The sequence below is a fragment of the Medicago sativa genome, chromosome 3, assembly GCF_051527215.1.
Source record: "Medicago sativa cultivar Bolivia chromosome 3, Bolivia_mono, whole genome shotgun sequence".
In the NCBI taxonomy this organism is placed as follows: Eukaryota; Viridiplantae; Streptophyta; class Magnoliopsida; order Fabales; family Fabaceae; genus Medicago; species Medicago sativa.
Window position 1 is genome coordinate 20,947,892 of NC_140751.1, and position 70,760 is coordinate 21,018,651.

Here is a 70,760-nt window from a genome sequence, read left to right on the forward strand (position 1 = left end):
GACTGGTGGACATTCAGGCTTCAACGGCAGACGGTGCACCACAATATCAGTATCCAGGCCTGGCATATCTTTGTACGACCAAGCAAATATATCAACATATTCTCTGAGAAGTTCTATCACTCGCTTCTTGACACTTGCTTCAAGTGATGCCCCAATCTTGACCTCTTTCCTGTCCTCTTCGGTACCCAAGTTGATCACCTCTATTGCTTCCCCATAAGGCTGAATGGCTTTTCTTTCTTGTTCAAGTAGCCGAGAGATTTCGTCGGGAATCTCTTCATTCTCTTCCTCTTCCGCCTCATACACAGGGGATTCAAAGTTGGGAGAGATCATGGGGGTATGTTGTTCAAAGGGTTCATTGATGTTTAATCTGCACATATGATTGATGATTTTAGAAAGTAAGTAAATGCAGATTTTTCGAAGGTGATTATATTTTTTTGGTTTTTTTTGTGTTACCATTTTTCAGAAAAAAGCACAAAAAAAAGAAAAAAATAAAACAAAAGTCGGGAACAAAACGACATTTTTATTTAATTGACAATAATTTTTTGAAGCAAATGGCCCTAGATAAATTCACTTTCGCTTGGGGCGGGGCGAAAGGATTTTTGAAAAAACATAAAACGAACAAATGCATTACTTTGACAAGTGAGCGACAAAAGGAACATCTACAGCGACCCAATTGCGGCTAGACCCTCCATGAGTCACGAAGCTTCGTGGTATCCCCCCAGGATTGTCTTCAATGATATCATTGGCTTCTGACAGGGCATTAATAAAACCCGCACTGTGGAACGTATCTCTTGCTGGCACGACGACATTCCAAGGCAAATCAGTTGACGGAGAGAAACCCAGACCTTCTCGACGCTTGTTCTCTGGCAATTCTATCAACTTCCCCCAGCTTGCAGATCCTCCAGCTTGCACTATGCTCTGAGCATCTTTTAGAGAGGAAATAGATGCTTCACTCTTCTTGGTATTCTCTTTCTCCACGGCAAGTCCCTGGAATGACGTCCCCTCAACACTGTCGGCCTTGATAAAAGAGAAAGACGACAAATGGCTTACTAACAGGGCTTCCTCCCCATTCACAGTTATCAGCTTCCCATTATGCACAAACTTCAGCTTCTGGTGCAATGTAGAGGTTACTGCCCCAGCTTTATGAATCCAAGGGCGACCTAGCAAGCAACTGTATGATGCCCGAATGTCTATCACTTGAAATGTAATCTGGAAGATCTGCGGCCCAACTGTAATAGGCAGATCCACCTCCCCATGGACATCCTTCCTCGAACCATCAAAAGCTTTTACCATTACCTCACTTCGTCTTAAAGGTGCACCCTTGTAAGAGAGCTGGTCATAAGTTGTTTTGGCCATCACATTTAGAGACGAACCGGTGTCTATCAGCACATTTGACAAAGTGTCGGTCTTACAATTCACAGATATGTGCAAAGCCAGATTATGGTTCCTTCCTTCTTTCGGAAGCTCTTCATCACTGAAACTCAGGTTGTTGCATGCAGTGATGTTCCCCACTATTCCTCCGAATTGACCAACAGTCACATCGTAGTCCACAAAAGCTTGTTCCAGGACCTTCATTAAAGCCTCCTTGTGAGCATCAGAATTCAGCAGTAGCGACATTATGGATATCTTTGATGGAGTCTGCATCAGTTGATCAACCACCTTGTACTCACTCTTCTTGATTAGCTTGAGAACCTCATCAATCTCAGAATTTGCATTGGTCCCACTAGGCTGACCGATATCTTTGACTGCACTGGGATCTTTAGCTTGGGTATCCTCGATTACCGGAGCACTAGCTTTCTTTGGGAGCACCACAGGAACAATATGCCCATTTCTTAGCACTCTACTGACTTCAGCGACATTCCCTACAGACGGCAAAGGTGGTATTGGAACTTCACGACCGTCCTCTATCATAGTGGCATTGTACTTATAAGGAATGGCTTTCTCAGAAGCATAAGGCATCGGACCAGGCAAACAGATCACTAGAGGAGCAACAACTGACTTTCGACTGTCGTAGAATATCTCCAAAGGCTCCTCTGAAGTTATAACACATACATCATCACACTTTCTTTCAACAACAAGTTCTCCTTGGTCTAAAAGTCCTTGAATATCATCTTTTACTTTCTGACAACCTTGAGGATCTAGAAGACACACTTCACAGGCGGCATGATCATGTTCAAAGAGAGACGCTTGACACATCCTGGTATGTATAGGGACCAAAGGTGTCCGGATGTGTTGGACATTCAGGATGAGATGAGTCTTCTGGCAATCTTCGATCATGTTGACAGTTGTGGTACCATGGTTTGGCAACGGATTGGTTTGAACATTCGGTGCTGAGTCTGTGAAGGTTATCTTCTTTTCATCGATTAGCTTCTGAACTGCATACTTAAAGTTATAGCAATTTTCGATATTATGACCTCGGCCTCCCTGATGAAAATCACAAGTCTGGTCAAGTCTATACCATGCTGGCAATTTTTCTGGCACTGGAGAAGGTGCTCTGGTCTGGACCAAATTCTTTTTGAGTAACCCTGGGAGTAATTCTGCATAGGTGACGGGGATCGGGTCAATTTGCATTTTTCGTGGTTGAGAATGTTGTGGTTGATAGGGTTGTTGTTGATATGGACGTTGTTGGGGATATTGTTGAGGGTATTGTTGTGGTGGATATTGTTGTGGATGATGATATTGTTGTGGAGGATATTGTTGAGGGTGATGATATTGTTGTGGAGGATATTGTTGAGGGTATTGTGATTGTTGTGGATATTGTGGGAATTGAGGTTGTTGTGGATATAGTGGGAATTGAGGTTGGCCATTTGGTGGTTGGATGGTATTGGTAGCAGGTGTGATGGCAGCAACGTGTTGATAGGCTGAGTAATTTTGTTGAGGTCTTCCATGGGTCACCATACCGACCTCTTGTTCTTTCTTTTTCGGGAGGTGATTCCCAGACTTCTTGGTTCCACTTGCAGATGTCCCTTCTTTTACTAAACGTCCTTCTCGGACTCCTTCTTCCAGCCGTACACCCGTAGCAACCATCTCAGCAAAGTCCTTGGGAGTACCTCCGACCATATTCACATAATAAAACTGATTGAGAGTTTTTAAGAAGAGCTTGGTCATCTCCTTCTCTTCTATGCGCGGGCTGACTTGGGCAGCGGCATCCCTCCACCGCTGGGCATACTCTTTGAATGTTTCTTTGTCTCCCTGAGTCATAGCTTGTAGGTCACTTCGATCTGGGGCCATATCCACATTGTAACTGTATTGCTCCACAAAAGCATCACACAGATCTTGGAAAGTTTGGATATTTGTTTTATCTAGATTCATGTACCATTTCGAGGCAGGATTAGCCAAACTTTCATGGAAGAAATAAATAAGGACTGAATCATCCTTGGAATAGGCAGACATTCTTCTCACATACATTGTTAGATGTTCTTCAGGACAGGATTTTCCCTTATACTTCTCGAAGTCTGGTACTTTGAACTTGTGGGGTATTTGAACATTTGGCACCAAACAGAGATCATAAGCAGTCTTCCCAAATACTTTCTTTTTGTGGAGGGCTTTCACATCTCGCTGAATTTCATCATATTTTTGCTGCAAGTCATTCATTCTATCATAGGCTTCCATATCCCCTGAATGGTAGATGGGCTCTTCTTCTTGTGGAATAGTATGCATCACCGGAGCCGAATAGGTCATAGCGGCTGGAGGAGCTCCCACCAGAGGTGGAGGAACATGAGTTGCATTTTGACGAGTAGGCATCGGAACTTCGGTCATGATAGGGCGGAATACTTCACTGAGGCAAACTGGCACACCCCAAGAACGACCTTCTGGCATAGAATTCGAAGCTTCACACACAATGGGACGGAGTATTTCGCCGGCAGTGAAAGGCGAGAACCGAGGCGCAGAACGTTGCGGAGCAGAGTGCATCGGAGTATCTGCACATATTGTCCATCCAGGGGTAGCAGAGGCAGCTGCAGAGGCGGAGGTTTCGGCCTGAGTTCTGACTGGAGGAGGAGGCGGTGGTGCTTGTGCCTGAGATTGTGCTTGAGCTTGTGCTTGAGCCTGAGCCAGTGCTTGAGCTTGAGCTTGTGCTTGAGCTTGTGCTTGAACGAGTGCTTGAGCTTGTGCTTCAGCTTGTGCTTGAGCTCGTGCTTGAGCTTCTGCCATTGTCTTCATCATTTCAGCCATCTCATCCATCTTAGTCTGCATGGTTGACATCTCTTCGCGGAGCACTCGATTTTCTTGTTCGAGATAATCCATCTTCTTCTTAACGTTTGCTCGAGTGTAGATAGTGCGGGTGGGCTTGTAGATGATACGTGGGGCCACCTTTTGAAACGAGCTGACCTTCTTCTGGAAAAGAAAATTTGTGTGAGACTCTGGCTTTGAAACTATGGAATGCAAAATGATGCATGATGTTATGCAAAAATAGACACATTTTTATTTACCGAAGGACTTATAAAAGCAAATTTGTAAACAAACAACCCAAACATTAATAGATAAAGTTTTTACAAGATAATTCCCTTTCTAACAACCAAGCCAAGGGATAGACTTACAAATATAAAACTTTACAAGATAATTCCCTTTCTAACAACCAAGCCAAGGGATAGACTTACAAATATAAAATATAAGACATAAGGCAGTAAACAACTCTGGAGGAAGCTTTGATCATTCTAGGGAGACGGATAAGAACATGTATTGGCAAAGAAAGCACTTCGTTTCTTCTTATGTCCCGGGATCTGGCCAATTATGGCCTCCTTCTCTTCATTCAATCTAACAATTTCCTTCTTCAACTCGCTGATATCCCAATCCTTCTGTTCCAGTAGGCCCATTACACATTCATTCTCGCGTACTACTTCTTTATACTCTTCTGTCACTCTTGCATTCTCTTCCATTAACTCAGCTATCTTTTTCTGATATTCCCTTTCAGTCTCAAGAGTCATCGGCATGGGTGGCGCTGGAGTAGTTGCGGACAAGAACCTGGTGAGCTTATAAGGCATTCCAAAGTCAGTGGATCGATCAATAACCCATTGCGTATAGTCTGCATGGACGGCCCCCGTCCGCTTTCCTAACTGGCCTCTGTCTCTCCTCCGGACGGCGTGCCAAGCTCGTGCAATTTGACGCCTCATTCCCGCAGTGTCACTCTCATTGTGGTAATATACGTTCTCCAGATGAATGCTGAGAGGCTTTCCTTCCATGGGGAGTCTAAACTGGCGTCTAGCAAGGACCGGATTATAACTGATTCCTCCATACATGCCCATGAGCGGTACATTGTTGAATAACCCGCAGCTATCAATGATGGTTCCCTTGTCGTAAGCTGGTTCATACCACATCACCTCATTTGGAGTAAGGGCCATGAGTCTCTCTGACCAACGGAGACCATCTGGGTTGGTGGTGAAACGAGGAGTTCGGGGTAAATGAGAGGTAATCCATCTATAGAGCAATGGTGCACAACACTTGATAAGTCCACGACCCGCTAGAGTACGTTCATGGATGGAGTGATAGGTATCGGCTAACAAAGTGGGAGTAGGGTTTTTTGAAAGGAATATTTGAATGGCATGGATGTCGACAAAGTTGTTAAGGTTGGGAAAGAGTACTAGGCCGTAAATGAGTAAGGCAAGGATGGCATCAAAGGCGTCAGCACTGGACATTCTGTAGAAATAGTCGGCTTTTTCGTAAAGGAACTTGGTAGGGAGACCTAAGAGTTTGCTATTAGTGGTAATATGGTCTTTCACTTCTGTAGTTGGTAAATGGAGAGCTTCGGCGATGGTTGAGAATTTGGGAGGATTTTCAAGACCACTGAAAGGTACTTGGTTGAGCACTGGTCGATCAATCCAAAAAGCATATTCTTCTAGAGTGGGAACCAATTGAAACTCTGGGAAACCAAAGCAATGATACTCTGGGTCATAGAACTGAACAAAAGTGCCAAGGAGTCCTTCGTCAACCTTCATCCTGACAATACCGAGGAGATTCCCATGGTCCTGATGGAAGCGGTCCGAGCATTTCACCTTATTCCCTAGATCCCTTAACCTTACAAGATCAAGCTTCCTGAAGCTATACTGCTTAAGTTTCCTTGTTTTAAAAGTCATATCTACAATGTTTACAATAAAACTAATATAAGTCCTTCAATATTTTGATGAATGGAAAAAGTTTTCATGAATGAATGCATGGATGTATGATTATGCAAGGAAACATGATGAGGTTCAGGATATACAAGGTTGGAGCTTAGGGATAACAATGCCATTTGGTAAGGACTAAGGTTTTGCACCTGTAATAAGGATTCTATCAAGGTTCCCAAAGTTTTCAACCACGTCCGAATATTTGTTAGGCGACGAGAGTACTCTCGTTCCAACAATATTCATCGGTTAGTCTCGTTTGGGTGTAGTATCGCGTGACGACCAATACGAGAGTACTCTCGACTAGCCACCGCACTACGTCCTAAAAGGCCAAGATGGGTTAAAGGTGACTAAAGGTTCTCAACTTCGACGGTCACTTGAAAGTAACATGTCATACGCGAGTACTCACGACAACAAAAGTATACCTCCAAGATCCCTCCGTTGAGTGGGTTATCACATGTACCAATACCGAAGAGTACTCTTGGCATGGATACTATGATTATACCCGATCCTATCTTAAGTTCCCTCAAGTCCGGGTGTAGGACTTATCTCACCACTCACGTTTAAGAAAGGAGAAAGAAGAAGGAAGAACAGACATATACACGAATTTCCATCTTTTATTATTTTTTAAGCAAGTTATAGCACAAAAAATTAAATAAGACCAAGTTAGGCTCAACCCTCTTAATATGTCCCCAGTGAAGTCGCCATTTCTGTCGCGTCATTTTTCGGAGATCAAGGCTATTTGATTAGCTTATTGACTCACTAATTATTTCACGACTTTGAAAAAAAAATTATTTAAATTGGGGGGTCCGGGGGTTAGTTACATAAAGGGAAGGTGTTAGCACCCTTTATGTCCGTAGTACTCTACGGGAACCTCTTGGTTTTTATTTAATCAGTGTGCTATAACTTGCTTATTTTTGAAGGATTTTTGAAATGATAAAAGAAAAGGAGGACCTAATTATCTACATTTTATTGATTTGGAAGAACAAAGTCCTCTGCCTACGTACCCGTGAAGGATCAAAATCACGTAGTTCGTGGTTAAAAAAACTAACGTTTGATTGGTTGTGTGTTTTTTATTGGTTAAAAAAAAAAAAAAGGTTTTAAAAATGGGAAAAGCCAAAGTGGCAAAAGAATATTTGTTTGTGTTTTTTAATATTGAAGGAAAATGACTTGAAATATGATTAAGTGGTTTGAAATTTGATTAAGAAAAGAAAATAAAAAAAGACGTCACTTGATTTAGGATCAAGGTTTATTTAAAAAATATTTTTGTTTGGGTTTTGTTGTTTTTTGAATGATAAACTAACGGAGCATAAAATATAAACACGTCGGTACCTTATAGCAGTGTTGGACCACCACAAGGACCATTAACCTAATCTAGCAAGAGATATAGAGGCATACACACACGCACGCACACATGCACCTAAACTATTACAAAAAAAACCTAGTTACATTCTACGGTCTGCGATGAAAATAAATAAATTACATTTAAACCTATTTTTACATTCTAAGTTCCATGCAAGACGAAAATAAATAATTTACATAAAGCCTATATATACATTCTAAGTCATGTACAAAAAAAGAAAATATAAATAAATTACATAAAAGCCTACTATACATTCTAATGATTTAAAAATGACTAAAATATGCAGATGCGAATTAAAATGATATAAGATGCAGAAAAATAAAATACAATTGAAATTAAAATTAAAATAAAGATGCATGATAGATAGATATGATAAAAGTAAAAAAAAATGAACGCAGGTGGGGTGCAGGAATTGGAATGGGGTGTGTGGAAATAAGACAGAAATGGAATTGGGCTTCAGACAGATGCTGGGCGCGTGGGGCCTTGAGGATATCTGTCTTGGGCTTCAGGGAGTAACGCAGGGGGCGTCTGATCATGATCAGGGAGTTGGGAAGGACGCAGGCACACCATAATGTCATGGGCGCACACACACAGGACCGGGATGAGACTATATATAGGCTATGAGAGAAATTTCTCTCATTTTTCTTGTTAGTTTCTCTCTCTTCTCTTTTCCCTACCGGCTCTCTCTTCTCCCTCTATTCCTATTCTGGGTTCGCTATGAAGATGCCGGCGGCCTTCATCTTCTCCGGCAAGAGGTAAGGTGGGTTCCGGCGGCGGTGCGGCGGCCGGTGCGGCGGCTCCACCGCGTCGGAACCCTAAACTCTTTTTTTTTTTAAAATTTTTACTCCTAATCTACACTACTCTTTCTCCTGGTTCCAATTTTAAGTCCGAAATTCTCAAAACAAATACGATTCGACCTAGATCTAAAAAGAAGGAAGAAAATTTTTTATACCTCTTTTGGTTCGGATTCCCCTTGATCAGTGTCGAATCAGTTCGTTTTGATGTGTGTTGCGGTCTCTGGTGCGTGTTCTGGCCTCTTCTCTGTCCTTGCTGTCTCGTTCCTTTTCTCCTTGCGTGTTCGCTAGTTCTCTGCCGATTCCTTCTGTTCCTCTGGCTCGAAATCTCCCCTATTCTGTGTGTGCAAGCTTCTATTTATAATACTGAGGTTGAGACTAGGGTTTGTTTGAACTCTGCAGGAAATTGGTGGCTTGATGAGGAGGATAGGTTTGTTTGTTGCTGGATTTGAACCTGGACTGGAAGTGGATTCGGATGAGATATGAACGACATGGATTAACACGCGTGACAGGCTGTGCTGGATTGGGATGAACTTGGACCATTTTTGGGACATTTTTGGACTTATCAAAAATCAAAAATATAAACAAAAAAATAATAATAAAAGGAAAAAGAAAAATTGGACTTATCTTGACGTTTAAAAATTAATACAATACAAAAGAAAAAAAAGAAGTAATAAATAATAAAAAAAAAAGAAATAGTGACGTGACCAATTAGTTAAAAAAAAAAGAATAAAAAAAAAATGAATTTAAAGTTTAATTAATTAAAAATAAAAGACGGAAATAAAGATAAACATAAATAAAAATTAAAGAGAGAAGAGGGCCCAACTCGGACAACATATGAGGTATTTTAAAATACCTCTCTGCCGAATTTTACCGAAAAGTCAAAGACTTAATCAGGGTCAAAGGGCGCGTGTCGGTGTATGAATGTACGACCCTTAGGTCAAAAATTTGGGGTATGACAATAGCCTTAGTTTTTTTTTTTTAAAAGTCATTCCCCTTTAATTTCGACCGATCAATCAAAGCTGACGTGGACATGACTATTAGGACATTAATTTCCAGCCTTGCTTATAAATAAAATTAAATAAGAACAAAAAAATAAACATACCTGGCATTTTTTTTTATTTCCATTGTTCTGCATTTTGCTTAGCTTCTTTCATTCATATGGTTCACGCAAGCTACTTTCACATTTTTTTTTATATAGGGTGTGTTTGGGAAGGCTAACAAGCTAGTTTATAATTTATGACTTATATGTTTGTAAGTTTAGAAAAGTCCTTTTAGTAAACGTCATTTTGTCAAGAGTTGATAGCGTATTTCACGAGTTTATAGCTTATTTTTTAGACGTTATTTTAAATGCTTCTATTGTATTGTAAAAAAAAAGGATACGATCTTTTACCTGTGTTCCATTGTATTGTACAAAAAAAAAATGCTTCCATCCTATGTTTTTGTTGGAACAATAGTAAAAATTAGTTAGAAAAATACTTTTTTGTCATCGAATAGATTATTAGACTGAGTCGTGGACTAGGTCGCTCTCTTTAAGACGTTTCGTGACACTGTTCAAAATTGTGCAACCAAGGTTTTACAACTCGAGAGTTTACCTCAACTCGTTTTACCCAGGTAAACTCGACTCGTACACTCGACTTGAGAACTCGTACGAGTTTACCTAAAACTAAAATTAAATAAAATTTATTATTTTCATGTCATATGTAAACTAATAGAATATTGTAAATAGTCCAATAGTACAAAATATGACTAAATTATAAAGGTTTTCAACCACCATAATAAAGCATTATGTTCAACTAAACATCAAAATACAAAATAAACTTAAAAAATCATAATTCTCTTAAGTCTTAACCATCCAAAAAGGCAAGTTTCACAAGTTCCTAAAGTTGTTAATAAAACTATTAAAATAAATTTAGACTTACATTCCGATTTTACTCGAGTTTACCCGATTTTACCCGAGTTTGACCGAGTTAACTCGAGTCAAACTCGTCAAACATTTCGATTTTACCAAAAATCGAGTTTACCTCCGAGTTGACACGATTTTCGTACCTAAAAATGTAAACTCGGTAAACTCGGCGAGTTAACACTCGATTTGTGGAACCTACTGCAAGCAGAAATACACCTTTAAATAGTCCTATTGCATCACAGCCCTATTGCACTATATGATATGTTCTAGAAATACACATTTAATTATGGTGCTAAGACCACTCCAACATGGTATTGATACCACTTTATTATGGTACTAAGACTACTCTTATATGGTACTAGGACCCCTCTAATGTGGTGTTTCCACCTGTCTAACCTCTAACTTATAAAAAGGGACTATATTCTTACAATTATTCTTATTTTCTGAAGGGACGCTTTATCTCGAAAAGGGACTATGATCTAAAGAATACTTTTATTTTTGAAGAGACGAAATTTACCGAAGGGACTATGCTCTTAAGACCAATCTTGATTCAAAAGGGAAATTATTTCTCGAATGGACTATGGTCTTAAGAACACTATTTAAATCCGACGGGACAAAGAAAAAGGGAGAAGAAAAGAATAGCTAGTCAACACAAGCTAAAGGAGAGAGAAGAGAGAAAAAATCTTTGAGAACTCAAGAGAACTTTTGATGTGAGTAGAAGTGATGAATGAGAGTTCTATTTAAAGGTGAGGAGAGTTTTAGATCCAACAGCTAAGATCAATTGACCGTTACAAAATTAATGGTTTGACCCCACCTCATAAATAAACAATAATTGAGAAAGTTAATATGATAATTTTTTGGGTAATGCTAACGGTGCCCCTGGGGCACGGGTTAAAGATATTAGAAAATGAAGTTATTACTAAAAAAGGAAACTTTTATGTCTTTTTATGGTCTGATTACACAATTTTCAATGAAATAACTACTATATAATTTCCTTTTTTAGTATCCTTATGTTTACCTTGATTTTTGTTAAACAACCGCCGATTTAAAATTAATTATTTGCAAGATCAACCAGTAATAAGTCTTTGGGACATATTGTGTTTGTTATTTTCCAGAAATTGATGAATGTTCTTGATATTGTTATGAAAACGATGATGATAACCGTTGAACTTAAACAAAGTTAAAGTTCGTTGAAGATACTTCCATTGGAAGAATGTAAAACGCTCAAAAAATACAAGTAAATTATAAAGGAATTTGAAGAAACAAACTTCAATTGCATTGATTGAATGTAAATTGGTACGTACAGATTCATACATTTTGACTTGTAACTCGTTTCTCTCTAAATGCGGATAGTTTGAGTGTAAGTTTTTTGTATGGTCGAATTGTGACCCATTTTTCCTATGAGAAACTGATATTTATACTAGAAAACTACCTACACATAGACATTTGAAACTATAACTGCTACTAACTGCTAACACTTCTTCGATTTGAAATTTAAATGGCATCCTTTGAAAACAACCGTTATTTGGCTTTATCTGAAACCAATTCTTCCTTCGACGTCTCTTTGCTTGTCGAACTCCAATCTTCAAAAAACAACAATCTTTCTGAGCTTATCTTTTTGACCGAATAATGACGTCGAACACATTAACTTTTCTTCAAAATTTAAAGTCAAACTCCATTGACTGCATTTAATATCGTATGTTGAAAATGCAAGCTAACAAATTACCCTATAAAAATGTCTTTTTCGGATGTATCTTTAGATAAAGAAAGAAAAGGACGTTTTTGAACTCTGTCGAGCACATTTCCTTTTGTCCGAAATATATGACATCATCATCATTAAAATTTGAAGGCAGTTTGAAAAAACGACTTTATGATGTCATCCAATCACACTTAGTGGGCCACGTTCTAGTCATTGGGAACTACCACTTTCTCACTATTTTAATAGCTGTCAACTTAGGATGTTGACATATGTCAATATCTAAAAGACTATAAAAAGGTCCTTACCTTTTTGTTTTTAACCTTTTCATTTTAGTCCCAACATTACACTTTCCCTTCTTCTCTTTCAACGTGAAAGCGCCATTTCTCTATCTTCAAACCTTTAAACCTCTACCTAGAAAAATCTTTTAAATCACTTATTTCAATCGCGAACAAAAGAATCAAAACTTCTTTTGAAATCATGACAAACAAAGCCAAAGATTCTTCACAATCTCAGCAAGAGAGAGCACCGGGCAATTTCTCGATACAAATCCAACCTGGAAATTGCAGATTTATTGAAAAACTAGTTTTAAAGTAAGAAAAAGCTCAAATATGGAAATCTCATGTATTAATCCCTTGCCCTATCTCACCGCGTGCATACTGTAACACCCTCCTTTTATTTAATTATTTTTATTAAGTTAGGGTTTATTTATGTGATTTATTTTAAATATGTGATGTGTTGGTATTATATTAGGTGGCTTTATTCTATTATTTATTAGAATATGAGAATTATTAGTGTAAGTAGAATTGGTGGTTATAATAGAAAGAAGAATAAGTTATTGGGCCTAAATAGATTTAGGAAGAGTATTTAGTATTATAAATAAGAAAGCTTGGGTTAGAAAGAGTTTTTACGTTAAACCGCTTTTTGGAAAAGAGGAGAACAAGAGAGAAGAGAAGAAAGAGAAGAACTCAGAGAGAGAGAACCCTAGGAACGAAGAACGCTGGTTTTGATTTTAGAAAAACAATCTGAGGTAAGGGTGAGACTATCTTTCACTAATATTAAGTCTGTAGATCATTAGATTGCATCTAACGTGTTTTAGGATGAGTTTTGTAAGATTATGAGAATTAGGGTATGAGTGAGAATTGATGATTAGGTGATGAAAAACCGTTGAATTGATGTATGGGGGGAGTCTCTATTCACCATAAGAGTTGTATGAACATATGGATAATGGAGGGTTTTTATTTTCCATTATTTTGATGATCTTTTAATGATTTCAATTAAATTCACGTTCTTTGATTGTTGTAGTTATATGTTTAACTTTCGTTTATGAATTGAAATGTGTTTCGTGTTGAATTTATTCATTCTACCTTCTGTCGTATACAAATGATTTATGATAGTGTGATTTGATTTCGTAAATTTTGTATTTAGCTTTGAATTCGATAACTGAGTCTATATCAAAAGTGGTTTGAACAAAATCCAATACCTGATATGTGACTGCCTTTTAAAAATATTTGAATCATGTTTAACCTTTAGCCTTCAACTATCCTTTCTAAGTTTGATAATAATGGGTATTTTCAATTTAGAATTCAAAAGGGAAATCATATGTGATATCTGCTATGTGTGTGTAGTGAATCAATTGACTTTATTTTTCATAATAAGAATTCTATATGTATGTGCTAAGAGTTAGCAATCTATCTATTTTGCCTCTCAATAAAAGAATAATTTAATTTGATTGCTATGTATACTACGTGAATTAGCCTAATTGATAAAAGAGTTATCTAGTAATGATGAATCATAGTTTGTTAAAAATAGGCTATTGACAATTAAAAAAATGTTTGGAATTGGTTAGTTCTGATTTATGTGTTTAATCTATTTATGTGCATACCCATTTTTGCTTTAGCCGAATTGACTATATGTCTTATTTGGATCATTAGTGTCTTTATGAATGTAACTGGAATATTAAGATATTTTACTAATTTGTTTACCATTTTATTTTGTTACTTTAAATTTATAATTGTTATTATTTGATTATTTCCATCTCTTATATGTGTGGATAATTTTACACTATATCCTGTGAATATTATTCTATTTAAGATATTGTTTTATTAATGAGTTATTTGAGGATGTGATATTTGAAGTTGTGTGATTTAAATATGTGCTATAGAAGAATTATTTATATGCTGCATATACTGCTGAGTCTTATTTAAGATGTAAGTGTCGGTCTAAGTCAAAGAGTTGTAAGATGTTCATGAAGTTTCTAAGACGTAAGATGTTGAGTCCATGCATACTCATTTAAAGATGAGGGCTCATGCCCTGGAGCTTTTGCTCAACCAGAGACGAGGGCTCATGCCCTATGAGCTTTTGCTCAATAACGACGAGGGCTTATGCCCTAGATTGGTACCACATGCATTTGCATTTTCATGATGATTCAAGATGGTTTAAGACGTTAAGAGTTGCATAGTCGAGTTTAGATGCATTGTCAAGTCAAGTTGTTAAGTTGTGATGTTTTAACGAATTACTTTGTGATGTCTTTTAGTATGATGATATGTGACGATGACTGTGACTGCTATATGATGATATTTTGCTAAGATAAATGATGATGTTTATGTATTTAATTATAGTTGTTAAATTATAAGATGTTTATGTTATTAAATGTAATTTATGATTTATGAGATTAATATTATTGTTTGAGAAATCTCACCCCTTCTGCTTGAAAATGTTGCTCTTCGTATGGGTAACTTGCAGGTAATCAAGATTAGGCGTGGTCGTGAGTGGACTCCTCACAGTGTGTCTTTAGGTGCTCTGATACGTAACGGGATGGGAGTTTTGACATTGTTTCTATTCCTTACGTATTGTTTTAAGAGATTTATAATGAAGTTGTTGGATTTGAACTAATTATTATGTTTTAGACTATTTATGAGACTTTTATGATGAGGCCTTCGTGCCGAAGACTATTTACGATGTTGAAATATTTCCGCTGCGAGATTTAAAAGATTATGTTCTTATATTTTTGAAGGATAAATTATTATTTATTTCATTTACGATTTTTAAGAAATGTGACATTCCGTTTTATGATGAAAAACTCTGATTTTATTTAAGAAATTTTTACGTTGGGAAAACGGGGTGTTACACATACCTAGGACCTCTCCCTGAAAAAGCTGATAACGACGAACTCAAGGAAATCTTTCCTTGTTATAAGAAGCGTTCGCCTCTAGTGTTTATCAAAGGTCTTTATGACCTTAGCTATGTAGACACTAGGGTTTTTAGGGCAGCTCCAAGGGTCGACAAAGTCGAAGCCTGCATCAAATGTAGAGCTGTCAAAACGGGCCGGGTCTTACGGGCAGGCCCGAAATCCCGAATTAAATGCAGGGCCTGGGCCGAAAATTTGGAGCCCGAATCGATTCAGGGCTTTTTGGCCCGGCCCGAAAAAGCCCGGATCCTGGTAGGGCTAGCCCAGTCGGGCCGCGGGCGGCCCGCAAGCCCGCCAAAAAATACAATTTTTTTCTTTTTTGTCTTTGTGTGTATATGAAATTCAGTTCTTAGTTCTCACACAGGCGCCAGACAATACCATCTTCGCAAGCTCACTCACGTCTCAGAATTATTATAAAATAATATCCAGTCAATTGAGAACCCTTTTTTTCGTATTAATGTTAGTTTTTTTTTGGTGACATTAGATGTGCAAAAGTGCAACACTTATAAACTTCAACTGTTCAACATCACACCCATGTTAATTACATCCAAGTGATTGCCTCGATATTTCATTTTCAACTTATTTTAATAAAATTATTTTTTGATTTTTGAAAGGAAAAAAAAAAGATACGGGCCAGGGCCGGCCCGTTAGCTCGGGAGCCCGTGCAGGGCCGGGCTCGGGCCCCAATTTTCCAGCCCATATTCGAACCGGGCTTTTTAGCCCGGCCCTAAAAAGCCCTTTGCCCGACCGGGCCGGGCCTAAACGGGTCGGGCCGCCCGTTTTGACAGCTCTAAATGGCTTGATAAATTTGATACAAAGAAAGGAGGTTTTAGGAAAGATCTAGGAATCTTCGACCTCATTCAGTTATCAAGACAAGGACCAAGGTGCAAAAAGCATATGTTAATGGATGCACTTCACTTTTGGAATACTTCGTGGGTAGTCTTCATTTGAAATGTGGAATGCTTACACCCATATTGCTAGATTTTGCAGCCATAACAGGTCTAAAACCTACTGCGAAACCTTCGACCCTGATAATTGAGAGTCAGACTTTAATTTCGATTTCAAAAGAGGACTTTTGGTAATTATTGAGGATCACCATATTAGTGATGACGAAGAAGTTTCAGATGAAGAACACATATCTTGTTTGACCTTTTGGCTATCTATATATGTTTTATGTACAAGATCTATTCAAGTAGCAAAACATTATAGAACTCTGGCTATTCACCTTCATGAAGGGAATCAAGTTTGTCTCAATAAACTTCTTCTAGGCTGTTTGTATGAAAGCCTCAATCAAGGAGCAACTGAAATGAGAAACCAAAAAAGTAGTATGATAATTCTTGTTCCCCTCTATTTATTTCAACTGTGGCTTCTTGCCACTTTTAGATCAAAACTTGATGTCTTTCTTCCTGAAAATTTCCAAGAAGCATACAAGGAAAGATCTACTAAAGGAGTTGGATTTGCATTGCTTCGACATCGAGAAATGAACAAAACCTGTGAAGTCCTCTTTTCAGAAGCTTTCAATGTCTTCTTACAATGTGATACTTTCACATCTTCTTTATCCCCATTTTCGACAAGAAGTTACGGACAAGAATGGTTCATTAGGGAATTCCCTGAAAGGATGTCGAACATGAAGATGAAACAACTGCTATATGGAAAGCTTATCTGACTCCTACTCTTCTCTCTAGTAGGATATTTCCCACTCGACAATTCGGTTTGGTACAAACTCGTCCTAGCCCACTTTATAAATCCAAAAAAGACTTAAAGAAACCAAATATGTGGCGATCTCTCCTTCAAAAAGTTGATGAATGTATCCCAACTCTTAAGCCGGCCTTCTTTGAACTTTCATATGAATGTACTAAAATCTTTTTTAGATGGTGGCGAGGATACTTTGTCGAGAAGAGTAAAGAAGTAAATCCAGACACTTTGCTTCCTGAACTAATTTCTGCTTTTCATTATGTGCAGAAAAAATCGAAGAAACCAAAAGGTACGCATATTCGAGAAATCCAAGCTTTTCAAAAGTACTTCGAAACTATATATGTTCCTCAGAACCTTAGTCGGACTATTTATTATGCTGCCAAAACATTAAAGGAAAAACTTTTAGAAAAAATTCCAACATTAAAATTTCCTCCTTTTGTTACCGACAAATATCTTTTTGCTTTATACTTTAAAATTAAATTTCCACCATTGCCATCTAGTGAACTAGCACTAGCACTTAGACCACCATATCCAAAATGGTTTGTGTGTGGCTCTTGGATGGCAATGAAACAAAACCTTATAAAAAAAAGCAAAGCAAATTACTCCGACTAAGCATGACATATACATGTTTAGAGGTTACTTACATTTTGGCCTACATCAAGTTCGAATCACATCTCCTATAGGAATAGGTAAGAGCTTTTCAAAAACTCTTTAGGATAACAATTATCATTTTTATTTAACACAAAAAATTACCTATTTCTTTGAATGTTTTCAGGTTTACCTTTACAATCAGGGCAGAAAGCTAACACAGGAGTAGAGGGAACGTCGAAGTCGAAGCCTAGCAATTTCTCAAAGAAAGGTAAAACATCTGAGTCAGAGAAAAAAGAAGTAATTGAATCCTTTCGAATTCCTTAAAAAAATTTCTTTCGACATATATTGCCTATTAACCGAATGGTTTCCAAACATGATCGAAAAAGAAAAGGAAGTTATGCTTCTAACCCTTCCACGAAAAAGACAAACCAAAGTGAAGAAGACGTAAGTCTTCCATATCTTTTATGTACATTGGTATTTGCTTTTCAAAATTTGCTAACACAATTTTTTTAACCTTACAGTCTGATGTTTCACCTAAAGCTGCCAATGAAAAAGCCAAGCCCTTGAGATTCAGATTGAGAAGGATAAAAAGAGAAAATATGCTGAAGAAAAATCTAGGGACACTAGTGAGCGGAATTCTATCGAAAATTCTCAAGACCACCCAAACAGTTGGTAAAAACACAACTGATGAAGGGACATCCGTGAAGGCTCCAAGGAAGAAAAGTAGAGGTCACAAGGATGGAAAACCTGCCAGTGCACACGGGAGATAACGTGTCGAAGGTATTTTTACTTGACACTAAAAATTTCCTTGTCATTTTTTCTTTTAACAACCTTTTTACTAAATTCGACCATTTCTTTCTATTTCAAAGTGTTGAGGTTACCAATGCTGAAACGGGCAAACAACGACACCTCCTTCCACTTTCAATCAATCGATTGAGCCTATTTTCGAAGACAATATAGTGGTCGAGTTTAGCCCTCCAAAAAATGATGAATATCCAGAACGAACCCTTTCTGATCATCCTCAAGATTCAAATGCCAGAAGTATTGAAGATGATCAACATCACACTGATGAGGAAGATGAACGGGGTCCATCTCCAGCCAAAAGTGGGAAAGGCAACGCCGCTCATGGGTCAAGCTTTGATGATGATGAGGAGCAAACTGACATCGATGGGGATGGTCACAAAAAAGATGTCGAAGAGTCTGAAGATGAATCTGAACAAGAATCCCCAAAAACCATGTTTTTAAAATGTTAATAGAAGTGAAAAATAAAAAGAATATTTTATTTATAATTCTGTTATATTTGGATATGTGGATCTTCTATATATTTTTTTACGAAGTTTGAATATGTGATGAAGTTGAAGAAGAAAATAATGAAAAGCAATTTGGTACCTGTGATTTTGTTGACCACCATCTTCATCCCATTTCTTTTAATTTATTACTTTTTCTGCATAAGAAAAAAAATCATTAGAAGAAGATGAGAAAGAAGATGCAAGAGTGAATGTAGGAGTTGATGAAATTTGAAATTTGAATTGTTGGACAGAATGAAGTGACAATATAAAGAAAACATGGTTGGATATAAAGTGAAAAGTTGTTGTGTTTGGTTTTGCAGAAAGTAAATACAAAGCTGTTTTTGATAATGTGAACTAATGAGTGCAAATGACCATAATATCCTTAATAGTGTTAAAAAAACAGCAGGAACAAAAAACAAAAGCTGGGTAGTTATGTAAAATTGGCACCGAATTTTTGATAAAATGACAAAGTTAACCTTCAACTGTGAAGTAAGAAATTAGGGAGAAAACTGGGGTATGAGCAGTTAAGTAATTTTAGTAGTTATCTCTTTTCATATATTGTAGTAGATAGATTGAAATGTTGGACATAATGAAGTGACAATATAAAGAAAAAATGGTTGGATATAAAGTAAAAAGTTGTTGTGTCTATTTTTGCAGAAAGTAAATACAAAGTTGTTTTTGATCATGTGAACTAATGAGTGCAAACGACCATAATATCCTTAATAGTGTTAAAAAAACAGCAGGAACAAAAAACTGAAGCTGGGTAGTTATGTAAAATTGGCACCGAAAATCTGATAAAATGACAAAGTTAACCTTCAACTATGAAGTAAAAAATTAAGGAGAAAACTGGGGTATGTGCAGTTAAGTAATTTTAGTAGTTATCTCTTTTCATATATTGTAGTAGATAGATTGAAATGTTGGACAGAATGAAGTGACAATATAAAGAACAAATGGTTGGATATAAAGTAAACAGTTGTTATGTCTATTTTTGCAGAAAGTAAATACAAAGCTGTTTTTGATCATCTGAACTAATGAGTGCAAACGACCATAATATCCTTAATAGTGTTATAAAAACAACTGGGAACAAAAACTAGAAGTTGGGTAGTTATGTAAAATTGGCACCGAAAATCTGATAAAATGTCAAAATTCACCTTCAACTGTGAATTAAAAAGTCAGGGAGAAAAATGGGGTATGGACAGTTAAGTAATTTTGGTAGTTATCTCTTTTCATATATTGTAGTAGATTGAATTGTTGAACAGAATGAGGTGACAATATATAGAAAACATAGTTGGATAAAAAGTGAAAAGCTATTGTGTTTGTTTTTGCAGAAAGTAAATACAAAGCTGTTTTTGATAATGTGAACTAATGAGTGCAAATGACCATAATATCCTTAATAGTGTTAAAAAACAGCAGGAACAAAAAACATAAGGTGGGTAGTTATGTAAAATTGGCACCGAAAATCTGATAAAATAACAAAGTTAACCTTCAATTGTGAAGTAAAAAGTCAGGGAGAAAACTGGGGTATGGGCAGTTAAGTAATTTTGGTAATTATCTCTTTTCATTTATTGTAGTAGATTGAATTGTTGGATAGAATGAAGTGACAATATAAAGAAAATGAAATGACAATATAAAGAAAAAATGGTTGGATATAAAGTGAAAAGTTGTTGTGTCTGTTTTTACAGAAAGTAAATACAAAACTCTTTTTGATCATGTGAACTAATGAGTGCAAATGACCATAATATCCTTAATAGTGTTAAAAAAACAGCAGAAACAAAAAACTGAAGCAGGGTAATTATGTAAAATTAGCACCGAAAATCTGATAAAATGACAAAGTTAACCTTCAACCGTGAAGTAAAAAGTCAGGGAGAAAAATGGGGCGGTTAAGTAATTTTGTTAGTTGTCTCTTTTCACATATTTTTTTTTTCATGGTGGCCGCGGGGTTTGAACCCTGGACCTTGCATATATTATCCATCGTCCATATCAACTGAGCAAAGCTCACGAGAACATCTTTTTTCATACATTGTAGTAGATAGAAGATTAGTTTTGCCTTTGTTGATATCAATGTCCTTGAACCCCGTGTCTTCCACCCTATTCTGAATAATCGGTATTGATGCCCCGTCAATCACCGTACCAACCAAACCTTGTGTGGCCCATTTCATATCCTCCTCACAAGACGTATACTTGCTTACAAACTTTGTTGTCGTTGTCTGATTAACCGTACTTGCTTTCCTACCCGTCTTCCCCTCAACGTTCCCCTTGTTTCCTCCATCACCCTCTCTCCCCATCTTCCCCAAACCTCCTACCTTCACCAACACCGAGCCTACCCTCACCCCTCCTTCCTCACCCTCCTTCATCCCTCCACCCTTCTTCGTCAACTCCTCACACCTACCCTTCAACCCCGCCTCACTTTTTTCTCCCTCTACCACCTTCTTCCTCCCCATCCCCTCACCACTTCCATCATCCCCGGCCACCAGCCGCTTACCACCTACTCCCTCATCCTTCCTCACCGCCCCCTTATCCCCTACGCCCTCATCCTTCCTCACCACAATGTTTCTCTTCCTATCGAATCTAGCAAGTACAGCACGCACACAATATTGTCCAAAGCAAACATTATTCAAAGCTTTAAGCAATTTATCGACATCCCTAACCTTTGCGAAACGAACAAAACCATATACTTCCCCATTCCTATTCCTAGTGTTTGCAACAAAGACATCTTCAAGGATACCACAGACCTCGAAACCCTTTCGTAAGAAAAAATTCGATGCCTGTGGGGGAAAATGAGTGATATAGAATGTTACGAACCGTTTAAGAGTAGAGTCTGATGTCTGTTTGTTGCCTTCCTGATCAACGTCATGAGAGAGATTTGGAGGAGATGCGGGGGATAACGAACAATATTCACTCCTTGTCCCGTGTCAGTACAAGCATCAGTTGGCAACAGTCTCGGACCCGTTGGTTGAAAGATGGGGATGCTAATTCTAAGTATTTTCATTCGATTCTTTCAAGCCGTCGGCGCAGAAATGCAATTGTTTCGCTGATGGTAAATGGTAACTTGGTGGAAGGCGTTCAGGACATACGGAATGCGGTTTACTCTCATTTTCAAGACCATTTTGCGGCACCATATGTGGTAAGACCGGGGGTGGAAAATTTGATGTTTAAGAACTTATCTTACGCGGACAGTATTGGTCTTATAAAAGCGTTTTCAGAAGCTGAGGTAAAAGCGGCAGTTTGGGATTGTGATAGTTTTAAAAGTCCGGGACCGGATGGTGTGAACCTTGGCTTCATCAAGGATTTTTGGGAAGTTTTAAAAGGCGACGTGATGCGATTTATGTCAAAATTTCATCGGAATGGTAAACTGACAAGAGGTATAAATTTTACTTTCATAGCTCTTATTCCTAAGGTCGACAGTCCACAACGTTTAAATGATTTCAGGCCTATTGCTTTAGTTGGTTGTCTGTATAAAATTATGTCAAAAGTGCTTGCTAATAGGTTGAGAGTGATCATTGGTCGGGTTGTATCTGAGTCACAGACAGCTTTTGTAAAAAACAGACAGATACTAGATGGCATTTTAATTGCAAATGAGGTGGTTGATGAGGCCAAAAAATCTAAGAAGGAGTTGATGCTTTTTAAAGTTGATTTTGAAAAAGCATATGATTCGTTCGATTGGGGATATCTGGATGCAGTAATGGATAAAATGTCATTTCCGGTTTTATGGAGGAAGTGGATCAAAGAGTGTGTGACTACAGCAACAGCATCAGTTTTAGTGAATGGTAGTCCGACAGATGAATTTCAGTTTTACAGGGGGCTGCGTCAAGGGGATCTTCTTTCTCCATTCCTTTTCTTGTTAGCAGCAGAGGGTTTGAATGTAATGATGAATTCAGTGGTGGAGAATAATTTGTATACGGTATATGGGGTTGGTTCAACGAACTCAGTAAGGGTGTCCCATCTTCAATTTGCGGATGATACACTGTTATTAGGTACAAAGAGTTGGGCAAATGTGCGTTCTTTAAGAGCAGTGTTAACTTTATTTGAGGATATGTCTGGCCTTAAAGTGAACTTTCACAAGAGTTTACTAGTTGGCGTTAATATTGGAGACTCTTGGTTGACTGAGGCAGCATCTTTGTTAAATTGTAAAGTGGGTAAAATTCCGTTCTTGTATCTTGGTTTGTCGATTGGAGGTGATCCACGGAGGTTGGCGTTTTGGGAACCTGTGGAGTCTAACATTAAATCTAGATTAGCGGGGTGGCAAAGTCGTTTCCTATCCTTTGGGGGCCGTTTGGTTCTACTCAAATCAGTCCTGACCTCTCTTCCTGTCTATGCTCTTTCCTTCTTCAAGGCTCCGTCAGGTATTATTTCTCTCATTGAATCTATTTTTACAAATTTTTTTGGGGAGGGAGTGAGGATAACAGGAAAATTTCCTGGATCGCTTGGAGATCTATTTGTTCTCAAAAGGAGTATGGAGGTTTAGGGGTGAGGAAGTTGAGGGAATTTAACATAGCATTGTTAGGTAAATGGTGTTGGAGGTTGTTGGTGGAGAGAGACGGTTTTTGGTGGCAAGATATGGTGAGGAGGCAGGGAGGTTGGAGGTTGGGGGCCGGAGTGTTTCATCTTGGTGGAGGGAGATAGCGAAGATTAGGGATGGTGTAGGTGAGGAGGAGGGGGGCTGGTTTGCAAAGAGGGTCTCGAGAGTGTTAGGGGATGGAATGAGCACGTTTTTCTAGTTAGATAGATGGGCTGGAGATGTGCCTTTTTGTAGGAGGTTTCCACTCTTATTTGATCTTGCATCAAATAAGCTTATTACGGTGGCGGAAATGTTCGCTTTAGGGTGGGAGCAGGGAGGTGAGGCGTGGAGTTGGAGGAGACGTCTGTGGGTGTGGGAGGAGGAGCTGTTAGAGGAGTGTAGGATTTTATTTGACACTGTTGTTGTACATGCTAATATCTCTGACAGGTGGCAGTGGGATCCGGATCCTAGTGATGGCTTTTCAGTGAAAGGCGCATACCAGATTCTGACAGCTTCGGTTCCTCCTCATGTAGATACAACAGTAGACCTTGTATGGCATAAACAGGTTCCGCTGAAAGTGTCTATCGTTGCTTGGCGTTTACTGAAGGACAGATTACCTACCAAACTTAATCTCCAAAGGCGTGGTATTCTTCAGAATGCGGATGCTATGTGTGTGTCGGGGTGCGGCACTGACGAATCGGCATCTCATTTGTTTCTTCATTGCCCGGTTTTTGGTTCTTTATGGCAGCACATTAGATCTTGGATTGGTGTAAATGGTGTAGACCCTCAACATATTACACAACATTTGCATCAATTCATTCATTATACAGGTCAATCTAAAGCTCGCAGGTCGTTCCTACAGTTAATTTGGCTCCTCTGTGTGTGGCTGATTTGGAATGAACGCAACAATAGATTGTTTAATAATATTGAGACATCAATTATACAGCTATTAGAAAAAGTTAAATATCATTCGTTGTGGTGGTTAAAAGCTAAGAATACTACTTTTGTGTATGGTACTCAGAGATGGTGGTCGGACCCTTTACTTTGTCTGGGTATCGACTGACCTTTTGATGTAATAACTTTGATTGTTTGTTTGTTGTTCGGGGTGTTTTCTTTGGTACACCTTGTACTAAAGAGTTTACACCGCCGCTGTTAATATATACCATTTTGATTTCTTCAAAAAAAAAAGTTTTGCCTTTGTTAAAAAAAAATAAAAAAAAATGTCTCTGTGAGAGTATTTCAGTTAGCAAGGACATGCATTATTATATGCAGGGTTGGGGTTCGAACCCCATACATTCCACTTATTCACCTTCAAATAGGTGAATTTTAGCAGCTAGGTTAATTGACAAAAACAATAAATAAATAAAAATAAAAAAATAGTTAGAAAAGAATATGTTCTCACGACACGTATCCGTTATCCCCACAACTGTCGTGCTATAGTAAAGAAGGGTTCATGCATTTTTCTATATTCAATCAGTAAGGTTTTCAGGTAAGAATCATTGACTGTTAAGCAAATTAAAATTGGAAAATGCTAACAAGTGTCTAAGGTCATTGTTTAAGCATCTAAAAGTATCAACTTTTGCATTGAAAATTGTACGGTTATGACTTTAACATGTGTTGGACTTGTATTTTCAAGACATAGTTTCTTTTTGTGGGTTCCTTAAACAATGCCCTTAGGGCACTTGTTAGCAAGACCCATTAAAATAATATATCTTGGCATCAAAATTTCAATGTAAATATAGTAAATGTTTGTAAGTCATAAAAAGTTAAAAATAGTAGAGATAAAAGACACCCATATACATAAGGTCAATATGTATATTGATGATTAAATGACAGAACTCATTAAAAAATCATGGCCTATTTTTTTGCATTTATATAGATGTCACTACTTCATCTTTGGACATCACAATTTGCAGCCATGAGAGCTATAGGTCCTTCCCTTCTCTATCTTTTTTCTCTAGCTACCCTTTTGGCTGTTGTCACTGGAACTGAACCACAAAAAGTGGAACCAAGTCAATATGCTTCATTCAATAGGAGCCTTTTTCCTCATGATTTTCTCTTTGGAATTGGTTCTTCTGCTTACCAGGTTCATACCACTACATAGTATATTTATTTTGTTACATGGACCACCATATAGCTAGCATTAGCAACAATATCCATTACTCAGTTCTTATTTTGTTAATACATATTCCAACATAAGGGCCAGTTTATTTGCAATGTTTGCTATTATTATTTGAACTTGTTCATGGTGATTTTCTGTTTAATTAAAAATAGATCTAACATTTTTGGAAATTTTGAAAATGACAAATTATTCTTTACTGTATGGGTATTCTATTTTCTTATTTAATAATTTAAAATGAACACAAATTTTAAAAAATAAATATTGCCCTTCTTAATGTTGTGGCTATATTCCTGTCGTAGAGACATCAAAAACCTTAATACCTTGATGTTACTGCCTATGTTGCAATCTTTAATGTATTTTTTTTTTTTTTAAGAAGCTAAAAGGAATATTTTAAAAAACGATAAGAACCATTCGCGCAAAAGGTGTGTTTCAAATGGAAGCCAACAAAACGGTTTTAAAATATTGAGTAACTCATAAGCTCTCGGATTAGACCACCAAAAATTAAAATCTAAAATAAGTTGGTTTGAGCCTTCAACCACCACGAAGAATGAAGTTTAGATCCCTGAAACAAATGATCAAGTAACAATTATTTGTATAAAAAATACTAGAGATTTGCTTCTTGCAAATGACCATGATACAAGACCTTGATTTTATGTGTATCCAGCTGGAGAAAAAGTAAGCATGAATCATTTACCATTTTTCAGGTAGAAGGAGCCTCAGATATAGATGGGAGGGGACCAAGTATATGGGACACATTCACTAAACAAAATCCAGGTTACCCTATTTATTTTTCATTGATTTGGTAAAATTTACTTATTTACTTATAAATAGTTTACCGGTGAAACTCATACACGGTAAGTGTACAGAATAACGTGAGATTAATTGCGTGTTTGAACTCGCGATCCTACATATATCAAATGTTTATGCAACTCTTTTCCTATTTGGGTTGTATTATGAGGTAATTTTTGTTGGTATAATATTTATGAGACAAATTTATCGAACTATTTTTAAAATTTTTGAGCTCATACACGACCTTAATAAAAAGAATTAAATTTCTCTCTATCTTGGTTGAGCAGATAAGATTTGGGACCATAGCAGTGGTAATGTAGGAGCTGATTTTTATCATCGATACAAGGTACACAGTTGCTGAAAAATTTAATAATTTGTCTTGTTTTTTTCGAAAAATAAATAAATAATAAATATATTGAAAGGAAGATTTAAACATAAACTTCAATTATTTTGTAGGAAGACCTCAAGGTGGTGAAAGAAATTGGTTTGGACTCATACAGATTCTCCATCTCATGGTCAAGAATATTCCCAAGTAAGATAACAAAGATATATTTTTTTTTTGAGGGGAAAGGAAGAAAACAAAGATATAATTGACAATTCATATATAATTCTAGTAAAAAAAACGAAAATTGATTATTCCTAGTATAAAAAAATGAAAAAATGAAATTGTCCTTAAATCTCTTGTCACTAAGTGACAGACAAATTTCATTATTTTTCTTATCAAAATTTCGTAGCTAGTTTAATTTTTCAAATATCTTTTATATGATTTTAAGTGTGTAATGATATCATATGCAGAGGGCAAGGGGGCAGTCAATCCCTTAGGAGTTAAATTCTATAACAATCTCATTAATGAGATCCTAGCAAATGGTAAAAATCCTATATAATTACTAATTACTTTGTCCATTTTTCAGTAATTCACTTATTAATTAATTCTTTAGTTCTCATTGAGAACTCATTTTTTGGCTTACATGGTGGCAGGCTTAGTACCCTTTGTAACTCTCTTTCATTGGGATCTCCCACAAGCTCTTGAAGATGAATATAAGGGATTTCTAAGTAAAAATATAGCGTAAGTAACACCCTATTAACTTAATTCCTTTCCAAATAAAACAATTTTTTTCTTAATGAAATAAAATGTTAGTATACAATTTTTTTTCCTTCAAGTTGTTTGATGACTAGAATTCACCTTTTAAGGTGATAAATGAGGTTTCCGATGTTCGAACCCCGACCCTGCATATTATAATGTATCGTCTTCCCTAACTGAGCTATCATCACAAGAACAAGTTAATATATAAACTTATTATTAATTTAATGGATAAAACAGGAAGGATTTTGCAGCCTATGCTGACTTTTGCTTCAAGACATTTGGAGATAGGGTTAAGCATTGGGTGACACTTAATGAACCTTATTCATACACCATCAATGGATATAATGGTGGTACTTTTGCACCTGGTAGATGTTCTAAATATGTTGCAAATTGCACTACTGGTGACTCAAGTACAGAGCCCTACATTGTTGCTCATAACTTGATACTTTCTCATGCTGCTGCAGTCAGAGTATACAAGAGAAAATATCAGGTAATTGGTTTCAAAATTATCAAAATGTGTAGCTATATATTGCAGAAACAAATAGGGTATTTTGATATTCCATCTGGTCACATTTATAAGTAATTTTTTATTTTTGAGATTTATTAAATAATTGATGTATCATGATTTATTTAATAATTCATGTATCATGATTATATTATAGTCCAGATACATAATTTATTTAATGAATCTGAAAAAATAAAAATTATTTATAAATGTGACCGAAGAAAATCTTAACATATGACAAATGTTAACTTGTGCCTTCAAGAGCACATGTTAAAGAACTTATTATAGAAATATACGTGTCAAAAGTCGTGCAATCAACTTTTTAAAAGTTAAATTATCATGGTTTCCAATCCAAAGTTGCTCATTTTAGGTTCCTTAACATGTGCCCTTAGGGTCTGTTTGGATGATCAAAGAAAGTGAAAGGAAAGAAAGAGTAAGGAAAGATTATATGAGGAAAGAAAAAGAATAGAAAGTGAGAGGATTGTTTTGGTTGTTTGGTATAAAAGAAAGTGGAATAGAAAGTGAAAGGAAAGAGTGATGTGTATATTGGTAAAAAAACAATTACATCCTTAAAAAGTTTTGGCTACATTTTAAATTAAATATTGTATCTACACATTTAAATATATTTTAATTTAGATATAACAATTCTCTAAAAAAACAATTTAAGTATTTTTTTTTAAGGTAGGAGAATAAATTTGTAGAGTATGTGTCAAAATCATAATTTTCAAGCATGTACTATGCACAACACACGTTAATGTCTAAAAAATGGCACAATGCAAATAGTAATATGTTACATCAAGGCTATTTTGGACATTTTCCCATAAAATTGGTGCATTCCACTTGTTACCGTCGTTGTGCTTGCGGAAAGTTTTTGAGTGTGGGTCCCACCTCAAAACTTTCTTTTCCTACCCTTTCTTTGTCCTGCCAAACAGTGGAAAAGTACTGTATCCATCCACTTTCTTTCCCTATCCTTTCTTTCCTTTATCTTTCCATGGATCCAAACGTACCCTTAGGGCATAAGTTAATATAACCCTTAACATGTTGATATAGACAATCAAATTAAAACATGTTCGTCAAAATTCATATGGTCAATCAAATTACATGAGCTACTCTAATTTCTTGCCTAGTTACGATGATGTTTGAAATAGTAATCTCAGCCACATTCCAATAATTAATATTGTTGACGATCAATCATTATCAATTATTTTTTGAAGGATGACCAACTAATATTATCAATTATGGTTGATGTGGTCCATGCGCAAGGATGACACACACATTAAGAGAAAAAGTTTATGTGGTCCTAATCCCACTTTGCAGTTGTGAAAATATCAAAAACCTTCATGTGACCAACTAATATTACATTTGTTAACCTTTTTGTTTTATACTATAATTGATGAAAATGAAAAAAATTAGCATATGTTTTTTGTGAATTATGCAATTGATGAAATTTTGTTTCATTTCATAGGCTCATCAAAAAGGAAAAATTGGAGTGACCTTAGTGACTCACTTCTTTGAACCATATTCCAATAGTGTTGCTGATAAAAAGGCTGCAGGTCGAGCACTTGACTTCTTTTTTGGATGGTATGTATTTTCAAATTAAGAAAGTGTAATAAACTATGAAAATTGATTTTTTTCCTGTATAAAAAATCTACTTGAGTTGGTCTGATGACGTTAGTTTGAAACCCACTTTACTCTACTTTTAAACGGGGTCCTTACAAATGGACGGTAGAATTAGATCTCTTAAATTAGTTGATCATTGGATCGATACCGAATTTTATTTTTTAAATGGCACAAATAAATAATGATCATTATACAACTATCTTTAGAGAAATTTGAATTCTGTTACAAAGTTAATTTCTTGCCATGAAACTAACTACACATGGAAAATTGAAATTGAATTTTGAGTACTTGTTTATAGGATAAATTTTATTTGTTACACAATATGATTGAACATATTAATGTTTTTTTTTTCCAGGTTTGCTCATCCCATTACATATGGTCACTATCCCCAAATTATGATATCTTTGTTGGGTAAAAGACTCCCCAAATTCACAAAACTAGAATCTGTAATTATCAAAGATTCCTATGATTTTCTTGGTGTGAATTATTACTCCACATATTATGCACAAAGCAGTGCACCAAAAAATGTCGAAATGGACTACTACTCTGATATGCAAGCAACTGTCTCTCGTAAGTATTTATGAAAAATCTAAAATATGTCACTAAAGCTTTTCTATTGCATTTTCACATTGAACTAACAACACAACCATTACATTTTTCACTTGATCACAGCATTGAAGAATGGTGTATCTATTGGTCCCTCGGTATGATTTTTTTTTTTCCTCGTGATTTCGTTGTTTGTTTTTTGTTGCTTTTCCGATTCTTCACAAATGTAGTATACACCAATTTTTTCACACCATAGATCGAAGACTTAAATTGCAGTTGCAGTTACGTCGTGATTCTCAATATCATAACAAATTGTAGACAAATGCGACCTATAAAGCCACAATAACTATATTGTAATCTCTAATTTAAAATCACTCCATAAATATAATATTTTGTATAGACATTAATAAAAGTGTAAACAATATCATACAATGTTTTGGGTTATTTCTTACCTAAGGTAATCAAGCAAAACTTTTTGGTTGTGCAGACTGATTTGACTTGGCTCTATGTCTATCCAAAGGGAATTCATGATCTTGTTACACACATAAAAAATGTATACAAGAATCCACCAGTGTACATTACTGAAAATGGTAAATATTTAGTTACATTTTAGATTTTATATATAATTTATTTAATTTTTATATTAGTCAGTAGAAGCTGGTATTGTTTTGTAAATTATATTATTAATTTGTTTTATGAATATTTTTCAGGCATTGCTACATATAGGAATGACTCAATTCCAGTCAATGTAGCTCGTAAAGATGGTATTAGGATTAAATACCATAATGACCATCTCCACTACCTCCTTGAAGGAATAAAGTATGAGTTAAACAATTTCTTTTTACTTCAACTGAATATTTAATCAAGAGTTTAATGGATATGCACTAGATTTATGCCTTTGTCTAATTATATTATACTATATTACTTTATTATATTATTTTATAAAATATCACAACAATTATTTACTTGGTTGAATTTCCTTTAAACTCGTTAATTAAACAATAAAAATAATAATTAACTCAGTTTAGATTGATTTATTTGAGCTTATCTATTGATATACGTTTCTTTAGTCTATTTGAAAGTACTGATAAAAAAGTAACTTATGAGTCTAGAAGTCCTAGCACAACTGGTAAATGCCGAAATTGCAAGGCCGGACGTCGTGACCTGAGTTCGAACCTGAGACCTCATAGTTGTGTGTGACTTTAATTTCAGTGGATTACCACTTCATCTAAGACCAAAAAAAAAAAGTAACTTATGACAATTTTCATAAGCTTGTCAACATATTTCCATATGCTCTTCAATATAGTTTACATAACCATCAACTTATAGCGTATACAAAAATAATAAATTTATTTTATCTTTGATATAAAAATAGCTTATACAAGCTTATACGTAAACACTTATCATAATAAATGTTTGTGTTATAAACTACAAATAAGTTATTTATCGAAACAGGTACACAATGAATTGATTGAACATGGTAGTTAATGTTTTGGTCCCTTTTGTTGCAGACATGGTGCAAATGTGAAGGGCTACTATGCATGGTCATTTTCCGACAGCTATGAATGGGATGCAGGGTACACAGTACGATTTGGAATAATTTATGTGGATTTCGTTAACAATTTGAAAAGATATCCCAAGTACTCTGCTTTTTGGCTGCAAAAGTTCCTTCTCAAGGGAAAACTCAAAATTTGATGCTCATTTGTCATGTCTAAGATTTTTCAAATTTCCAATGTCACCTTAGTATATTACTTGCGTTCATATGTATTGAGATAATTGGTGATACCAATTATGTAATGCTTAATGGCATGCTGAAATGAGTAAGTTAATATCGATAAATAAATTGTTGGAACAACTCTCTTTCATTCTCTAGCAACTTAAGGGGGTATGGTGGTCAAATAAGTGATATCAAGGATCTACTCCCTCCGGTCTCAAATATAAGAAACTTTTCACTTTTTAGATTCATTCAATAAATGATGTATGTGGACTATATTATAGACCACATACATCATTTATTGAATGAACTTAAAAAGTGAAAAGTTTCTTACATTTGAGACCGGAGGGAGTATTCAATATTCACAGCTTAATCATTTGGTTATATGAAGAATGCCTATATGCTCCTTTAGTTTCTGCAATAAAAAATTACGATGTTTATAATATTTTTTAAAAATTTAAGGGAATTCGGAGGTTAAGATTTAGGATTTAGTTGCTTCTTAAAAAAAAAAAGTTAGGATTCAGTGGAAGGGGTTTTGCGATTGGATTTAAGAAATGAATGTGAGGTGTACTGATCGTTAGATTAGATAAGTATACCAAATCGTTTACTAAATAATAAAGTGTAAGTAGAATATTGTATCCACGTGATTGTCGTTTCGTCCAAACAATATGCGTTACTTATTTGATTAATTATAGGCCAAACCGCAAGTGCACGGTCTATCGAAGTAGTAGTAGTAAGAGAGAGTATCGTTCCGCTAGGGAGTTGTGGATTCAATTAACTTTTAGAGAATGATTAGAAGAGAAGAAAGATTATAAAATAGGGAGTTAATTGCTGAAGGTAAATAACAATAATAATAAAAGAGCCTTGGGATCATTGGTCCATCATAACAACAAACCCTTCAATAGACAAGACTTAAACATCTAATTTCATGGTTTACACCTTAATTTCTAAAGACCGGTTTCCCTTAGCCCCTCACCTTTCCGATGAAAGTCCGGTGAGAGTTTACTTCTAGTAACCAAGCCTATTTCGCTGACTTGATAACTAGAAGATGCATATAGGATTGAAACTACATGTGTCTCAATAATTGCAAAGACTATTTCGCTGCCTTTGCAATTATTGTCTAGATTCACTTGTTCCAACATCAAAGCTCCGCTCTCGCTTTATGAATTGATGTTTGGGATGATGGATTAACGATTATCAAACCCTCCGCTTTCGCTTCCATAGTTTGATAATTGTTAATCCACGTTAAGACGGTGAATCTAAATTAGAAATTAGGGTTACATGAAATTAGGGTTTAAGCTTGGTTTGTTTAGGATTACGTCATTAGACTTATCTAACAATCCCAAGACAAAGAAGAGTCTACTCACTAACGTTCATTGTAGACATGGGGGAAGAAGAGAGAAAGCAATAAAGTAAAAGAACAATAATATAAAAGTGAACTTTTATTCCAAGAAAAAAAATGAATGATATGATGGAGTGCTACTCTATTTATTGCTTTACAATTGACTTAAAATCTAAGCAACTATAAGGGCAAAGCAGTAAAACTACAACAGAGTAACTTGGGCTTGAAGAAAAGCAGCAGAAGAGTATCCTGGAGGGTGGCACGGCCGTGCCACATGTTGGCACGGGCCGTGCCACATGTTGGCACGGGCCGTGCCAAGCTTCTGACTTGGTAGAGACATATTTTTGTCTCGTATCTTCGTATTCTTGTACAGTATTTGCTCCAGTCCTCTTTCTTTTGCTCCAAGACACCTTCCACCATATATTCGTTCCTAAAATAAAATAAAAAGCAATTTAAAGTAAAATATTCAAAAAGGAAATAAATATGCAATAAAATAAAAACAAATCTAAATAAAACTAAACTAAATAAAGCATTAAAATAGACTAATTTATGACTCATCAATTAACAAACTATAAAATAAAATAAAAAGAGTTAGGATTCTTGGAATCCCCCTATTTATTTGTTGGAATTAATTAACGTTCATGTCGCGTTTATTTTTTTTAAGTATACTATATAAGTGATGAAGTCGTTGGGACGTTCTAACCTAGTCGGTTCGTCAAGTCGCACCTGCTGATCGCACGATGATCTTTACATGCGGGGCCTTACTATCTCAGTTGATTTAGGTCTATCCCTCCAATGTTGAGTTTTACCTACTGGTCACACAATGATCCTTACGTGTGGGGTCTTACTCTCTCAATGGTAATTGAAACATAGACTTAACTTGGCATTCCTAAATTTCGAAAGGCAATGAAAGTCAGTGTTCTTAAAGGGTTTTCGCATGTATGAATCTTAGGTATATCATAACACAGTCTCCCTCACGGTAGTTCTACAAACGGGCAACCCTACCATCGTCTACCTTACCAAAGGCCCAGGAGAATGGTTCTATTAGGTTAGATTTAAATCATCTAGTATGTGTTTCCTTAATTAAGAATCAACTAGTTACATCCTTGGTTGATCAGATTTTACTCAATATTAGTAATGTCACCTCCTAAGTACATACTGCTAGGGTCTACTCGCTTTCGGTATATTTCGTCTAGTTTCTTAACTAATTACTCTCTAGATAGACATATATAAATATCAAGATATAAGCATCAATATCAAACTCTCTCACAGCCTAAGTGCCTAAACTAGGGTTGCACTACAATACAAATAAATCTAACCTAATAAAACTTAATAGCAAAAAGAAAATAAATAAATAAACGACATTAAATTAAATAATTATCCAACAAAATAAATAGAGGTTCATCTTAGAACCATAACCTAAAAAGATTTAGTTACACATGGTAACTAAAGACAAATTACTAAAAGATAAAAACATGCCCTACAAAAACAAGGAGAAGATAGAAAAACTCCTCCTAAAGCTCCTAGAATCGTCTTCCTCTTGAACTGCTACAGTTCTGAATGAGATATTATGAATGAGGAAGGGGGTATTTATTTGGAGAGTTTCCACATGGTTTTGGGCTAAACACGCGGGCTTTACCAAATAACCAGGAAAAGACGTTTTTGCCCCACACTTTTTCTGAATGAGAAATTCTGAATGAGGAAGGCTAGTAATTATAGTGAAAGTTTCTAACTGAGTTTGGGCTAAAAACGCAGGCTTTGCCCACAAAAACGTATAAAATTATGCATGCGCCCCTTACATTTTCAAATGCCCAAGGCACATGAGCAGTGCCCAAGGCACATAAGCAATTCCTAAGGCACATGCAAGATGCCCAAGGCGCATGGTTTTGCTTCACAGACCTAGTTTCTCCGATTTTCGTGTTTTTTAGGTCTTCGTCTTCAAATAACTTGCATCGGAACTTGTGAACATAATTCCTCCCTATGTTAAGTCTCCTGAAGCATCTTGAATCTTCATTCTTGGTCTTTCCAAAGTCTTGACAATTCTTCAGATGTTCTTGATTTGCCGATTTGCATGATTTTTCGTGAATTACTTCAAAAACCCCCTAAAATTGCTATGTTTTGGGAAAATTAGAATTACAGACTCAAATATAGAAAACATTACAAAAGTACCAAAATCATAGGCAATTGTTCTAATACTCCTCCTTTTTGCTGCTAAAACCTCTTGAAATTGACTGAAAAACATGCTAAGAATAACGTAAGATGACCTGTCATCACAACCCCAAACTTAAATTGTTGCTTGTCCTTAAGTAAAGAAAGAAAAACATATTTTATTCTTTGCATTTTTTTCAATAAAAACATATCTTTCCGGGAGTTATGCTTAGGACATCATTCATCGCATTTATAGCACAGCAGCAACTAACTTACCACAACAGATTCAAGTGGGTCTGGCTTGGTAAAAGTGACCTATATTCTAAGCCATACTCTTTTCCATGATACACGTCTGTATCTCCTAAAGCCAGGAGGACTGGTCACAACATTTGCCCACTCCAGTCATCACATGAATGTACCTTGTTATAAATTTGAAACAATTCTAAATTGAAAGTCAAAATTAGATTATTTACACACTTAGAGGACTTTGAAGGTTATAACTTGGCTTAGGTTAAGGATGGATATATTTGGGAATGTAGGCTAAAAAAAGTACTTGGAGTTAGTTCACTAACCTAGAGATTCCTACTAAACATTACGACATTGTCATCCTTCCTTCCTTGATTCAAACAAGATGGGTAAAATATATAGTAGAACTATTTGTCTTTTTATTTTTGATAGAAACATACTTTTTGTTTTAAGAGACCATTTTTTTGCCTCTTGATTTTTTTTCTATTTTTTATGTGTAGATCCATGGTCATCTACATTCTTTTCATTTTTTTTTTCTGACACATGTGTTCTACTGTTACCCCATCCCAAACTTAAATGTTGCTAATTCCAAAGAGTAACCTCAAACTTAGTTTCAAAGGTGCAGTCATAATAATACCAATCTAACTCCAAATGAAATCAAACAGGGTGCAATGAAGTGTAGGAGTGTGACATGATTTGACACTAATAAAGAAAGAAAATTTCGTCTGGAGGCTCAAATTGGTTTCACAAAGGATAATAAGAATATTAAAAGGGTGGCTTGAAAGGCTCAATGTACCAAAGAAAAATTGCCTCATGTGTATAATAACCTAACCGGTCGTCCGTAAAGAACAACCGCAAATTCAAGCAAAAATAACATTCATATGTGTTAGGTTTTTAGACATGTATTGGGTGCATTTTGTTAAAACATTAGTTCTAGAAAGATATCAGACACGATGTCTTGACATGTTGGTACGACATCATAGCGTTCCTTGTTCTGCTTACTTGGAGATTCATTTTAAACGTGAAGATATCTGTATATTCTCTGAAGATTTGTTTTGCGTGAATAGTTGACCAAGAAGCGTGTTTCTAGAAGTAGAGACAGGCGGCTTATGCTTAGCGTGTTTCTGAAGAATGTTGTTGCAACATTTAAGGAAACATCTGATATGCTTCAGAATACCTGTGCCAAAATCTCGTGATTCAGCTGATTTTTTAGCCTGATTTCTGCATCAAACCATTCAGCAAGCAAGCTATATAAAGGAACACAAATGACCTAATTGAGTACTCAAGCCGCAATTTACAAAAGGGACTTTTAGGGTTTTAGTCTGTCTTTCTTATTTGTGAGCTACTCTTATATCACTTTGATATTAGAGTTGGATTTTGTAATCGAGTTGTAAAACTCTGAATCTCTCTAAACTTATAAGCACGGGTTGATTCTTTGTCTAGGAGAGTGTCTCCATATTTGTTAGTATTTCAAGGACGATCACTGGGTTGTAATTAAGAGGAAATGGGAGGGGGATCTCTCATATCTAGGACTAGGAGAGTCTTAGGTAGAAATCACACGGGTAGTGATTAAGTGAGAAGTTAGTAGGATGGTGATAGCTTTTATGTATGCTTCGAATTGATACTACTATAGTGAATTTCCTTCCTGGCTTGGTGAGGTTGCACCGAACTGGGTTAACAAATTACTTGTGTCTTTTACTTTCTGTTAAAGTAGTTATTTGTTATTTCTGATGTCCTGATGTTCTGACATCTTAAGTGACATCTGACTTGTTATAACATCGTGTTCAAACATTTGTTTTAACTGCGTGCCGGAATTTCGATTGACATCAGAGCAGACACCCTATTATGTTTCTGAGTGAGATCCAGGGAAGATATTTATGATACCATTGAAAAAGAAGGTGGACAAGTCTATTGATAGCATTCCTCAAGTCTATTGATAACAAGACTTGGAAAGCTATTCTCAAGGGATGGGATCACCCTCGTGTCAAGGACAAAGATGGGAAGGACACTACTGAACTGAAACCTAAAGAAGAATGGTCAAAGGAGGAAGATGGTCTATTTTTTAATATTTTTTTTATTGATTTTGATTTGTGTGTTCCTCACAATGTTATATGGTGTCGTATTAATTGTTCAATTCTGGTTGTACAAAATTTTTGTGATAGCATTTTCTGGTTGTACAAATAACACAACTCTTCGTTATCCAAAAACTAGGCCCGAAGAAAAAAAAAAGATCATTTGACTATTAAGACAACCGATGTTGGCTCACAAGAGGGAACAAGCAAAGGATCACGAGAAGAAAAAAAAAATGTAATGTCGTTTTTCTTTTACTTCTTATATTATAGTATGAAAAATGGAATCTTATGCTGTTATGCTTTTATTGTGTTACAATTGCGAACCGCATTATGATGACATTGACATGAACTCAATGGCTGGGCCAGTTGATTTAATGTTTTTTGCTGTGATATACTATTTGGTTCTAGCTACTACGTCGTTGTTGGTACTTGGTACTGGGTACTATACAATAAGTGATGAGACAATTAAAACTTGGGTAAAATGTACATCGTGTTTGTTTCTGTTTGATTAATTATTTAAATGATTGATTATGGATTCACATAATCAATTATTTATAAATTATTCCCTTCAATTTTTTACTTATTTATGAATCATCTATTTCTAAAATAATAAAATTGAAACTCATTTGATGTTTGGTCTAGTGATTAGTTTAGGACTTGAAGTGTCTTCATCTCAAATCTCAGTTTCAATTCCCATGATAGCTATGCTCTGACCTTAAATGAGACCCTATAAATGATTTCCACCATATTTACTAATATTGCTCGGTTAATCTCTTAATCTCTTAATTTTGGATGGTTATAATGTCATTTCGCCAATAATCATCCCCATAACTCTCATAGCATAAATATAACATTTGGCTCACATTAATTTCGGGACAATTTCTTGATAAAATCTTTCTTGATATATAACATTGCTCTATAGAATATGACTCATGCATAATAAATCACTTGACATCCTTAAACTATACCGTCATTTTGTCACATGATTCACATAAGTTGTTCATCAATTTTTTTTTTTTGTAAATCAGGTATCATTTGCGCATAACTGTGGAGACTAATCCCTCGAGTATTGTGGGACCCAAATGAGTGGCAATCTCTCCGAGTTTTAACGTTGCTGCATGCCTAAGGTTGGATTCGAACCCAAAACCTTGGTTAAGCTAGAAGAGACTCGTGCCATTTTATTTTGTATAACATCTACTTGTTTCAATCGCTACTTATAAGCACGTAAAATACGCAGAGGGACACTAGTTTAAAGAATTTTTCAATATAAAAGAAACAAATTTTTTTTTTTATAGAAATACTACATGGAGTTACAATTTTTTTTATGTGTCGATATAAAAATATAAAATCCGTAAAGAACGCGGTACAAATAGTTTAACGATCTATGCATGTGTGATATTTATAACATATTTCAAATATCGTAAAGACATGTAATTATGTTCAAATGATTTATCGATATTGATCGATTGATCGATCTTCCTCAATGATATTCGATATTGGAATAGTTTGTCTTTTATTCTAGAGAGAAACTAGGGTAAAGATCCGTTGGAATATACTATAGGACTGAAGGGTTAAAACAACTAGTGTTTTAAAATCCATCAACCAAAGTCTCTTACTAAGCTACATATTACATAAAGTAGAACACTTAGCTATAAATAACTTGTCATTGAGAAATAAATCATAAAACAAAATTTAAATAGAAAAAAATTACACACAAAGAAGGTCAATGAAGTTTGGGACAAAAACTTCTACCTTTTCATTTTTGAAAATAAGTTGAAATACTTTCTCATGAAAACCATGATCAATATTTCAACCTTTAAAACTATATTTCATCCTGAGTTGAACATTTAGTTATGTTCTTAACACCTTTCGATTCCTCCTTTGAGTAATAAATTACTTAACATTTTTCATTGGAAGATGTTGCAATCAAAAACAGAAGTTATCAACTAAAAAACAAATTAAAAGGACACGACTTCAACATATATAGATCATTGAAACTGATGAGAGTTTATAGCTATATATAGAGAATCATATGTTAAGACACTTTCTTATCATACATTAGTACTATTCTAACATTCAAAACTAAATTTGAATATTTCATTGAGTTCCAAAAACAGAACATAATATTCTCTTTCATTTTCGTTCGTCTCCTAAAGTATTTCAGATGACCTAACTATCGGGGTTCTAAATAGTACATAAGATATTGATGAAAAATTTGGCAAGTGTGCCAAACCATTTTAAGTAATAATAAAGTAGTAAGTTATCGTCTCCACAATGATTGTTTTTTCAACTAAGTAATTGACTAATCATATAATTAAAAATAGTAAGATTTATACTTACAACGTCTAACAAAGTAATACCTACTCCAACTACGGTTATATGACCCTTCATGAAATATTACTCCGCTAGTGTTAGTAGGGACTTATATTCTAACGAGACTTTGAGAATGCATGTTAGACCTAATCATATACAATATGAATTTCCTATCTCTCATTGAACGACTCAAGTAAATTATATATAAATGTATGAGTACATTACTCGATTGGGTTGTATTATATTTGAGCCTTCATACTATATCTATTACTCTTTTTTTTTTTTTTTTTAATAATACTATATCTATTACTTGAATGCATATGTATGATATATATTTATATTTATGTTACATTGCGTGAACATTTGTTTCAAACTCAATTCAATTGTCGAGTTCAAGGTTTTATTTTGAAAATATTTACATATGTTTTCATTTGACAAAGGACGAGATTGAAGATTTCCACTTGCGGTATAATGTTAAAAAAATACACTTGCATAACTGGGGTGTTATTTTATTGGATAGTTTCCATCTTATTGTTTTTCAATGTGTATTTAGCTACATTGGAGATCGATGCTTCTTTGTTTGATGAGAGAATGGACTTCTTCGGCCTTAATTGACAATGCAAAGTCAAAATGGAGAATTGTAGAGTAAAGAGAGAAGGTTGAAAAGTTGAGTGTTCCTTCTACGTATGTAGTTTGTCGTTGGAATGATCTTCTACTCTTTGATGATGATGTTGATGATAAAGTGAAGTAATGTAAGACTTTCGATCAAGGGAGAATATGTTATATTAAAGTGGATATTCATCCAAAGTACCACATTGAAGAGTTATTATAAATAGGGTTAATCATGTTTCTAATCCCTATAAAATAGCGACCTTGTGAGTTTAGTCCTTACTTAATTTTAATAGCATTTTTAGTCCCTAATTTTGTTTTTCTGCACTGAGTATTAGTCCCTACTCAATTCAAATTTGTTTAATTTATGCTGAAACTCTTAAATTTTTGAACAATTTTTTGCAGACATGTTTAGAACATTACTAAAAGTTCCTCCGCAAAAAATTATCGCAAAATTTGATTTCTACATCCAGATTTTATTACTTTTTATCTTTAACTTTTGTCGTTTTAAAAAATTCATATTTAATTCATTTCATGTCAGAAAATTCTAAATTTTAGTAAACGAACCTTTCATAGTGTTCTAATCTTGTCTTAAAAAAATCGTTCAAAAATTTAAGAGTTTAATGATAATTAATCAAACTTTGTTTTAGCAGGGACTAAAATTATAAGTAAATTTTTTTTATAGGGACTAAAAATGCTATTAAAATGAAGTAAGGACTAAATTTACAAGGTCGCTATTTTATAGGGACTAGAAACATAATTAACCCTTATAAATATGAAGAGTTAATTTGAATTTTCTTCACCATGACTACTTTATCTATTGGGTGTACTAGGTGCTTGCTTTGTTGTTTGTACAAAAATTGTATAAGAGGAAATGTAATTTGATTCTTATAAAAATTGCAAATTGAGTATTAATAATTTTGTTCGAAAATTGTCGATGTATGTATGAAGTGTCAAACCAGACAACCATACAAATACAAGTGAGCGAGACGTCACATTCTTACCCAAAACTTTAAAGGTGTGTTTGGATTGAGGGTTTAGGAGGGGAAGGGAGGGGCGGGTTTACTTTTCTTTTATAAATTAAGGACTATATAACATGTTTTTTCTAAAATAAATTAAGTGTAATTGAAGTATTATATGATCGTTTATCGTGTTAATATGTTAACTTTTTAAAAAACATTTGCTAGTATAAATTAAGGACTATATAACATGTTTTTTCTAAAATAAATTAAGTGTAATTGAAGTATTATATGATCGTTTATCGTGTTAATATGTTAACTTTTTAAAAAACATTTGCTAGTATCCGTAATTTAAAAATGAAAAGTAAACCCTCCCCTCCCTTCCCCTCCTAAACCCTCCATCCAAACACACCCTAAGAGAATGAGATTATTGGTCCTCTCGCTTATAAAGTGTTCAACCTCCACTTTTCTATCCGATGTGGGACATATAACTCACACTTGCACACAACAATCTCCCCCTCAAATGTGAGTCCATCAATTCATCATGCTCTCCCCTCCTCAAGCCGAAGCTCTTTTAGAGTGTGCAATGCAAATATGCGGAAACTTAAATTATCTCTTTCTTATAGAACCTGAACGATACAATTTACCAATACAACCAACAACAACAATAAAATGAGTAAAAGTTGTAAATGAGAACACCATAATTTTTAATGTGGAAAACTCCTTTCAATGTCAAAGAATAAAATTCACGGGACCTAGTCCAGCCAAAGCATATGTATGATATATATTTATATTTCACTTACGTTGCATGAACATTTGCTCTAAACTAATTTCAATTGTCGAGTTCAAAGTTTTATTTTGAATACATATGTTTTCATTTGACAAAAGACGACATTCAATATTTCCTCTCGCGGTGTAATGTTAAAAAAAACTACAATTGCACTTTGAAAAATCGGGTTGCCATTGGCTAGTTTCCATCTTATTGTTTTTTAAATGCAAGTTTGGCTGTACTCGTGAGATTAGCTCAATTGGTTGAGACAATGCATAAAATATGCAAGGTCCGGGGTTCAAACCCCGGCCACTACCTGGAATGTAGTAAAAAAATGCAAGTTTGGCTACATTCCAGATTGATGATTGATGCTTAGCTACATTCCAGATTGATGCTCCTTTGTTTCATGGGAGAATGCACTTCTTCGGCCTTAAGACAATGCACAAATCCAAAATTTATGGAGGATTGTAGAGCCAAAGAGGGAAGGCTGAAATGAAAAGTTGAGTGCTCCTTCTACGTAGTTAGTCGTTGGAATGATCTTTTACTCTTTCTTTGATCATGATGATAAAGTAAAGTAATTAAAGTAAAGTAATGTAAGACTTTGAATTTCCCCCTGCTTTCTCTTAAGTAGAGATGATTATTGTTGGGTAGATGATTATTGTTGGGTCATGAGAGAGACGTACGCTACACTCTTACCTAAAATTTCAAGGTAAAGATTTATGGGTCCTCCCTCTCTCACTTATAAAGTGTTAAACCTCCATTTTTCTATCTGATGTGGGACATATAACTCGCACTTGCATACAACCATCTCCCCCTCAAGTGTGAGTCCATCAATTCATCATGCTCATCCCTCCTCAAGTAGAAGCTTTTTCATCCGCACACACTTGCGTGTACCACCGTTGCCGCTTGAACCCCAAAATGATTTTGGAAGCTCTATACTAGTTGTTGGGATCAGAGTGTGCAATGCGGAATATGTGGAAGCTTAAATTATCTCTTCCTTATAGAGCATGAACAATCCAATTTACCAACACAGCCAAAAACAACAAAAGGAGTAAAAATTGCATATGACAACACCAGAATTTTTAACGTGGAAAACTCCTTTCAAAATAATGGTTACATCAATGTCTTCCTAAATCATTATGAACTTACAATCATCAAATAGTCACCAAACTATGGTAATTCTAACAGCAAACCCTAATAGGTATCCCAAATAGACACAGAGAAAACAAAACTACTTAGAAAAATTATCTAAGTAACAAACTAGGTAACAAAAATAACATACATTTGCACCTTTCTATTTATTTCACGCAGCACACACTTGCTTGTACCGCTGTTGCCGTTTCCCTCACAACGGAACCAAACACCTGAACAATTTGTTAGGAGGACTTTCGACGCAAGGAGCCGGTCGAATCCTTCGTCGAACCTCGGCTCTGATACCACTAAGGGTTACGAGGGGAGCTCGGAGGACCACCCACATCCTGACAGAACAACCACATTGTTGTTTTTGGATTTCCAAACTGTTGTATTTGGATTTCCAAATTCTATTATCTACCGAAGTTGTTACTAGGTTGAGTCACGACCAGGTCGCTCTCTTTAAGACGTTTCGTGGCACTACCCAAAATTGTGCAAGGTAGACTATCAACCACGCCGCCTCCAGGATAAAACAAGCCCAGCTACAACTGTTCGATTAACTACTGCACTGTAGAAAATCGTTCGAGAATTACACCGTCAAATATGGTACTAAGACCACTCTTTAATGCTGAAACCACTTTAATATGGTATTATTACCATTCTATTATGGTGCTAAGACCACTCAAATATGGTGTTTCCACCATTCTAACCTTTAAGTTCTCCAAACTTTCAATATGGTACTACGACCACTCAAATATGGTGATACCACCATTTCTCCTCAAATAGAAAAATATTTAAATAATTTATATACTGTTAAGATCATTCATAATTCCGACGGGACATTATTATTACGAAAGGGACTATGATCTTAATAGTACTCTTTATTCCGAAGGGACATATATTATCGAAAGGGACTATGAACTTAAGACCACTCTTAATTCCGAAGGGACATTAAACCGAAAAGAGACTATGGTCTTAAGAACACTCTTAAAAATATGGTTCAATCGATTGATCGAAGCCACTCGATACGGTACGTAACCGCTCTATTTGAAACCGAAAGGGACAGAAAGGAGTAGAAGCAGAAGAAACTTGTTAACACAAGTCGGAGGGAGAAGAGAAGAAAAGAATTCCCGACAACTCAATGAAATTCTTTTCAGTGTGTGGAATGCACTATGTGAGTTCTCTATTTATAGAGAAAACTCACAACTAATAAGTGAGAAACTTTGGGAACAAGTAATATGAGAAACTTTGGGAACAAGTAACATATTACTTTGCGATTAAGTAATTCACATATTAGATCTAGTACAAAAATATCTTAATTGAGTACTAAAATATATTAAATTTAGTACAAAAATATATTATATTATGTACCAAAATATTTTAGCAAAACTTGGGGACTAAGAAAACACTTTCTAATAATGATTAAATTTATCATTTCCAAATAATAAAATATATATCAATATATATTTTTTTCTCTAGTGCTTATGTACCCCCATCAATTAGAGGTACACCCCCACTATATAAACACTACTAATGTGTGTGTTCCATCCGATGTGGGACTTCCACTTTTTTCAATTCACACAACACTAGTTCTACCCAACATAGGAATTTGTGTTTAGTCTTTTAACTCAATTTCCACACATGTTCCAACAATCCCCCACTTGAATTTAAAAAATGGTTTCAGAAGTAACGTCAAAAACGTCCCCATAAGATTTGCTAGTAAACAAAGGTGTCGCCTACAACTTGAACCTTTGCATAGCGAGTAAAATTCTGATTAACAAGAGTTGCTTACAGCATTGAACTCTATCTCAGACATAGAACCCACACACAAACCTTTTCATAAGGTGTATTCTAAAAGCCCGTGCGTTTATGGCCTTGCACGTGTATCCCGGTTTTAACGAACGCTCTAGGTATTCTGCCCCGAATCCCATAGGAACCGGCCCTTAGTTCCACATTCGTATAGGTGAGTCTATCAAGAGTACTCCTGTAGCTATGTACTCCACTCCAAATAGAGTATAAATCTCATTAAGAGTTTTTATTATCTCATCCTTCTATCGCTGCAGGAATCATGCTTTCTTACTTTTATCATAGCATGTTCTATCACGTGTGACTTGTTATTACCCATTGAACCTATTTCTTGGGATCTCCAGTCATGTAGGTCGGGTTACCATCACTTGTGATCTTTGGGCATTAGTCCCATCCTATTGGATGTGTTTAGGACTTTCTTTCTAGTAATTCCTTTCGTCAAAGGATTAACTAATTCTTTATCAGTACGTACATGATCTACTTTAACCGTTCCTTTTGAGAGTAGCTAGCTCTCTAATCCTTTATGTGTTCATGCCTTAATTATCGTCTCTAACGATTCTCAATTTTTGTAATAGCTGCAGACTATCACAATGAATTAACACTTCTGGAAACGGTTTTACCCACTAAGGGTTCTTAGCTAGCAAACATCTTATCAACTTGTTTCTTCACTAGTTTTCTCTAGTGTTCTCATCTCATATTCATTCCATAGTGGACTGAGTCAATATCATTTGTTTCAACAAATAACTCCTCTAGTGATGCTCAATATGCAAACACTAGTCGCTAAATATTCATCTGAAAGATGTTCTATTTTATATCTTGTACCATTTAAGTACAATAGGTTACTCCTCATGAAGTAATTCTAGAGTCATAGTCTTCTTAAGGCACCTCATGACTCTTTCTATAGCATGACAATGCTTCTCATCCGTCCACTAGTAAACTTGCACAAGAGGTTTACGACATCGGCAATGTCGGGTCTAATACATTCAGTGACATACCTAAGTATTGCCAATGATGCTCGCATCAGTTTTTCTAACTCCATCTCAAGTGTTCTTACACTTGATCATAATATATGATTGCAAGTTTACGGTGAAATAATAATATTTCCTTAAGAACTTCTCAACCTTGTGAGATTTATCAAAAAAGTTCTCTTTTCTGATCTAGTAATCTTGAAACCAAGAATTACTTCAACTTTGTCTAGGTCTTTCTTATCAATGTTGTTGATAAATAATGATTTCACATAATTCATAACATGAATCTTTAAATCAAATATGAGCAAGTCGTCTTCATAGAGACATATGATCGTGCAAATATTATTTGTCACTTTCATTCACTTTATACTCATTCGATAGCATTAGAATGTCAAATTTTTCATGTCATTCCTTAAGAGTTTATTTTAGACCTCACAAAGAATTATCTAACTTACAGACTTTGTTTTCTTGTCCATGAATCGCAAAACGTTTAGGTTGTTTCATATAGATTTCTTCTTCTAATTCACCATAAAAAAAGCAACTTTCACATCCATTTGGAGTACTATCGAGTTATGAACGGCGGCTAAAGGGACTAGTACTTTCATGGATAGCATTTTCGTGACTGGTGAATGAATGTCGAAGAAGTCTATATTTTTCTCTTTGTCTAAAACCTTTGACTACAAGGAGAGCCTTGTATTCATCAACCGTTCCATCAGGTTTTAGTTCCTTTTTCCAAAATCCAAATATAACCGATTGATTTTGCAACTATGAGATAAGTCAACAAAGTGTCATGTTTTGTTAGACTCTAGAAAATTCATTTCATCGTTTATTGCTTTTAGCCAAAATTCAACATCCAAATAAGGATATAGCTTCGTTTAAGGCTTAATGAATCTTCTTCTAATGTATAAACCAAGTTCATACTCTTTAGCATTTTTAGCTTTCTTACCTCCTTGAGGTTCTATAACATCTCGTATGATGTTTTCATAACTATTTCTAATTACATGAATGTGATTAGATATAGTGCCCCCACTAGTTCTTAATTTTTAGAAGGGAATTTATTTTGCCCCCACTAATGTCGTGCTCCTATTAGAGCCCCCACTAGTGCCCCCACTATTCTTTAGTTAAAGGGGTAAATATTTACATAGAATTCGACATCTTTTAAATTCTATGATCACTTTAACATTTAGGTCATAAAACCTATATGTTTCGTTATTTATCGCATACCCGATGAATACATATTCATAGGCTCTACTAGTGAGTTCAACTCTCTTGGGGTCCAGGATCTAAATATAGTCCAGACAATCCCAAGTTCAAAAATAAGACAAGTTGGATTGTCTTTCCTTCAAAAATTTCTTAATTAGAATTTTTGTTCTTAGACTTGGGTACTCTATAAATTTCAATTTTCGTTATAAAAATTGAACATTCAAGCATATCAATTTTATTTTCCAAAATTTCATAGTCATCAATAAATATGATAAAAACATCATTTTATCATTTCTAATTTATGTGTCTTCCAATTCACACATATCATAATTTATTATGTTTAGAGATTCATATTCTCTTTATTATGTTTAGAGATTCATATTCTCTAAATTCTGATTTATATGAACTTTTGGTTATATATCTTGACTGCAATAAATAAAATTGTCTAATTATAACGTTGGAATTAAGTCCAAGTTACTCGAGTTTAAAATTAAAATTTTGATATGCCGAATATTAAAATCACACAACTTATAAAATAGAAGAATTTAATTTCGAACATATCATCAAAGGTGCACTTTTTTTTTTCACAAGAGTGCATAGCACACAAGTCTCTCTTTAAGTCTGAGTCAACTCAGTCTTATTCAATAGAATTCTGAAATTCAGATTCATTCTTATACATAAATAGAATTTCACAATTCCATTTATTTTCCTCTAGAGTTTTTTTTTTTTGGCTCGTACTCAATATTCTAACAATTTTGCTGCACTTATTTTGGAGCCTTTAACTCTCAAAATCGTTAGAAGTATAATGTTCTATATACTGTTTTTTTTCATGTGAATTGGCTGCAATTTGTCCATCGGTTCAATTTACACTTCAACGGTACATACGAACCAAAATCAAACATGTATGCTTATTTAAAATAATATTTCCCAATTATCATTCCTTTATCTCAAAAACAGCAGCATCATAAAGCACTTTGGAAAATTTTGGGATTGCACCATGTCGATGTGTCTAGTTATGGCTACTTGCAATTAACTCCACACTTTACCAAAAAGAGATATGTGAGTTTCATAGTGATGTTGTTTACAACAAGCACTTTGTCGTGTTTACACTACAAGAAACATTACATTTTGCCAGGGGCAAAATCCCTGAGAAAAGGACAGAATCCCTGGCAAACTGGACGTTTGTGAGGGAATTTCCCAGGGGCATAAGCACTCGCAAAAGCACTCGTGCTAACCTTTTGCCAGGGGTTACACCCCTGGGAAAAAAATGAGGGGCTAAACCCCTGGTATATGGCCTAGCATTTTCCCTGACATTTTCCCTGGCATATTCCCTCACTTTCTTCTGCAACTTTGCAGGCTATGACTCCGACTGCGATGACTGACTGACGACTGACTGATGAAAAGTCAAGTCAGATCCCCAAAAAAACCAGGGACATGCGAGGGGTTTAACCCCTGGCAAACGTCCATATTATTTTTTTAAAAAAATGTTTTATTTATAAAAACGTATTTTTTATTAATTAATTAAATATTTTAAAAAAATTAATTAATAAAATGCATTTAAATTAATTAAAAAATCAATTTTTTATAAAAGTTGTTTTTTAAATACAATTAATTGTTTAAAAAATCATTTTTTAATAAAATATAATTTTAAAAATATTTAAAATTATATTTTAAAACACAATTAAATGCATACAAATAAAGCAACATAACACATACAATATTGTATTGTTTTATTTTATAAATTGATAAAATATAATAATAGATTTTAATTAATTAAAAAACATATTTTAACATAATTTTAATTTTAGAAATAAAACTGATTTTTAATACACTATTTTAAAAAAAAATTTCCAACAATAAACCTTTTTAGTATATTATTTTTTATGAAGTATTTTTATTTTAAAACCAGTTTTTAAAATTAGAAAAATTTAAAAAAAAAACAGATTTTTAACAAACAGGTTTTATTACACAAATTTAAATAGATTTTAAAATTTTAACAAACAGATTTCATTTGAAAAAATTTCAGATTTTTTTACTACACAAATTTTAAAACCGATTTTGGCTAATTTAAAAAAAGTTTTTAAAACCAGTTTTATTAAATTAACAATTTTCTGTAGTAATTAAAAAACATGCATTTTTTAAAAACCGATTTTGGAAAAAAAAAAAAAAAGGAAATTCCGAATTATTTATTTCTATATAACATTCTATATAGTTTTCTTTTTTTATTTAAATTCCGAATTAAAAAAAGGAAAAAAAAACGTTTATACATTTATATATTTAAATTCCGAATTAAAAAAAGGAAAAAAAACGTATTCTTTAATTGTACAATTTTAAAAGTAATTTTCTTTAATTTAAATTAAATTAACAGTATTATTGTTTTTTTCTTTAATTATACATTAACATAATTTTTAAAATTTATTTTAACAAATAAAAAACTGAATTTGGAAATCCAGAGAAGAACAAATTTACTAACTTGTTGAAGCTTGATATGAGAGAAGAACAAATCCAGAGAGCAAGCTTAGCAAGGATCCACAGGAGGAGGCAATACTTGAACACTGATGCAATAAAATAATTTATATATCAGTAAGTAGTAAAAAATAAAAACACAAATAAAATGAAAGAATAGATTTTTACCAAATTAGAAAAGTTTCTTGAAGTTGAATAAGAGTAGTGTAGAAGTGAGTAGAAGTGTATGAAGAAGATTGAGTTGTATAAATTTTTCTAAGTCTGAAACATGGGCACAAGGTTACATTGGTTTTTATAGAAGGAAATAATGCCAGGGGTATTTCCAGGGGCTGCCCCTCACAAATGGCAGTCAACTCATAGTTGTTTCTAGGTGCAGATAGGTGCAGAATGGTAGGAAAAAAAACCAGGGATTTGTGCAATATCCCAGGGGTTTAACCCCTGGCATGACAACTTTTGCAGAAGCTTTTGAGGCTCATGTCAAGTCAACTGAGAAATTGCAGAGATTCATCACCTTTTTGTCCATCCCAGGGGCTTTCCCTAACATATTCCCTCGGTTTTTGCCTGACAGCAACCTACTTTAGTCACTTCAAGCCTGCATGCAACAGATTCTTGAATTTCAATTTCCCGCCTTGCAATAAGTGAGGGGTTTTGCGAGGGCAAACCCTTGTGTTATATGCCAGGTGTTGTCCTTGGCATTTTCCCTGGCAAATTTCCCAGGGGTTCCAAACCCCTGTCAAAATCGCTGGCAAAATGTCATATTTCTTGTAGTGTTAGTTATTAGATGTATTTCTATAGCTTGCTTTGTCCTTAATATATTTAGAGACAACTTAACCTTAATAAGTAACTTCTTCGGTAGACATAGCAGATAGAAACGTCTTAAAATTGTTGTTTTTGGATTTCCAAACTGTTGTATTTGGATTTCCAAATTCTATTATCTACCGAAGTTGTTACTAGGTTGAGTCACGACCAGGTCGCTCTCTTTAAGACGTTTCGTGGCACTACCCAAAATTGTGCAAGGTAGACTATCAACCACGCCGCCTCCAGGATAAAACAAGCCCAGCTACAACTGTTCGATTAACTACTGTACTGTAGAAAATCGTTCGAGAATTACACCGTCAAATATGGTACTAAGACCACTCTTTAATACTGAAACCACTTTAATATGGTATTATTACCATTCTATTATGGTGCTAAGACCACTCAAATATGGTGTTTCCACCATTCTAACCTTTAAGTTCTCCAAACTTTCAATATGGTACTACGACCACTCAAATATGGTGATACCACCATTTCTCCTCAAATAGAAAAATATTTAAATAATTTATATACTGTTAAGATCATTCATAATTCCGACGGGACATTATTATTACGAAAGTGACTATGATCTTAATAGTACTCTTTATTCCGAAGGGACATATAGTATCGAAAGGGACTATGAACTTAAGACCACTCTTAATTCCGAAGGGACATTAAACCGAAAAGGGACTATGGTCTTAAGAACACTCTTAAAAATATGGTTCAATCGATTGATCGAAGCCACTCGATACGGTACGTAACCGCTCTATTTGAAACCGAAAGGGACAGAAAGGAGTAGAAGCAGAAGAAACTTGTTAACACAAGTCGGAGGGAGAAGAGAAGAAAAGAATTCCCGACAACTCAATGAAATTCTTTTCAGTGTGTGGAACGCACTATGTGAGTTCTCTATTTATAGGGAAAACTCACAACTAATAAGTGAGAAACTTTGGGAACAAGTAATATGAGAAACTTTGGGAACAAGTAACATATTACTTTGCGATTAAGTAATTCACATATTAGATCTAGTACAAAAATATCTTAATTGAGTACTAAAATATATTAAATTTAGTACAAAAATATATTATATTATGTACCAAAATATTTTAGCAAAACTTGGGGACTAAGAAAGCACTTTCTAATAATGATTAAATTTATCATTTCCAAATAATAAAATATATATCAATATATATTTTTTTCTCTAGTGCTTATGTACCCCCATTAATTAGAGGTACACCCCCACTATATAAAGACTACTAATGTGTGTGTTCCATCCGATGTGAGACTTCCACTTTTTTCAATTCACACAACACTAGTTCTACCCAACATAGGAATTTGTGTTTAGTCTTTTAACTCAATTTCCACACATGTTCCAACACACATAAGTGAGAGAGATGCCACACTATTATCCAAAACCTTAAGGCAATGGGAGACATATAACTCACTTGCACACAACAATTATGTGTTATGAATTTATTTGCAAATTCATTTTTTACTTTTAAAGACTTTAAATTTGTGTTGCTATCAATGTACTTTACAAATTAAATGACTATTAAAAATTTGATCTATAGTTTAGCTAATTAAAAAAATCAAGGACAACTCTTAGCATTTAAATAGATGTCACTACTACTACAACTTTGGACATAAAAATCTGCAGCCATGAAAGCTACAGGTCCTTCCCTCCTCTATCTTTTTTCTCTGGCTACACTTTTTGCTGTTGTCACCGGAACTGCATCACAACATGTGCATCCAAGTCACTATGCTGCTTCATTCAATAGGAGCCTTTTTCCTCCTGATTTTCTCTTTGGAATTGGTTCTTCTGCTTACCAGGTTCATACCACCACATTATTAGCATCAATGCATTCCATTATTGACTTCCCACTAAATTTATTTTGCTTGTTTATACATAGCTCGTCATAAAGGCCACTGTATTTCCGGTGTTTTCGATGTTCGTTTTAAATTAACTAGAATGCAAATCATATATTTTCGCCATCATTTCTTTAAAAAAGGATTAAAATAGGTTAACATATTCAGAAATTTTGAAAGTTGCAAATCATTGTTTTGAAAAGAAGTTTTTTAAACAACCTATGCTAATTTTGTAAGTATTGTTAGAATTATCCATATAATCGGGATCGATTCTTTATCTTCGTACCACTCTACTCTTTAACGTTTCACCCTAACCACAATCATGATTATATCACAGTTCTTGATATCACAGACAATGGCCATGAAATGTGGCTAATACAAACTCAATTGTGGCCATGTTGATATTGTTTAGACATCAAAACTATAATACTTTGATGTTGTTGACAGGACTGTACCTGAGATTTTGAGTGTTCTATGCAAAGAATGAATTTTTTGTAATTTTTTTTTACATACAAGTATGAATTTTACGTGATATAATCATGACTTTATGTCAAAAACTGTGATATAATTGAAGCATAAAGATATGAATTGAAGCATGTACAATGACTTGAATTTTACAAAAACTTCCCTCCGGTCCTATTTATAAGAAAAATTTGGGTCAACAAAAGTGGATGTATCTGGTCCACTTTTTTAACCAAATACATTAATTTTTGTTGACCAAAATTTCTCTTATAAATAGGACCGGAGGGAGTAATTCATGACTTTATGTCAAAAACTTAATTCATGACTTTATGTCAAAAACTCAATTCATAAATTTTGCATGCTTCAATAATGTCAAAAACTTAATTCATGACTTTATGTCAAAAACTTAATTCATGACTTTATGTCAAAAACTTTATGAAAACCGTGATACTTAATTCTTTATGCTTTAATAATGTCAAAATAATTGAAGCATGTACAATGACATTATGAAGCATAAAGTTTTTGACATTATGAACCTAATTCTACAAAATAATTGAAGCATGTACAATGACTTGAATTTTACAATGACTTTATGTCACCCTAACGTTTCACATGCATTTACATATATAAATATATTTAACTTTCAATCAATAGAGTCCAATGACTTGATGCCTCAAAAAATATGAGGCCGTGTGCGACCAAACACGGTAAACATGCTCAAGACCGTCATTGGTTGCTGCATATATTGCAATCTATCTTTTAAGATTATTGTTTGTCACTATGTGTATCGTGTTTGAGACAAGAAATTTGAATCGCTATATTTGTCACTATGTGTATCTTGGATTACGATTCTCTTAAGTAGAAAAAAAAAATGAGGAAATAATGTGTTAATCTAAACCCCTAAAATATGGAATTTGAAAAAAAATAATGGAGGATAATGTTGGTTAAGGGTTGAGATTAAAGACTTCAGAAAAAAATGATAGGAAAAAATTGAGAGCATTTTTTCTTTGTATCCTGGTGGAGATAATGTAAGCAAGAATTATTTACTATTTCCTTTTGTTTGTACAAATTTTTCAGGTAGAAGGAGCATCAAATATAGATGGGAGAGGACCAAGTATATGGGACACCTTCACTAAACAACATCCAGGTTACTCTATTTATTTTTTAATTTTTTTATTTTAATTCTTTTTGATTTATAGATAGATGAAATTATATATTTATTTATTTATCGAATATTAGAGCTCATGGACCACATTAACAAAAAATAAATTTTTCCTCTCTTTCCCTCTTGATTGAGCAGAAAAGATTGGGGACCATAGCAGTGGTAATATTGGAGCTGATTTTTATCATCGATACAAGGTAGGCTTGCTGAAAATTTTCTACAGTTTTTGTCTTAGTCTTTTGAGGAAAATAAATATAATCCATAAATATTTAATTTTCACATAAAAGAATTTATAAATATATTGAAGTACTCATGGTCATGGTCAAAAATTTATAAATTGTACATGCTTCAATTATTTTGTAGAGTGACATAAAGATTATGAAAGAAATTGGGTTGGACTCATACAGATTCTCCATCTCATGGTCAAGAATATTCCCAAGTAAGATAAGAATATTTCCAAGTAACATTTAAGTTGATTAATAAAGCCACATTCTCCTAGGAATCCGATGTTAACACAAAAAAGAAATATTCAAATATGGGTCTTGTTAACTTGTGCCTTTAGGGCACATGTTAAGCAATCTAAATTGAGCAATTTTGTATTGAAAAACGCAATATAACAACTTTTAAGAAGTTGAATGCACGCCTTTTGATATGTGTATTTCTATAATGAGTATCTTAACATGTGCCTTGAGGGCACAAGTTAACATTAGCCTTCAAATATTACATGATTTTTTGGGTGAAGATCCTCTCCATTTTAAGTTCTCTCCATTTGTTCCATTACCAAAGTTTTGGTGTATAAATGTGCAATTAATGTCTTCAATTCTTGAAATGTGTACATTTATATCATATATTTACTTCAAAACTATAGTAATTGATATTTCCATTTTATTTAGGAAATGGAGAGGATCTTCACCCGATTTTTTTACTGAAAAAATATTACAAGATTTTTACGGAAATAGATGAAAACGTCTTTAATTCTTTTACCACTATGTGATGGATTAAGAGACGGGTTTCATTTGACCTCATGAGCTTAGCTCAGTTGGTATGGACAATGCATAATAATATAAGGTCCGGGGTTCGAACTCCGACCACAAAAAAAAACAGAGACAGGTTTCATTTATTTTATTTTTTTATATAAAAAATTTCTTGTTAAATTTTGTTCGTTAGTGTAATTTTTTTCTAGAGGAATGCTAGCAACACTCTCTTTTGAACACTCTCTCTAACACTCACTCTTTTATTGGGTGAAATCAATGTATGACCCACCACTTTATGTGGGTTCCATTTCCAAAGTGTAGGTCCCACATTGATTTCCAAAGAGTGAGTGCTAGAGAGAGTGCTCAAAAGAGAATGTTGCTAGTATTTCTCTTTTTTCTAATATGTTTTAAGTGATACTGAGTTTGCAATGATATCATATACAGAGGGCAAGGGAGCAGTCAACCCTATGGGAGTTAAATTCTACAATAATGTCATTAATGAGGTCCTAGCAAATGGTAAACGCCCTCATATAATCACTATTTGAATGATCAATTTTTTAATTAGTTTATTTTATAAATATTAAAAGAAAAAAAATCTACAACTATATGCGAAGTTGTGAACTAAATTTTTTTATATATACGGTGGCAGGCTTGATACCCTTTGTAACATTGTTTCATTGGGATCTTCCACAAGCTCTTGAAGATGAATATAAGGGATTTCTAAGTCCTAAAGTAGTGTAAGCTTAAGTAACATCCTATTGCAAAAATAAAATAAATTTATCCTATTAAATTTATTATTTTCTAAAGAAAACAACAAAAAAGTTAGTAATTGTATATTAACTTATTCTTAATTTAATGAATAAAATAGGAAGGATTTTGAAGCCTATGCTGATTTTTGCTTCAAGACATTTGGAGATAGGGTTAAGCATTGGGTGACACTTAATGAGCCTGTTTCCTACACCATTAATGGATACCATGGAGGCACTTCTCCACCTGCAAGATGCTCTAAATATGTTGGAAATTGCTCTACTGGTGACTCAACTACAGAACCCTACATTGTTGCTCATCACTTTATACTTTCTCATGCTGCTGCAGCCAAATTGTATAAGGCCAAATATCAGGTAATATGATCATAATTTTATCAGTCAAAATTCATATAGTCAATCAAATGTGTGAGCTAGTCTCATTTTTTATTTAAAAATTATGCTCTTAAAAAAGAAAATCATTCTTCTCACTTATGAAATTGCTCATTCACTGCATCAGCGGCAGTTAATTGCCACTCGACATTTTTCATCGGCAGAGCAGAAGTTAACTGCCACTTACACTTTTAAAATCGATCAAACCAAATTAAAAAGTGGTTGAACCGAATTAAGATCGACAGTTACTGCCGTTGATGTAGTGAATGAGCAATTTCATAAGTGAGAAGATTAATTTTCCTTAAAAAAATGTATTTATAATGTAATTCTTTTGTTTATTATACAATTGATGAAATTTATGATTGGTACCATAGGCTCATCAAAAAGGAAAAATTGGAATTACCTTGATTACTCACTACTATGAACCATATTCCAACAGTGTTGCCGATCACAAAGCTGCAAGTAGAGCACTTGACTTTTTATTTGGATGGTATGTATAATAATCTATGGAAACTGATTTTCTTTTCATTAATTTATAAAATAAGGCATAAGAACATTATTATTAATTAAAATGATACTAATGACCATTTTATGAAAATAACCATTGATTACTTGTTTATGAAAATAAACATTAAATTTTTCAGGTTTGCTCATCCAATTACATATGGTCACTATCCCCAATCAATGATATTATCCTTGGGTAACAGACTCCCAAAATTCACAAAGGAAGAATTTAAAATTATCAAAGGTTCCTATGATTTTCTTGGTGTGAATTATTACACCACATATTATGCACAAAGCATTCCACCAACCCATATCAACATGACCTACTTCACTGATATGCAAGCAAACCTCATTCGTAAGTATTTATGGAAAAATGTCCAGTAAAATAAGCCATTGTATAATTTTTTTTTGATGTATTTAATTTTTAATATTGAACTAACAACACAAGGATCAACTTTTTCTCTTGATCACAGCAATGAAGAATGGTGTAGCTATTGGCTCCTCGGTATGATCTTTTATTTTTGTGGCAATTTCTGTATGTGTTGTTTTTCTTGGCTTCTTTGTTTTTGGTTGGTTTACATATGTACACCAAATTTTTCATGTCATATAGCAATGTTTTTCTTCCATTTGTTTCGAACAAAATCACAAATAAATGCAACCTATGAAGCTACAATAACTATATTATGTTGCGGTTGTGAACATGGTTGAAGATATCTTTTAAACCTCTATTGGTGTGTTAGCTTGCTAAAAAAGACATGACGAGAAAATTTCAGTTGTATTTATTTGATTTAAAAACTGTTTAGGATAAGATAAATTAGCACAACAAATAAGACAAAAAGTGAAATTCTTATCTATCACTAAACTACAACACAACTTTTTGTTGTAAGTATAAATTTTTTAAAATATCAAAATAACATTTTGTCCATCAAACATCGTCTAAAACAAAAAAATAGTTTATCTTGTGTTATTCTATCTTATGTTGTGTTGTTATGTCAAATACTTACCTTTTAACGTATCAACGCTCCTTGTATCATGTAAAGAGAAAAAAATACCATATAATGCTTTGGGCCTTTTGATTCTTAGTGAAGCAAAACTTTATGGTTTGTGCAGACGGATCTGAACTGGTTATACGTCTATCCGGAGGGAATTCATCATCTTGTGACACACATCAAAGATACGTACAAGAATCCACCAGTGTACATTACTGAAAATGGTAATTGTATATGTTTATATAATTTTGTTTTCATTATTTAGTATAGAGAGACCCATATTAGGAAGAAGCAATAAGTCTCCATAAGGAGGATAATTTGGTGAAGATATGTTCATATTCTTGTAGAGTTGCCCATTAGGAAGCTGAGAATATCCTATACAATCAATTGATTGAGTAAGAGATTAGTATCATCATCATCCAAATATATATATATATATGGAGATACCCTAATTGACATGCTTACACAACAACAATTCTTGAATTATATTATTTGTTGTGAATTAGGATTCAAAATCACACCAATAAATTTAGACGTGTGGAGTAAAAGAAAGTAGTAACCAATTTCAAAGTAACCTCATGCAACAACAACAATATCAAACCTAAATCTAATCTAGGAATCAAGTGTAAAACACAAAACCACAAGCAAAAGATAAATAGAGAAGATAAACAAACACAGCAAGAAATGTTTACCCAATTCGGTCTAACAATGACCTACTATGGGGGGAGAGAGATCTTTGCTTCACTATCAATGCGTTCTTTATAAAGAAATACAAAAGAGTTACAAGAAATTAGCTTCAACAAGCCCTCCAAGAACAAACTTAATTTCTACCCATTTTCCAATCTCTTCTCATGAACAATACACTCAATAATTTTCACTCATCCAAGGTGTTTCCAAGTGGTGTCCAACTCAAGAAAACCTCTCAAAAAACCCTCACCAACGACCCTCAACCCTAAAGTTACCTCCTTTGATTTTCCAAGTTTCTCTCTCTTGAAGCATGAAGCCTTAAATAATGCTCAATCGTGTCACGACAAGGCTAGTACACAATACAATACTACATCCTTATCTCAAAATTGTGCTATGATTTTTACCATCACGCCACGATTTTCTACCAATAGCTACACCTGCATTCTTCCTAAAAATCGTGCCACGATTCTCAAATCGTGTCACGACTGTCAACTTCCTAAACTTCACAAATTTTTTAGTCAAATTACAACATTATTGAACACACATTAATTAATTAACTCTTAGGGGAAAAGGTTTCATCATCCATAGTTCTAATTTCTTTTTCATTATCCATAGTTCTTAACACTAGCTAGCTAAATGTTTGGACCATAAAAATCCATCTAGCTAACTAAATATTCAATTGAATGAGTGTTTTTTTGTATTGAATGAGTGTTTTAATTAGATTATTTGTTTTGTGAATATATTTCAGGCATTGGTCAATCAAGGAATGACTCAATACCAGTCAACGTAGCCCGTAAAGATGGTATTAGGATCAGATACCATGATAGCCATCTCAAATTCCTCCTTCAAGCAATAAAGTATGAACTAATCAATTTCATTTTTCTTTCAAAGAGTAATAGATTTAAGAGTATGCCCTAGATTTACAAGTTTCCCTAATTCTATTTCACTATATTATTATTACTTTATAATGTTATCTAACAGAATTTCTCAATAATTTCCTCAAAAAAAAATCTTAATAAACACCAAAATATTATAAACTCAATTTTTTGTTGGTTAGATTAGTGTAATTAGCATGTTCGACCGAGAAGTCACTTGGTTGAGAGATTCTCTCTTCAATCTCGAGATACTTGGTTTGAGTCACGGAACCTGAGCATGTTCGACAAGATATCCTTGTAGATTAGACTCTTTGAACCTGTTAATTATGAGATCAATTCTCGAGTAGGAAGTAAAATATTAGGGTTTTTCTAATGATCATTAGACTACCTTTGAAAGGAACGACTCTAAAAATCGAACTCGCATATTTTGTTAGGGGACAGTCATGCTACCCCTTTAAACTCTTATATAAACAATAACATTTCATCAATACCTTAGAAAGAATTTATTGATTATGGTAATTTTTGTCCTTTTTGTTGCAGAGATGGTGCAAATGTGAAGGGCTACTATGCATGGTCATTTTCCGATAGCTATGAATGGGATGCAGGCTACACGATACGATTTGGAATAATTTATGTCGATTTCGTTAACAATTTGAAAAGATATCCCAAGTACTCTGCTTTTTGGCTGCAAAAGTTCCTTCTCAAGGGAAAACTCAAAATTTGATGCTCATTTGTCATGTCTAAGATTTTTCAAATTTCCAATGTCACCTTAGTATATTACTTGCGTTCATATGTATTGAGATAATTGGTGATACCAATTAAATAAAGCTTAAGGGCATGCTGAGATGAGTGAGTCAATATAAATAAAATAAATTGTTGGAACAACTCTCTTTCATTCTCTAACAACTCTCTTTTTTGGGAAGGATTGTTTTTAGTATCACAATTTTTGTGTCAAGTGCTTCACTCTTTTTTTTTTTTTGTTACATGAGTTTCCGTTGTTTATGAACTTATTATTTTAATTGCTATTCATTGAATTTTAGATCTTTCCTACTTTTATTGGTTAAATGGTCATTTTGGTTCTTTACTCTACACCTCGCTGTCATAACGTCTTTGACTCGTGATTAAATACAAAATAGTCACTAGATATGTACTTCCGTTATCAGTTTAGTCTCTGACATTTAAAACATCTGTTAATTGATGAGGTGACAAATGTTTTGGGCTGACAAGGTAAATGACGTGGCACAATGACTAAAGTGAAAGTAGAAAACCGAATTGAAGTAAAAAATATTTTTGAATCTCAACTCTCAAATCCCTAAACCCCTAAATCTCCAAATCCTTAAATCTCATCTAATTCTATATTATGTTAAGTGCTTCAAGAGACCAGTTTTCTGCTTCTTGTTAAAGTTGCAATTTATTAGGCAATAACACTGCTACTTGACAAATGGATATGAAATAGTCAAGAAGTAAACAATTTCGTGAAACATAGATGTATTCAAAATAGATAGCATAATCATGGTGATGACAGATTGACAGCTTAATGAAATAAAAATAGTCAATTAACCTGTTCATATAACAGTTCATGTGAATACAAATTATATATGCATTCATGTTTTCTGTTTATAGTCAAAATTTAAGCACATAATTCTCTACTATTTATTAGAGGAAAGAGGAGAAGAGAAACAAGAGGCATACTTAGAGAATAAAGAAGCAAAGTCAATTACTTGCGCGCCAAGTTAACTCACATGCATTTCATTTGTAATTTCATTTTACATTTCATTTGCATGTAGTTAGTTACAATCTCACAGCTTCTATAAAAGCTGCTCTTGTAACCGTTTTTCAGATCAATGAATCAATACAATTCTCTTTCACTATTTTCTTCTTTGTTGAGAGCTTCAAGCTTTTCCATGGCTGCTTCCATGGTGGTTTTCATTCTAAGATGGTATCAGAGCAAGTAAATCTTGCTCTGCTTCCGCATGATATAGATAGAAAGATTGTTCAGTTCATCTTCTCTTTTTCTTCGCATTTCATTGCATTTTGATTACTCTGTTTCTTCGAATCTTTTTGATTCTTTGTGATTCTTCGTTTGTGATTGAATCTTCGGTTCAACAATGGTGAGAAATAACAATAACAATAACAATAATCAGGATCAAGCTCTTGATCCTTACTACGTTCATCCTTCAGAAAATTCTTCAACGGTTACGGTTACGCCTCAACTAACCGGTGAAAACTATCACTCTTGGTCTATGAAGATGCGAAGAGCTCTCGCAATGAAGAACAAATTCAAATTTGTTGATGGATCCATACCAATACCTGAAGAAGATGATTTGCTATACGCAGCTTGGGAAAGGTGCAATAATCTAGTTCATACTTGGATAATCAATTCTATTTCGCCTTCAATTGCTCAAAGTGTAGTGTTTATTGAGAATGCTGTTGATATGTGGAACGATCTCAAGGATAGATTCATGAGAGGTGATAGAATTAGGGTTGCACAATTGCAAGAAGAAATTGCAAATTTGAAACAAGGAACTAAGAAAGTTACGGAGTTTTTCACTGATTTGAGAGGTTTGTGGGAAGAGTTGGATCAGTTCAGGCCTATGTCACAGTGTACCTGTCCAATTCAATGCACTTGTTTAGCTATGAGAAATAACAAAGTTTTTCGAGCAGAAGATAGAATCATCAAGTTTCTGATGGGATTGAATGATGATTATCAGAGTGTAACTACACAAGTGTTGTTAATGGATCCTTTACCTCAAATCAACAGAGTTTTCTCTATGGTGTTGCAGCAAGAAAGGAAGATGCAATACAATGTTGTTGCTACCCCTATAGATGATACAGCTTCTGGTCTTGTGAATGCTATGGATGGCCAGAAGCAATTTGGGAGAGGTAGAGGATATTCTCCTCAAGGAAGAGGAAGAGGAAATCCCAGAGTGTGCAGTTTTTGCAATAGAACTAATCACACTGTGGAAACATGTTACAAGAAGCATGGCTATCCTCCCAATTGGGGAAGAGGAGGAGGAAATAATTTTGCCAATGCTAACTTTGCTGAAGGTGAAGAAACTGAGTCTAAAGGGAATGCTTCCACTGTGAAAAATGAAGAAGGTGGAATGATGCTGACCAAAGACCAGTATCAAAGTCTAATTGCTTTGCTAGAGAGAAGCAATACTGAAGCCAAAGGCTCTGCAAATTTGATGAAGGCAAGCAGTTCAACTATGAATGCTGCAGGTAAATTTTTTACCAGTAATGCTAGTTGTAAATTTGATGACACTAGCTGGATTGTTGACACAGGGGCAACCCATCACACTTGTCATGATTGGAACTGGTTTATTAGTTACTATGAAATTAACCCTATTAAAGTAACTTTACCAAATAAGAGTGTTGTGGAGGCATGTTACAAAGGAAATGTGAAGTTGTCTGATACTTTGCATATTCATGATGTATTATACTTACCACAGTTTGCTGTGAATCTGATATCTGTCTCAAAGTTGTGCAAAGAGCAAGATTGTGTTCTGAATTTTGAGGCTAATCAGTGTATTATACAGGACAAGAAGGATTTGAGGAGGATTGGTTTGGCTGAAGAAATGGATGGACTCTATTACTTGAAGGCTAAGAAAGAAAAACAAAGAGTAGCCAAAATTTCAAGTATTTCTGTTGTGCATAATAAAGAAAGTAGTTCAGTTCCTTCTGGAGTTTTATGGCATCTTAGACTTGGGCATCTATCTCATGATAGAATGCAATGTATGAATAAAAAGTATAGTTACATTTCCACTACTTCTCATGTAGCTTGTGATGTCTGTCAATTGTCTAGACAGAAAAAATTGCCTTATTCTATCAGTCAAAATAATGCACAACATGTGTTTGATCTTGTGCATGTTGATATTTGGGGTCCCTTTTCAACTGAATGTATACATGGTTTTAGATATTTTTTAACCATTTTAGATGATCATAGTAGACATGTGTGGGTTGCTATGTTGAAATCTAAATCAGAAGCTTCATCTAAGGTTAAGAGTTTTGTGTCTATGATAGACAATCAGTTTGAAAAGAAAGTTAAGTCCATTAGAAGTGACAATGGACCTGAGTTCTTGTTGCAAGAATACTATGCAGAAAAAGGGATATTACACCAAAGAAGTTGTGTTTATACACCCCAACAAAATGGAAGAGTGGAAAGAAGGCATCAACACATATTGAATATCAGCAGAGCTTTGATGTTTCAGTCCAAATTGCCAAAGAAGTTTTGGTCATATGCTGTCTTGCATGCAGTGTATCTCTTGAATAGAATACCAACCAAACTTTTACAAAATAGGTCATCTTATGAACTTTTGTATAAACATGCTCCTGATCTGAGTCATCTTAAAGTGTTTGGGTGTCTCAGCTATGCTTCTACACTACCTGTTAACAGACACAAATTTGACCCCAGAGCAAAGAAATGTGCATTTCTGGGTTATAAGTCAGGCATGAAAGGTTATATTCTGGTTGATGTCCACAACACTGAGATCTTGGTTTCTAGAAATGTGAAGTTCTTTGATTTAGAATTTCCCTTTCATTCTCTATCATTGAATCCTCTTCCACATAATCACATTTACTTAGATAGCAGTTGTGACTTGTCTGCTAAGGCACCTGCTGTCACCAATGAACCAGTTGAAGACACTTCATTTGTTGAAGATGTCAGTGATAATAATGAGGTTTCTGATGAAGTTGAGCACTTAAACAATGAAGTTGAAGATGTTCAACCTTCACCTGTTAGAAGGTCACAAAGAGTTAGCAAGCCTCCATCTTATTTGCAAGACTATGTTTGTCAATCCAATAATTACCCCATGACAAACTATGTGTGTTATTCTCAGCTTGCACCCCATCATCAAAGTTATGTTTTCTCTATTACACATGATGTAGAACCCACTACTTATCATCAAGCATGTAAAGATTCCAAATGGTTAGTTGCTATGCAGAATGAAATAGAGGCTCTCAATGCTAATCATACTTGGAAATTTGTTGATTTACCTCCAAATGCTGTTGCTATTGGAAGTAAATGGGTATATAAGATTAAGAGACATGCAGATGGGAGTGTTGAAAGGTACAAAGCCAGGCTTGTGGCACAGGGTTATACACAAACTGAAGGTTTGGACTACTTTGAAACGTTCTCTCCTGTTGCCAAGATGTCAACTATCAGGGTACTCCTGGCTCTAGCATCAATTCATGGGTGGCATCTCCATCAATTGGATGTTAATAATGCTTTTCTACATGGAGATTTGAATGAGGCAGTTTACATGAGAGTGCCACAGGGAGTTGATGCTCCTAAATCAGGTCAGGTTTGTAAACTCCTCAAATCATTGTATGGTCTGAAGCAAGCTAGCAGGCAATGGTTTGAGAAGCTCACTCAATTCCTTTATGCACAAGGTTTTGTTCAAGCAGCTTCTGATCATACCTTATTCATTAAAACCACTGCCTCCTCTTTTACTGCACTTTTAGTGTATGTAGATGACATTATTCTTGCTGGTACCTCTCTCACTGAGTTTGATACATTAAAGCTTGCTCTTCATAATACTTTTAAGATTAAAAATCTAGGGCAGCTTAAATTCTTTCTTGGGCTTGAAGTAGCACGTTCCTCCAAAGGTATTACTTTGTGCCAAAGGAAGTATTGTTTGGAGCTCTTAGAGGATGCAAAGCTTACAAATTGTAAACCAGCAAGCACTCCTCTTGATCCAGCTACTAGATTGCATCAAGATGGAGGTTCTCTTCATCCTGATGTGTTTGCCTATAGAAGGTTAGTGGGGAGATTGTTGTATCTTACTACCACCAGACCTGACATTGCATATGCTACACAACAATTGAGTCAGTTTATGGCTTCTCCTACTGCTCTTCATTATCAAGCTGCACTTAGGGTTCTTAGATACCTCAAAAGATCACATGGGCGTGGCTTGTTATTTTCCCAATCATCTGATCTTCAGCTGTTAGGGTTCAGTGATGCTGATTGGGGGGGTTGCCTAGATAGCAGAAAATCTATTTCTGGTTATTGCTTCTTCATTGGTAGATCTTTGGTCTCTTGGAAATCAAAGAAGCAAAACACTGTCTCATGTTCCTCTGCAGAAGCAGAATATAGAGCTTTGGCCTCTGCAACTCGTGAATTGCAATGGATGTGTTTTCTTTTGCATGATTTGCAGCAGTCTCCATCTCGTTTACCTGTACTTTACTGTGACAATCAAAGCGCCTTGCATATTTCGGCCAACCCAGTGTTTCATGAACGTACCAAACACTTGGATATTGATTGTCATCTTGTACGAGAAAAGCTGCAAGCTGGTGTTATGAGATTGCTCCCTGTTTCTTCCCAAAATCAAACTGCAGATGTCTTTACAAAGGCTTCAGGACCACGCCAGTTTTATGAATGCATCAACAAGCTAGGCATGCTTGACATTTATCAACCTCCATCTTGTGGGGGGGTATTAGAGGAAAGAGGAGAAGAGAAACAAGAGGCATACTTAGAGAATAAAGAAGCAAAGTCAATTACTTGCGCGCCAAGTTAACTCACATGCATTTCATTTGTAATTTCATTTTACATTTCATTTGCATGTAGTTAGTTACAATCTCACAGCTTCTATAAAAGCTGCTCTTGTAACCGTTTTTCAGATCAATGAATCAATACAATTCTCTTTCACTATTTTCTTCTTTGTTGAGAGCTTCAAGCTTTTCCATGGCTGCTTCCATGGTGGTTTTCATTCTAAGACTATTTGCATTGAAATTTCCTCTGTAGAGATCAAGTCTGTTATTGCTTAAGTATCTTAGAGATCCAACTATTTGTTTGACCTCTGTAGCTTCTACCTTTTCTTCCTTACTGAATTCATCCAACTTAGCATTTATCTCAGATGGATTTGTGATAGTATTGCAATTTGACATATCAAATCTTTCAAGTAGCTCACCAATGTACTTTTGTTGATGCAAAACTATTCCTAGCTTGATAGTTTTGAATTCCATTCCCAAAAAATAAGAAAGTCTTCCTAAGTCAGTCATTTTAAATTCACACTGCATTGTGTGTTTGAATTTCTCAATCTCACTTTGATTGCTTCCAGTTACTAATAGATCATCCACATAAAGACATTATGATATCACTCTCACCTGAGTTCTGAACATACATACCATATTCAGCTTTGCATCTTTTGAATCCAAGTTGAATCATGAACTAGTCAATTCTCTTGTTCCATGCTCTAGGAGCCTGCTTAAAGCCATAGAGTGATTTATGCAATTTGTACACCATATACTCCGTTCCTCTGACTTCAAATCCTATAGGTCCAATAACATATATAGTTTCTTCCAATAGTCCATTTAGGAATGTAGACTTTACATCTAAATGAAACAATGACCATTTCTTACTACTGGCTAATGCAATAACTAATCTCACTATTTCTATCCTTGCTACTGGTGCAAGGACTTCATTATAGTCAATTTCATATTAATGTTTTTCTTCTACTCTGATAAGTTAACTAATTCCTAGGTGTGAAACAACTTAATAGCCTTGATTTGGTCTATCATAACTTTCTTCCATACACCTATCTGCATTGCTTTTTTTATAGTTGAGTGGTTCAACATCAGCTAGGAATGCAAAGTGAATGAGTTCTTCTTCATCATTTACTTCACTAATAGGTAGCATTTCACAATCTTCACATCTGCTTGGAATCTGTCCATTTCTCTGTGATCTCACTTCCGGTTGAGTTTGATTATCATTCTCAATAACATTATCCGTTTCTTCAACATTTCTTCTATTTGCATCAAGAATGTGCTATAGCAGATTCAACCAAAAACTTTCAAATGCTTCACATTTGGATTTCTTCCATTCCAAGCTTCTTCTGGTACTTTGTTCTTTAATTTCTTTGTTGGGCACTTGTTTAGAATATAGGTAGCAATATTCACTACTTCTCCCCACTTATGAGACATGTTCTTCTGCTTAAGAATGCTTCTTTCCATATCAAGTATGGTTCTATTCCTCCTTTTTACTAAACCATTATGTTGGGGAGTGTAAGGAGAGTTAACTTCATGAGCTATGCCTTCTCTGACACATAATTCTTCAATGTCTTTTGAAGTGTATTCTCCTTTACTATTGGTTCTCAAAGTTTTAATTGCTTTTTCACTCTGTTTATCAACTAAGACTTTAAATTTCTTGAATACTTCTAAAGCTTCACTTTTGAGTTTGATTGTCTAAAGCCACAACATTCTAGTATGCTCATCTACAAAAATAATGAAGTATATGTTTCCTTCTATAGTAGGAACTTCAAATGGCCCACATATACGAAAATAAATTATTTCGAAACCAGTTTTTGATCTTTTAGGCTTCTCATAAACAAATGGTAGCCTACTTTGCTTGCCTCTTAAGTATACTTCACATGATTTCTTATTAGCATTCAAAACTGGTAATTTTGAGACTAAGTTTTTAGATCTGAAATAACATAAGCTTCTAAAATTCAAGTGGCTATACCTCATATGCCACAACCAGTTAGTATATTGATCTGAGATTGTTAACATGCAAACTTCCTTTGCATTTTGAATGCTAAACAAGAATTTTCTGCTCTTTGCTAATTTTGACTTTAACACTAGCTTTCCTTGTTTATCACACAAATGCAGAATGTTACCTTTTATTGTAACTGAGAGACCCTTCTCCACTAGTTGACATATACTCGACAAGTTACACTTAGTTCCTGGCACATATAGTACCTTCTCATTCAGTGCCTTCTTCCCATCCTTCCATTTGATAGCAATATCTCTTATACCTTCAGCTGTAAGGTTCCTACTATCTGCAAGTCTAACATTTGTTTTCTTGCTGGGATTAAAACTGATAAGCCATTCTTTGTGTCCAGTCATGTGATTTGAACACCCATAATCAAGATACCAATCTTCACATAATGGATTTCCTTCGCAAGTAGTAACCATTAGAAGAACAACTTCTGAATTTGTGTTATCCTAAGCCATGTTTGCCTTCTTTTCATTTCTTTCCATCTCATATCCATATTTCTTGGTAAATTGAGCTTACAAGGCTTGTTATGTTGTTCTTTCTAAACCTCTTTCAATCACCAACATCTAATGTGCTCCAAGATGTGATTGAAGTTCTTCAATCTTCATTGTCTTAACATCTTTGGATTCTTGTATAGCAACAACAACAAAATCAAAATTTGAAGTTAGGGATCTCATGATCTTACCCACTACTTCTTGATATGTAACATCTTCCCCACATGCTTTCATTTGTTTCACTACAGAGAGCAATTTTGAGAAATAATCATTATTTCTCTGATCTTCCTCCGTTAACATCAATTCGTATTTCCTTCACAGTGGTCGAAGCTTCACTTGCTTAACATTGTCACTGCCTTCATAGTATTTGGCTAAGATATCCCATGATTCATTTGATCTTGTTATCTTTGAAATCTGTCAAAGTGATTTGAATCAACATTTTGTTGAATGTAGAACAAAACCTTGTAGTCTTTCTTCTTCAATTCCACGGACGTTGTTCACTACGCTTCTGTAGGATTTGCACCAAGATCCTCATAATCGTTCTGCACCAATTCAAGAACATCTTGAGCACCAAATATAGATTTCAGCAACGCACTCCATCTTTCCCACTTGCTTACATCAAGCATTAACAAATTTGAAGGAGCAAAACCTCCATTGATACCCATGAGTGCTCATCAAGAAATTCTGAATTCACACACGCTTCACTCATGTTTCCAAGAGATTCAACCCCACACAAATCTCTCGTGTTTCCTACAATACTAGAGGCTCAAGATGCTAATTATTAGTGCAGATATGTTTGTTTCTTGCAATTCAAGCAATCATAACAATGGAAGAATTTAAGAGTAAGAAGAAGAGGGGGGGGGGGGGGGGGGTGTATTTTCATTGTCGAGAAAGAAAGGATCTTCCATTGTCGAGAAAGTATACATAAAATTATAATTTCAAATACATATCAAGAAAGTATAAATAATGTATAGAAGTTAAACAAAAAACGAAAGAATCTAACCTATTCTACCTAAAAACTTTGCTAATAGCCTCCTATTATTTTGTCACCCCGCAGTGGCTTTTACCATTCTTATTTGGTACTAGATCGATTTGATAATATGCAAATATCATTATGAAAAATTGTTTTTGTGAATGATACATTATAAGTGTGAGATGAAAACAATATTCTTAATAGAAAATTTAAAGTCATGTAAATCTTCAATTATGATAGCATGAACATATGTATCAATAGAAATACATTGCATAAGAACTTTTGTCTCCAAGAGGTAACCTCCAGAGGCTAAACTTCTTGTAAAATATATTTTCATTCATTCACATGTGTTTATCCTATTATGTACGAGGCAAGAGATACATGTCCTTCACATTTCTAAAAATAAAATAAAATAATGTTTCTTTCCATACCAACTTTGTACAATTCATAGATACAATTTATTGAGAGTGTTATTTTCACACCATTAAATTAAATTATAAAATTGATACAATTTCTATTAGTAACATTAAGGTTACAAGAAAAGTAAGAAGATATTCGAAAGGCTATGACAAAATATTTTGGCCAAATCGGAAAAGACTTTTCATAATATGGGGTTTAGTTCTAACCGTTATTAATGTTTTCTAATTGAATATTTTAATTGACAAATTTTATTTACATTTTAGAGTTTTCTCTATCCTTATATTGCAACACAAAATTAAGAGATAATCTTCCAGGAATTATAAAATAGTGTCTGAGGTTCTTCATTGAGTATTGGTAAGTTCTTACATGATATTTAACAGTAAATAGTACATGATATACATGAGAAATGTCAGGTTAATCATTTTGTTTTATTAATGATTGTATCGTTTATTGTTCGATTTTTAATCTACTCATGCTTAACCTTGCATTGTTTTTTATACATTAGATCTACTAGCAAGACAACAAAATATAGATCATGGAAATTTATAAAGTTTTCTTATTTTTATTTTATGTTTTGGTCTCTTTATTGTTTTTATAAGATCTGACATGAATTACCAACTGATTTTATTGATTAAACTTGATGAAAAAATGTCCGATCATGTATGAACTTACTCAATAAAGAACCTGAAACATCATTTGATAATTCCTCAAATATTATCTCTTACTAATATGCATACTTTTTTTTATCAAATTTAATCAAGAAAATCAGTTGGTGATTCATGTCAGATCTTATCAAAACAATTAACATACCAAAGCATACAATAAATATAAAAAAATTAAAGATTTCCATGATCTATAATATTTTGTTGCCATGCTAGTTGATCTACTGTATAAAAACAATGTAACTTTAACATGCAAAGATTAAAAATCCAACAAAAAATGATAAAATCAATAATAGGATAAAATTATTAACCTGACATTTCTCATTTATATCATGTATTGAGTAGAAAGAATACATGATTTATTGTTTGATATCATATAAGAACTTACCAATACTCAACGAAGAACCTCAGACGCCATTTGATAATTCCTTAAAGATTATCCCTTTGATAATATGTATACTTTGTTTTAATCACAATTGATGGTGATTCCTGTCAGTCATAAAAAAAAAATTAGGCTAAAGTGCAACTTTGACCCCCTATCTTTCAAAAAGTTGCGATTTTGGTCCCCTAAGTTTGAAAACTACAATTTTGGTCCCCTATGTTTTAGCCACTTTGCATATTTGGTCCTTTTGGTCAATTTTGACCGGTCAACGCCCATGTGGCATGCCACATGGGTAATTATTAAATTAAAAATAAATAAAAAAATCATTTTTTAATTAAATAAATGAAAAATCTAATTAA

At 34.5% G+C, this 70,760-nt stretch overlaps 5 protein-coding genes and 2 long non-coding RNA genes across 7 annotated transcripts; 5 read left to right on the forward strand and 2 right to left on the reverse strand.

The window, feature by feature from the left end:
- Positions 1 to 500: 500 nt before the first annotated feature.
- Positions 501 to 4,331, reverse strand: LOC146936318 (uncharacterized). The gene has a single exon (XM_085751231.1). It carries the CDS (start codon positions 4,243 to 4,245, stop codon positions 628 to 630), a length of 3,618 nt encoding a protein of 1,205 aa, XP_085607357.1. The 5' UTR covers positions 4,246 to 4,331; the 3' UTR covers positions 501 to 627.
- A 167-nt stretch (positions 4,332 to 4,498) lies between these two features.
- On the reverse strand, positions 4,499 to 6,071 carry LOC146936319 (uncharacterized). The gene has a single exon (XM_085749193.1). It carries the CDS (start codon positions 6,069 to 6,071, stop codon positions 4,656 to 4,658), a length of 1,416 nt encoding a protein of 471 aa, XP_085605319.1. The 3' UTR covers positions 4,499 to 4,655.
- Positions 6,072 to 7,378: 1,307 nt separating this feature from the next.
- LOC146936320 (uncharacterized) lies at positions 7,379 to 8,926 on the forward strand. Its single transcript, XR_015033149.1, has 2 exons — positions 7,379 to 8,216; positions 8,658 to 8,926. It is a non-coding gene; the product is annotated as an uncharacterized LOC146936320 (long non-coding RNA).
- Positions 8,927 to 15,845: 6,919 nt separating this feature from the next.
- LOC146936321 (uncharacterized) lies at positions 15,846 to 18,728 on the forward strand. Its single transcript, XR_015030550.1, has 4 exons — positions 15,846 to 17,431; positions 17,518 to 17,601; positions 17,855 to 18,113; positions 18,203 to 18,728. It is a non-coding gene; the product is annotated as an uncharacterized LOC146936321 (long non-coding RNA).
- A 4,402-nt stretch (positions 18,729 to 23,130) lies between these two features.
- Positions 23,131 to 24,183, forward strand: LOC146936322 (uncharacterized). Its single transcript, XM_085749194.1, has 2 exons — positions 23,131 to 23,285; positions 23,376 to 24,183. The coding sequence occupies exons 1-2, from the start codon at positions 23,131 to 23,133 to the stop codon at positions 24,181 to 24,183; spliced, it is 963 nt and encodes a 320-aa protein (XP_085605320.1).
- An 839-nt stretch (positions 24,184 to 25,022) lies between these two features.
- LOC146936323 (vicianin hydrolase-like) lies at positions 25,023 to 31,641 on the forward strand. The gene is made up of 13 exons (XM_085751244.1): positions 25,023 to 25,206; positions 25,947 to 26,016; positions 26,319 to 26,377; positions 26,488 to 26,563; positions 26,827 to 26,898; positions 27,010 to 27,097; positions 27,353 to 27,605; positions 29,086 to 29,201; positions 29,596 to 29,810; positions 29,913 to 29,944; positions 30,274 to 30,376; positions 30,497 to 30,605; positions 31,298 to 31,641. The coding sequence occupies exons 1-13, from the start codon at positions 25,039 to 25,041 to the stop codon at positions 31,479 to 31,481; spliced, it is 1,545 nt and encodes a 514-aa protein (XP_085607370.1). The 5' UTR covers positions 25,023 to 25,038; the 3' UTR covers positions 31,482 to 31,641.
- Positions 31,642 to 51,967: 20,326 nt separating this feature from the next.
- On the forward strand, positions 51,968 to 59,864 carry LOC146936324 (vicianin hydrolase-like). Its single transcript, XM_085751246.1, has 13 exons — positions 51,968 to 52,154; positions 53,730 to 53,799; positions 53,953 to 54,011; positions 54,178 to 54,253; positions 55,233 to 55,304; positions 55,438 to 55,525; positions 55,657 to 55,909; positions 56,299 to 56,414; positions 56,569 to 56,783; positions 56,902 to 56,933; positions 57,539 to 57,641; positions 58,853 to 58,961; positions 59,520 to 59,864. The coding sequence occupies exons 1-13, from the start codon at positions 51,984 to 51,986 to the stop codon at positions 59,701 to 59,703; spliced, it is 1,548 nt and encodes a 515-aa protein (XP_085607372.1). The 5' UTR covers positions 51,968 to 51,983; the 3' UTR covers positions 59,704 to 59,864.
- The last annotated feature ends 10,896 nt before the right edge of the window (positions 59,865 to 70,760 follow it).

Coding starts and splice junctions, on each gene's coding strand:
- LOC146936318 (XM_085751231.1), bottom strand. CDS start 4,245: ATGGATTATCTCGAACAAGAAAATCGAGTGCTCCGCGAAGAGATGTCA.
- LOC146936319 (XM_085749193.1), bottom strand. CDS start 6,071: ATGACTTTTAAAACAAGGAAACTTAAGCAGTATAGCTTCAGGAAGCTT.
- LOC146936322 (XM_085749194.1), top strand. CDS start 23,131: ATGGTGTTGGAGGTTGTTGGTGGAGAGAGACGGTTTTTGGTGGCAAGA. Junction 23,286..23,375: donor GGTGAGGAGGAGGGGGGCTG/GTTTGCAAAGAG, acceptor GCCTTTTTGTAG/GAGGTTTCCACTCTTATTTG.
- LOC146936323 (XM_085751244.1), top strand. CDS start 25,039: ATGAGAGCTATAGGTCCTTCCCTTCTCTATCTTTTTTCTCTAGCTACC. Junction 26,899..27,009: donor TAATGAGATCCTAGCAAATG/GTAAAAATCCTA, acceptor ACATGGTGGCAG/GCTTAGTACCCTTTGTAACT. Junction 30,377..30,496: donor AGTGTACATTACTGAAAATG/GTAAATATTTAG, acceptor AATATTTTTCAG/GCATTGCTACATATAGGAAT.
- LOC146936324 (XM_085751246.1), top strand. CDS start 51,984: ATGAAAGCTACAGGTCCTTCCCTCCTCTATCTTTTTTCTCTGGCTACA. Junction 52,155..53,729: donor TTGGTTCTTCTGCTTACCAG/GTTCATACCACC, acceptor CAAATTTTTCAG/GTAGAAGGAGCATCAAATAT. Junction 58,962..59,519: donor TTCCTCCTTCAAGCAATAAA/GTATGAACTAAT, acceptor TTTTTGTTGCAG/AGATGGTGCAAATGTGAAGG.